This window comes from Heterodontus francisci, chromosome 22, assembly GCF_036365525.1.
Source record: "Heterodontus francisci isolate sHetFra1 chromosome 22, sHetFra1.hap1, whole genome shotgun sequence".
NCBI classification, from domain to species: Eukaryota; Metazoa; Chordata; class Chondrichthyes; order Heterodontiformes; family Heterodontidae; genus Heterodontus; species Heterodontus francisci.
The window spans coordinates 51,370,151-51,425,398 of record NC_090392.1 but is presented as its reverse complement, the minus strand read 5'-3'; the positions used below and the strand labels follow the sequence as shown (position 1 = coordinate 51,425,398).

The 55,248-nt window shown below is 44.0% G+C and overlaps 1 protein-coding gene across 4 annotated transcripts; it reads left to right on the top strand.

Annotated features, from left to right (window-relative positions):
• The first annotated feature begins 9,221 nt into the window (after nt 1-9,221).
• On the top strand, nt 9,222-34,126 carry tmem218 (transmembrane protein 218). Of its 4 annotated transcripts, none has more exons than XR_010977156.1 (5): nt 9,222-9,263; nt 12,477-12,597; nt 13,989-14,094; nt 27,299-27,974; nt 34,047-34,126. XR_010977156.1 is itself a non-coding variant. In XM_068053834.1 (4 exons), exons 2-4 carry the CDS (start codon nt 12,488-12,490, stop codon nt 27,428-27,430), a joined length of 348 nt encoding a protein of 115 aa, XP_067909935.1. In that variant the 5' UTR covers nt 9,222-9,263; nt 12,477-12,487; the 3' UTR covers nt 27,431-32,637. The 4 variants fall into 4 exon arrangements, 2 of the variants coding, with proteins under 2 accessions (XP_067909935.1, XP_067909936.1); XR_010977157.1 differs by lacking the exon at nt 34,047-34,126 and adding an exon at nt 33,790-33,886; XM_068053834.1 differs by lacking the exon at nt 34,047-34,126 and having other exon boundaries at nt 27,299-32,637.
• Nucleotides 34,127-55,248: the final 21,122 nt, after the last annotated feature.

Sequence of the window (55,248 nt, the reverse complement as noted above, 5' to 3'; positions counted from 1 at the left end):
ACTTAAAAAAGTAATTAGGAGAGCGAAGAGGGGATATGAAAAAACATTGGCGGGCAAGATAAAGGAAAGTCCTAAGGCGTTTTATAGTATATTAAGGGCAAGAGGATAACCAGGGAAAGAGTAGGGCTCATTAGGGACCAAAGTGGCAATCTGTGTGTGGAACCGGAGGACATAGGTGAGCTTTTAAATTATTACTTTTCATCTGTGTTCACTATGGAGAAGGACGATGTAGGTGTAGAGATCAGGGAGGGGAATTGTGATATACTTGAACATATTAGCACTGAAAGGGAGGAAGTATTAGCTGTTTTAGCGGACTTAAAAGTGGATGAATCCCCAGGCCCAGATGAGATGTATCCCAGGCTGTTATGTGAGGCAAGGGAGGAGATTGTAGGGGCTCTGACACAAATTTTCAAATCCTCTCTGGCCACAGGAGAGGTACCAGAGGATTGGAGGACAGCGAATGTGGTACCATTATTTAAGAAGGGTAGCAGGGATAAACCAGGTAATTACAGGCCAGTGAGTCTAACATCAGTGGTTGGGAAACTATTTGAAAAAATTCTGAGGGACAGGATTAATCTCCACTTGGAGAGGCAGGGATTAATCAGGGATAGTCAGCATGGCTTTGTCGGGGGAGAGCATGTCTGACTAACTTGATAAAATTTTTTGAGGCAGTGACGAAATGTGTAGATGAGGGTAAAGCAGTTGATGTAGTCTAAATGGACTTCAGTAAGGTTTTTGATAAGGTCCCGCATGGGAGATTGGTTAAGAAGGTAGGAGACCATGGAATCCAAGACAATTTGGCAAAGTGGATCCAAAATTGGCAAGTGGCAGGAGGCAGAGGGTAATAGTCGAGGGTTGTTTTTGTGAGTTTCTGCCTCTCCAAGTGGAGATTAATCCTGTCCCTCAGAATTTTTTCCAATAGTTTCCCAACCACTGATGTTAGACTCACTGGCCTGTAATTACCTGGTTTATCCCTGCTACCCTTCTTAAATAATGGTACCACATTCGCTGTCCTCCAATCCTCTGGTACCTCTCCTGTGACCAGTGGTGTACCGCAGGGATCGGTGCTGGGACCTTTGCTGTTTGCAGTGTATATTAATGATTTAGGCGTGAATATAGGAGGTATGATCAGTAAGTTCGCAGATGACATGAAAATTGGTGGTTTCGTAATTAGTGAGGAGAAAAGCCTTAGATTACAGGACGATATAGATGGGCTGGTAAGATGGGCGGAGCTGTGGCAAATGGAATTTAATCCTGAGAAGTGTGAGGTGATGCATTTTGGGAGGACCAACAAGGCAAGGGAATATACAATGGATGGTAGGACCCTAGGAAGTACAGAAAGTCAGAGGGACCTTGGTGTACTTGTCCAGAGATCACTGAAGGCAGCAGCACAAGTAGATAAGGTGGTGAGGAAAGCATATGGGATACTTACCTTTATTAGCCGAGGCATAGAATATAAGAGCAGGGAGGTTATGATGGAGCTGTATAAAACGCTAGTTAGGCCACAGCTGGAGTACTGTGTACAGTTCTGGGCACCACACTATAGGAAGGATGTGATTGCACTGGAGAGGGTGCAGAGGAGATTCACCAGGATGTTGCCTGGGCTGCAGTATTTCAGCTATGAAGAGAGACTGAAAAGGCTAAGGTTGTTTTCCTTAGATCAGAGAAGGCTGAGGGAAAATATGATTGTGGTATACAAAATTATGAGGGGCATTGATAGATTAGATAGGAAGAAACTTTTTCCCTTAGTGGAGGGGTCAATAACCGGGGGCATAGATTTAAGGTAAGGTGCAGGAGGTTTAGAATTGATTTGAGGAAAACATTTTTCACCCAGAGGGTGGTTGGAATCTGGAACGCACTGCCTGAAGAGGTGGTAGAGGCAGGAACCCTCACAACATTTAATAAGTATTTAGATGAGCACTTGAAACACCATAACATACAAGGCTAAGGGCCAAATGCTGGAAAATGGGATTAGAATAGTTAGGTGCTTGATGGCCGGCACAGACACGATGGGCTGAAGGGCCTGTTTCTGTGCTGTATAACTCTATGACTCTATAACCCTTGACTCCCTTGTCTATCAAAAATCTATCTAACTCAGCCTTGAATAAATTCAGTGACCCAGCCGCCACTGTTTTGGGGAAGAGGATGCCACAGACTAATGACCCTTTGAGAAAAAAAGTTTATCCTCATCTCTGTCTTAAAAGGGAGACCTCTTATCTTTAAACTGTGTCCCCTAGTTCTTGTCTCCCCCACAAGAGGAAACATCCTCCTGGTATCCACTCAATCAAGTCCCCTGAGAATCTTATATGTTTTAATAAGATCACCTCTCATTCTTCTAAACTTCGAGAGGTATAGGTCCAACCTGTTCAACATTTCTTCATAAGATAAACCCTTTATCCCTGGAATTAGTCGAGTGAACCTTCTCTGAACTGCTTCTAACGCAATTATATCCTTTTTCAAATAAGGAGACCAAAATTGTACACAGTACTCCAGATGGGGTCTCACCAAGATCCTGTACAGCTACAGTAAAACTTCCCTAATTTTATACTTGAATCCCCTTGCAATAAGTGCCACATTCCATTTGCCTTCCTCATCACTTGCTGTACCTGCATACTAACTTTTTGTGATTCATGTACCAGGACACACAGATCCCTCTGTACCACCAAGTTCTGCAATCTCTCTCCATTTAAATAGTATACAGATTTTCTAATCTTACTGCCAAAGTGGACAAGTTCACATTTTCCCACATTATACTCCATCTGCCAAATTTTTGTCCGCTCACTTAACCTGTCTATATCATTTTGTAGACTCTTAACCTCCTCTTGACAACTTACCTTCCTTCCTATCTTGGTGTCATCAACAAATTTAGCTACCATACATTCAGTCTCTTCATCTAAGTCATTGATATAAATTACAAATAGTTGAGGCCCCAGCACTCCACAGCCTACTAACCTGAAAAAGACAGATTTATCCCTATTCTTTGCTTCCTATTAGCTAACCAGTCCTTTAACCATGCTAATATGTTACCCCGACACCATGTGCTCTTATCTTGTGTAGTCACCTTTGATTTGGCACCTTACCAAATGCAATGCAATCAGATCCTCTGACAGCCATTTTTTATCACCACCTGTTGTATATCCCATAATGGCAGTAATTCTTACCGATGCCCCTTAACTTAGGTGAAAACACTCTAATGGCTTGGTAGCTTTATGTGAAGGGGCATTGGAAGAATTAGCACCATTTTGATCAGCACATCTAGTGCTTCTTATTATTCAAGAAGGTATTTGAAAGATCAGTTTCAGCTGAGGAGTGTAATTAAAATTCTGTAGAAAGAACAACCTAAAGACTTGCCTGCTGTGATACTAAGCCATATAGCCAGAAGGTCTCTCTTGATCTACTTAGCTGATCTCAGCCAAGGCAGTAAGATATTGTAGTTGGCCTCAGTGCCTCTGGGTCAGGGACAGAAATTCTAAGCCAGAGTTCCAGTGTCTGGTCGTTAATCCTGCTAACAGTGACTGGGTGAGAGTGAGGCATCAGAGGCTGCTTGTGCCTGTGGAATGGGATTGCCAACTTTTATTGAGTTGAAACCTGCGGCAGGATTTTCCCATCGGGCTTCTGAACCATGCTATCAAGCTCAAATGTGGATCAGAAGCAAACACTGGGACAGCACAGTGGCGCAGTGGTTAGCACCGCAACCTCGCAGCTCCAGTGACCTGGGTTCAATTCTGGGTGCTGCCTGTGCAGAGTTTGCAAGTTCTTCCTGTGACTGCATGGGTTTTTGCCGGGTGCTCCGGTTTCCTCCCACAGCCAAAGACTTGCAGGTTGATAGGTAAATTGGCTATTATAAATTACCCCTACCAGGCACCATGGTGAGCTGTATTAAACACAAAGAGCTCCAGCCATTCCAAGTCTAAAGTGTGGTTATTTCTAACAACTGGGAACCAGAAAACAACAAGAAGACATAACAGTGACACTTGGTGTTTGCGTACTGGGGTTCTACGCACAGCTTGATGCAGCCGCACACGAAGGTGGTCATTAGGATGAGGGCGACATTGGGTACGTTTTTTCCCCCTTTATCCAGAGGTTTGAACACGTGTCCCTGTGGACATGGTCCATTTTCGATCTCCAGATAAAGCGGAAGATGACTCGGGTGACCACCACGACGCAGGAGTGGGATATGGGCCAGACCTGCGCCTCGTAGATTAAGAATGTGAGCGCCTCGCACCTGATGACCAGGTTCTTACCCACAATGGAGAGAGAACGCTGCTCCCACATGCTCAGTTTATGTTTTACCATGGCTATATGCTCCTTACAGTTTTTGGCGCACTCCCCGGTCCCTCCGAACCATATCCCCAGCACCTTCAGGTAATCTGACCTGATGGTGAAGAGAACAAAGGATTGGTCAGTCCAGTTCCCAAAGAACATGGCCTTGCTTTTGCCGTGATTTACTTTGGCTCCCGAGGCCAATTCGAACTGGTTGCAGATGCTCATCAGCCTGCGAATGGACCATGGATCCGAGCAGAATACAGCGACGTTGTCCATTTACAGGGAGGCTTTGACCTGAGTGCCTCGCTGCCTGAGATTGTCACCCCTCTTATGCCCGCATCCTTGCTAATGGACACAGCAAAAGGTTCGATACAGCAAACAAACAAGATGGGAAGAGAGGACAGTCCTGTCTGACTCCAGATTTGATCGGGAAACTTTCCGATTCCCACTCATTGATTGAGACTGCGCTACTGATGTTTGTGTAGAGCAGCTGGATACAATTGCGGATTCCCTCTCCAACCCCCATTTTGGAGAGCACGTCCATCATGTATTTGTGCGATATCCTGTCAAAAGCCTTCTCCTGGTCCAAGCTAATGAGGCAGGTGTCCACCCCCATGTCCCGTACATAGGCAAACGTATCCCTGAGTAGCGCGAGGCGATCAGAGACCTTCCTGCCGGGTACAGTATAGGTCTGATCGGGGTGGATCACCAACTCCAGAGAAGACTTGATCCGACTGGCGATGACCTTGGACAGAATTTTGCAGTCTACATTAAGCAGCGAGATGGGGGTGCCAATTTCTGATTTCCGCCGTCTCCCCTTTCCGCTTGTAGATGAGGGTGATGATGCCTTTCCTCATGGATTCTGACATGCTGCCATCCAGAAGCATACGCTTGTACACTTCCAGCAGGTCTGGGCCAATCCAGTCTGACAGAGTTGAACACAACTCAGCCGGTAAGCTGTCACTTCCGGGAGTTTTATTCATCTCGAAGGACCTGACGGCCTTTGTCAGCTCGTCCAGAGTTAGTGGTTTGTCCAGACTCTCCCGCATTCTGTCAACTAAGACCTCGGTGATAGATGAAAGGAAGGACTGGGAGGCTGTGCAGTCCATGGACCTCACGTTGTACAGCCCAGCATAAAAGGATTTGCTAATCCTTAGTATGTCAGACTGCGATGACGTTACCGAGACATCCTCTTCCTTGAGGCTGCTGATCACAGAGCTCTCTGTGTGTACCTTCTGGAAGTAGAAACGTGAGCACATCTCATCCTGCTCAACGGAATGGATTCTGGACCGGAAGATGATCTTGGAGCCCTCCGTGGCAAAGAGCGAGGCCTGCTGGCTCTTCACCTCTTGGAGATCCTCCTTGACCTCAACCCCCATCGACTGCAGTCGGAGCAGATTCTGCATTCTTTTTGGGAGTCGGGACATTTCCCTCTGTCTCTCTCTAGCCCTCTGAACATCTTTGAGGATGAAGAACCTCTTGATGTTCGCCTTGATCGCTTCCCACCAGTATGCCAGAAACTGAAAGAGGGATTTCACGTTGTCCCCATTGTAAACCCTTTTGAGCTCCTCGATATTCTCTGGGGTCAGCAATTTTACATTCAGCCTCCATGTACCCCTGCCAACCATCAGGTCGTCCCGTAAGTGACAGTCAGCCAGTAGGAGGCAATGGTCAGAGAAGAACACCGGCTTGATGTCTGTGGATCTGACCATGAATGCATGGGACACAAAAAGGAATTCAATCCTGGAATGGGCAGACATGTCCGGTCTTGACCAGGTGTATCTACACTGTGTTGCGTCGGCAGGGTTGCTGAAGACATCGTGCAGCTTGGCATCTTTTACTGTTTCCATCAGGAATCTGGAAGTAGCGTCCAGTCTGCTGACATTATTGCCGATGATGTAGTTGAAGTCACTGCCTAGAATGACCGGCCTGGACATCAGCAGCAGTAGGAGCTGCTGATGGACGGTCAGCCATTCACTGTATTGGACCGGGGCGTAAATGTTGATTAATCAGAGTGGAGCATTATTGTACATTACGTCTGCTACGAGGAGGCGACTGCACACACCACCTCCTTAACTTTGGAGATGGTGAAGTTGCCTCCTCGCAGCAGAATACCCAGGCCAGAGGAACAGGAATCATTTCCCACTGACCAGATCGATGGCCTCTGGGACCACCATCACGACCATTGTCTGTAAGTGCTGAGGTCCGGTATCCCAAACTCCTGCAGAAACAGTAGGTCGGCTTTGACCCAGCACAGTACCCAAGGTCGTAACACATCGTGTAGTGGATTTAACGCTACGCACGTTAATAGAAGCAACCTTTATACCCATTTAAAGCTGGATGTCGCTTACCACACCAGGTATCCTTACTAGTCCCAGTCCTTGGATATTTTCCTGCATACCCATAGTGTTCACAAGCTGTTGCACATTCGTTGGGCTCAGAAAAAACTCCCAGTCACTCACGGGGGGTTTCTTCCGCTGGGGTGATGTCGGGGGGGGTCCTTCAGGCAGCAAGATTTGGACTGTCCTCTGCTGGTGGCACCTTTCCCCTCTGTTCCTGCTTGAGGACGTTTCTGCTCCTGGCTTCCAAGAGCTGGAGTGCACTAGACGCTTCGCTGCTCTCGGTCTCTCAGAGCTGGGGTGCACTGGGCATCTTGCTAAGTTCAGCGCCTTGGGGTTGGGGTGCATTGGGCCCATCGCTGCTTCCAGTGCCACGGAGCTGGGGGGCTTTCCTTTCCTGCTCCTTTACATTCTGTCGCTTCTTTTGCAGGCGCTGTCTTTCTGGCCCTTCCTCGTCAGATAAGGAGCAGGCCACAAGGCTAATTGAAGGAGGCTGACTGGGCTCTTGAAGTTGGAGGGCCAATCAGAGGCCTTCCAGCTTGAAAGCAGCAGCAGGCTGAGATGGCAGATAAGTGAAGGAGAGGGCACTTCAAAATCTAGGCGTCCTCTCCCAATTTCTTAAAATTTAAACTAAAAAATGGCTTTTGCAGCCAGGCCACCACTGTCGGCGGGGGGGTTGGGGGGCTCCCCTACAGAGTGGTCTGAACTGCTGCTGCACCCAGACAGGCAGGGAGGGCCCCTATGGCCTACCTGGACACTGTCTCCTTGATCTGCTGATGGGAGGCCACCTCCAGGGAGCTAAATTGGCCCCCACTGCCTGCGGAAACCTGAAGGCCGATAGGAAAATCCCAATCAGCCTCCTTCAATTGGCCTTAAGTGGCCTTTAACAAGTTGAATTGGCTACCCACTGCATGTGGGCAGGTAGCCCTGCCACCTCCTCCAACATTCCGCCTCCATGAAAATAGCCCAGGGGAAGGATGAAGACAGGAAACTGGTACGCAAGTCAGCCGAGCTATTTTTAGTGCCTGCCTGCCTCTGATTCTGGCCCTGCCTGAGGCTTAAAATCAAGCTCCTAGACTGAGAAGCGTGTCACAGTGTGCCTTTGGAAACTAACAGTTTAAAAATTACAATAAGGCAAATTAATTCAAATATTGTGTGGTGTCAACATTGAACTGCCTGGTTGCCAGCTCTTTAAAGGTGCCTTTCAGAAAGCCAGGATGTCCCAAAATACTTTACAGACAATGAAGTACTTTTGAGACATTGTAATCTGAAAATGTGACAATTTGACAGCGCAAGGTCCCATAACCAGCAATGAGGTAATAGCCAGATTATCTGCCACAGTTTTGCACACTCAGTGCTTGGGCTGAATTTTCACCACGGAGTCAGGAAACAGGAGTCGGAATTGTTTTTGAATCAGGAACCATCTCGCTGGGAAACTGATTAAAGTCCTGATTTTCATGATTGATATGGAGATGGGTTTCCTGTCCAATTACAGACACTGGGGACAGGAATGGAGGCAGATCAGATGATCTTTGGGACTGATTTAGTCTCCCCACAGCAGCCATCATTGAGGCTGCTGGTTATCCTAAGGGAGAGATCTGCTGATTGTGCCAAAGCTGAGTCTGTGCCGACCATCAACCACCCATTTATACTAATCCTACACGAATTACATATTCCTACCACACCCCCAACTGTCCCTATATTTCCCTACCACCTACCTATACTAGGGGCAATTTATTATGGCCAATTTACCTATCAACCTGCAAGTCTTTGGCATGTGGGAGGAAACTGACGCAGACACAGGGAGAACTTGCAAACTCCACACAGGCAGTACCCAGAATTGAACCTGGGTCGCTGGAGCTGTGAGGCTGCGGTGCTAACCACTGCGCCGCCCATTAAGCTGATGTAAATTAGATCACTGTGTATTAGTATTCTTTGTATATTAGTATACTGTAGATAAGGTTACTTCATAGTATGACATTCTGTGCATTAAGTCACTCTATATATCTTGACAGTGCATATTAACTCACTGTATATTAGGTCAGTGTGTATATTAATTGCTCTATATTCGGTCACTTTGTATATTAACTCACTGTATATTAGGTCAATCTGTACATTAGGTCAGTCTGCATATTAACTCTGTATATTAGGTCACTCTGTATATTAACTCACTGTTTAGTAGATCAGTCTGTATGCTCACTTGCTGTATATTAGGTCAGTCTGTACATTAACTCTCTATGTTAGCTCATCTGCATATTAACGCAGTATATTAGATCAATCGGTATATTAATTCTGTATATTAAGTCACTGTTTATTAACTCGCTGTATATTAGAATGAGTCGGTATATTAATTTTGTATCTTCGGTCACTCTGTATATTAACCCTCTGTGTATTAGGTCACTTTATGTTAACGAGCTGTACATCAGGTCATTTTCTACATCAGGTCACTCTTTATATTAACCCTCTGTGTATTAGATCACTCTGGATCAAGTCACTCTGGATATTGGTGTCTCTTCTGTTGCACTCTCACGTCGATCGTTACTAAGGGTTTACTAATATCAGTATCGGTGTCTCCTATTGGTCGCTATACGGTCTCGCCCAATAGCAGCGGCGGATGTTGTGGGGTGCAGTTGTGCGTTGCTAGGGCCGAAGCGCCAGGTTTGTGATTTTTTTTTCCATACGGGGAAAGCTGAGCCGTTGCGACAATCTGCAGGCACCGGACTCGGGTTCGGGAGCGGGGGTTGGGCACGGTGCCCTGAGAGGCTGGCTAACTCAACCACCCCATATAATCGTGACCGTATTAACATTGTTGCTGGTCTCTCCAGGTTGGAACCTCACATGTGGGACTATCCTCTTTTTGAAAAGGGTTGGGAGAAGGTGAACAGACTGGGCATTGGGAAGGTGCCAGAAAATACCCCAGCAGATTGAGAAGTGTTGGAAGGTTGTCCCAGAAGAAATGGACCCTTCGGAGAGTAGGGGGGGATAGCGAGGGAAAGATGTCTTTGGTGGTGGAATCAAATTGGCAAAGCTCTTAGTGTCTAAGCCAGGGGTGCCCAACCTTTTTGTGTGCGGGCCACATTACAATTTTTGTCCTACATAGGGGGCTGCTGAGCAAATACGGATAAAGGCATTCAAAATTTATCTTACTGTCCCCCTCGCTCCCTCCCCCACCGCCGTCTCTCTCTCTCCCCATTTCTCCTCTCTTGCTCTCTCTTACCCCCCTCTCTGACTCTCTCTTCCCGCCCTCGCTGTCTATCTCTTCACCACCCCCCTCCCCCCCATCCTCCCACTGCTCTCTCTCTCTGTCCCTCGCTCTCTGCTGCCTACTCCCCGCTGCCCACTCTCCATTGCCCACTCTCCTCTGCCTGCTCCCCACTCACCATAAATGTGGATTATACAGAAAGGCTGTGAACGCCTCCTCTCTGCTGGGTGCAACCATGTTGTGTGGGAGCGGTGTCCTAACAAACCTATAGCTGCCCGCCAAGTTGCCTGACATTCCGTGGGCTGTATGTTGGACAAACATGCCCTAAGCTGCACATGTATGCGATCACGCAGCAACCCGAAAATTCCCATGCAGGCTGTGCGAAAGGCCCCGCACACTTTAACGAATCGACCACACACCACTGAAATACATTAGAGGGTACGTGGGTAGAAGGTGGGGACAAGGGGACCTTACCTTGGGGTGAGTTCAGAAGTGCAAATAATAACAAAAGTAAAATACTGCAGATGCTGGAAATTTGAAACAAAAACAAAAAATGTGAGAAATACTCAGCAGCTCAGGCAGCATCTGTGAAGAGAAAAACAGTGTTAATGTTTCAGGTCTATCTGACCTTTCATCAGAAGTCTGTTGAATCTGTTCTGATGACAGGTCACAAGGACCTGAAATGTTAATGCAGATAATAAGGCGGACAAATTCAGAGGTGTTGTCTACCAAAACTCAGGGAAAAAAAGGCATCTCAGAGGCTTTGGTATGAGTGTTGGCATCAGAACAGATTCAACAGAGATTTAGAAACTGGAAGAAAGAAATGGGAGTCCTTACAGGAAGCAAGGTGGGAAGAAGTATATGTGGGAGTCAGTGAGTATGTAATAGATATCTGTGGAAAGCCAATCCCTCAGATCGAAAAGTCCTGAAAGGGAAGGGAACAGAAGACTCTGAAATGGACCATATAATCGTAAGGGATAGACGGAAATTTGAAGCATAGTTAATGAATGAAATTTTCTACGTCAGAACCAGAGTAAGAAGCAGCACTGATAGTCATTAGTCTTGAAAAAAGAGCTCAGAATGGATCTTAAATAGAACAAAGAAAGCTCAAAATATTCTACAAAGTGCCAGACATAGCAAGAATCCATCTGGGCTTCCATAGCAACACCATTCATTTAGAGGAAGTGATTGGTGTTAAAAGTTTTTTAACGCAAGAACAAGTTCAGCGAGGTGGAGAATGCTGGTGGTGGTTGGGAACTGGTTGGACTACTATGCAAGTAAGAGGTGGAGGGCTGCAGACTTTCCTGACATGGCACTGAGGTCTCGAGAGACTGGGTGTAAAATTCAACTTTGACTAAAAGGGAGGTAGTGGATCGGCAACTTGTATACACACACAGGAAAGGAAAATCAGATGGGGTGTATAATGGGCAGGTAATTCGCTATTGCTTATTTTGCACACCTGAAGTTGCATTATAACCCTATTTGTTCAAGTGGCAGAAGATGTCAGAAAAATGATAGATGTCGGTATGTTGGGACTGAATGAGGGAAAGAGTTAAAATAGGAATGTTATTGTCCAGACAGTTGAAGATTCTTGAAGTGGCACCACCTTCATGTCTAGCAAATCATTTCATTGTTTATAGACACATGAAATAAATTATTTTGAAATGCATCACTCACTTGCATGTGAATTTATTGTGGAAAGCAATATACAGTTTGTATCCTCCCTTTTATGGACTGAGATTTGCAAACAATTATTTTGAAGACTGCTTCAATTCCTACAAAGGCTGTCCTTCAAACTGTTCCCAGTATTCGGGGCATCCACTTATCCCATGCTTTGGGTCTCTTGGACCTGTTCACTAGAGTGGTATGGAATTTTTAGCAGCTAGTATTTCAATGAAATGTGCAAAGAAATAGGAAACTGATTCAGATCTGATGTATTCTTTATTGTATTGGAAAGGGCATTGAAAAAGCATTTCAAATAAAAACTATATGAAACATTAATTTCTAAAGATTGTTGCCAATGGTCTGAAAGTATTCACCTAACATACAGTGCCTCTTCATTGTAATTTCTGTATTTTTGGCACCTTGCATGTGTCAAGCTGGATAATAAGTTCTTTCAAAAAAGTAATTCCCCATATCAAATGTTCTTCTCTATATAAAAGCTTGCACTTACAACTGAGTACTTCTCAGATTATAAATGTATGCCTTGGATTTTTTTTTTGCAAGGTGCGCGATTTACTCTCTAAGAAAATTTTGTAACCAAGTTCCTTCCTGTCAGGATGATGAGGCAATATTCTCAGTAGATTTCCCTTTAGGGCAAACAGTTTGCTTGCACCATTCAGGAAAAACACAGATTGGAGTCTAAGCAATCCTTTCCCTTCAGGAAGATCAGAGGGTGAGGAGGCATTCCTGGCTCATCTCATACACTACTCAGTAACTTGCTCAAGCTTGTCTGCTCCTGCTATGTTAGCTAATAAATGGCGTGTGGCATAAAGAAACTTAAGAAAAAGGGAGAAAGAAAAATTATTTCAAAGCATGAATAGCGAAGATATATAAGAAAACCACTGAAAAGATTCACACACTTAAAGATGATAAGGCTGTGCTCTAAACATTTATTGATTGTTTTCAAGTTTTCTCAGGAACTAACAGTATTTTACTCCTATTTACAGTAACCTCCATAATGGCTGGTATCGTGATGGGGGTAGGGGCAGGGGTTTTTAGCCTTGCTGTTATATGGGTTTTGTCGTTGCTGATATGCATGCTGTTATCTCGGTCAGGAGACGCGGTCAGGTAAGGCACTATATTTCCTGCTTTAGACTTCTACTTAAATGTAAAATTGAGCATATTTGGGATTCTGCCTCTGATTTGGGAATTATTATAGAGTTGAGCTTTAGATGAATCTAATTGCATCAAACATAGCCCAACCTCTGACTTTCTCCATTGATGTACCTGTCTGATACAATTTATCCATCCAAAGCTGAAACTCAAATTTAGACTGAGCTGGTTTCATTCTAAGGTTTGTTTTATGGAAAGGCCATGTTAATGTTTAAGAAAGTGAAAGTTGTCCCCTAAAATAGCTATAAACATGTAACAGAGGTGACTTTTTATTGGTGATCTGATTTGAAAAATGTCCTAGACCGGTGGTTATCAAACTTTCTCTCAATGGATCGACCATTTCAGAACACATGCAGCTGAACTGGGGTTGGGCCATTGTACAAGGAACACAGAGAACCTAATTTTATTTTTATTTTGGGGATTCTGGGAGACCCCACCTCGACCCTCCGTTGAACCCCCGAAGCCATTCCACAGTGGGCAGGCAATTAACTGCCCATTGTTGAGGATGCCATCCCTTTGAGGGATGAGCTCCTGCCACCAAGAGCAGACGGCCGTTCGAAGAAGATGTCCACTGAGACGGTAAGTGGGGCCAGAATCGGCGGGGTCATTCAGGCAGGCCCCGGTGATGGGTTGGGGGGGTGGGTGTTGGGGAGGTCTAACTTCCCCGGGCACTGACAGGGGGGGGCCCTCTGACGTCCCTGGATTGCCCCCAAAGGAGGGACCCCCCCCCCCCCCCCAACTCCACTCGGAGGCTGCCGGGTTTTACCTGGCAGCGTCTCCTCGTGGCGGGCTCCTTGCCTTCCTCAAAATTGAGGTGGAGGCAGGAAGAGTACCTTAAGTGGCCCGTTAATTGGCCACTTAAAGGCCTCAATTGGCCTGGGGCAGGAAGGCAATCCCAGCCTTCCTTGCCCCGAACAAAATGGCAGGGAGCCCAGCCACCATTGGGAAGGGTGCCCCCTGCCTTTGCTTGCCTCCCCTGCCTCCAAGGGCACAAGAAAACTCTGCCCACAGTGTGGGAGAGAGTGGGTCAAGGTAATGGATGAGAGCAGATCATAAAAAATTCTGAAAGGGCAAAAATTAGAAAAAGAAAGCTAAAGATGCAAGACTGAAGGGGAGAAGCTTGGTCTGATTGACACAAACTACAGTCAATTAGCAGGAACCAGTGCAACAACAATGTGGTACCAGTTTTGTTTGAATTAAATTTATCTTTAGCTCATTGATTTTGGTTCGCTGATCCCCTTGCTGTGCCGCTTGGTTGACAACCAATAGAGTTAAAGGTGTTCTGCAGTATCATCTGTTGTGTACTAAGGATTCAATAAGAATATCTTGTGTATTATTTTATGTAGCTGGCTTTCGATTGTATTCGTTTTCTTCCTTGCATTGATGATTACCATGATCCTCATCTTCCTTCCTCGAACCGAGGAAACACCTGAGTCAGTAACAGAAGATGTGGTAAGAACAGTGCTTATATCTGTTGCTTTATATTATCTTTCATAGCCTGCCCCTGAGCTTTTATTAAAAACAATGAACCGTGTGCAGGCAACAGAACCTTATCAAGCCTCAGGCAGTCCCATTTTTCACATATGCAGTGCACAACATATTGATTTCAGTGAAGGATGAAGTACTGTACCTGCAGCAGAAATCCAGGCAAAACTCCCAAAAGAACAAATCAAAGGTTTGAACTAAAAGCAAACTAAGCTCCAGCAGTAAAATGATTCCCTTCACTATATTACTCCCTCGCTCTATCCACTTAATTACAGCGAGCACTTCTGGGCTCCTATGTATTCCTCTGGTCAGGGCATCAAAGCTCACTTATTGAGGTCCTTTCAGTTGCTGTGACCTCGAGACTTCGATTTATAAATTATGTCAGCACACCAGAGCTTCAGATTAGGATCAGAATTTTATTGTAACCCAATCTGTTTTCTTTAGTTGTCTTGATTTTTCCTGATGTTTTCCTTTTCTTGAAATTGAGAAACCTAGGTCAAAGACTATGCTATAGGAAAAAGTCAAGAAAGTAGGAGAGATGAAGAGGCAAGTTAAAAATGTGTGATTAGGTTATGCCACACTTGGCTTTTAAAAACATTTAGATTGTAAGAAGAGGGATAGGTGATGAGAGATATGAAGTTCCAGAGTTTGAGGTTCTGGACAGGAATGAGTTATAGTAGCATCACAATACCATAAATCTTGATTTCATTGTAAGTGAGGCTGGGAAAAGAGGAAGAACAAGGACAATGTATTTAGAGCCGAGGATTGGGGGGGTGGTGGTGGTGGTGTTTAGAGAAGTAATGACCACAGAAGCATTGACAAAGTAAGGATATAGAAGAAAGGCTATGTGAAGGAGTGGTTGGAGGCTAATATGTATCAGATGAGACACTTTACCTTTAACCTGACTTGGACTTAGTGGTGCAAGAGAGGTATCTTAAAAATCACCTGTAAAAGACAACATTGTCTGAGTCTTGGGGTTTATGGAGCAGTGGTTTTTCAACTTTTCTCTGTGGGGCACCTCCTAAAATTATTGACGTTCCCAAGGACCCACCTCCTTCCCAAACTAATTTCCTTAAGACCATGTCAGCAACCCAAAAGAAAAATAATGCAATAATTGCAAAAAAAACCATCTTTAATAAGTATACCGACCACCTACGACATAAGTATGATGATGTTGGAATCCCATCGAAGGGATCCCAGTTTGAAAATGTGATTATAAATAATTAATAGCTGTTGAAGGGGAAAATACGTACTTGGCAAGGAAGAGAATTAAATGTAGAAGTTCTGTCTGAGGTCAGAGTAGAGAAGCATGTCAACAATGAACAAGACTAAGAGTGGAGCAATCGAAGGTAAGAGGTGGTAGCTTTGTCGTAATCGTGAGAGATACAAAGAAACTGCATCTTCAAAGCTTTGAAAGAATCAAGATTTTCATTAACCTATTGACGAGCTTGCAGGTGATCAATATGTAATGATTCAATGATTGCACTGGGAGCGGAATGAACTGTGCCAGAGGGTGTGCAATTTTAAAGAAGCTGAAGAATGTAGAGTAGAATCAATAGCAAAAGATTGGTTTGAATGATGTGTGGAGGAGCTCATTGATATGGAGTAGTAACAGTGTGAAAGAGCCTGGAAGAATCCTTGGGCTGATGCAAGGTCTGAGAAATGAGTTATCAATTCTAACTTGGATGCAGAATTTCTTTCAAGAAGAAGCTGAAGCAGGAAACCATAGAAATACTTGATGTTAGACAGTGTTAGAAAGTCGTGGAGATGTGTAAGTAGATGACAGAGGAATTGCGTATGTGTTTGAGAGCACGGTTCCAGAGGCATGTAACACAGGGAGAATGTCAATAATGGTATGGTTGTTCTGAACACCATCTTAGTGATCATGTTTGAGTAGCTTTTATTAAAGTAACAATGTTATATTCAGCATCGCAATGCATGAGCTGAAAATAAACAAAACCAGTTGCCCAGGGAGAGAGGAATTTTCCTCCATCTGTTGTCTGCCTGTCTCTATCTCTGTCTCTCTCTCTCTCTCTCTCTCTCTCTATATCTATATATATATATATATATATATATATATATATATATATATAATATTTTCCATTTACGTTGCATAACTGCTTTCTGTTTGAAGCATTTCTGAAATATATATTGGCTCGCAGTGCTCTAGAATCTGTCTCATTTACACTATGGAACAGAATCAAGAGCACTAGTATCAACTGAGAAACAGCAATGTCTGTGCTTTCAAAAAATGATTGTGACTTAAACTTTTCTGGCCATCTGTAGTCAGTGCTTCCAGCAGCATCTGTTTGCACATAGCACCAGCAGTATCACTGCTTCAGAGGAGGCTCAGAAAACCACCTTCTGACGTGATTCTTCATGCTGATGGTCTCGACACTAATATGAAGACATAAACGGACCTGGGACTAGCCGTCTTTCTGGAAGGGGCTGTGCTTGCTTCCTTAGCATGTTGTGAGTTCCTCTTTGGTATTTGTGTCAATCAATAAAGGTGAAGAGGTAGGTATAGGGTGTCATAGAAAAATATACAAGATCTTAAAAATAAAAGCTCCAAAAATGGGAATAGATTAGCCTGACTAACGTAGTTTATAGACTGACTGGAACACCTCCTCCAGCTGATCCGATGTGAGATTTCACAAAACTGACATTAAAATGGAACTGTGTTGCAGTGTGCTTCAGCTAACTTCCACCTATGATCAAATAATAGGAGTACTGTAGTACCAATTAGCAGGGCACAGGGCAGGACCTCTGCTCGGGAGCCAATGAGCTATTAATATTACATGACCCCAGCTCTGTGTACTGCGCACAGTACCAGGCCCCACTAATTGGCTCATTAAAGAATGAGGTGTGTTAAACGAGCGCCTGTCTAGTCCACAGGAGATTTGTTCTGTCGCTGAGGTGGAGTTTATTCTTCCTCGACATCTTCGTAGTGTATCAAGCTCCTTGTATTGCTGCACGAGAGCACACAGCCAAACCCTCCTGCAGGGGCAATGATTAGCATTTGTTAGCATTCTTTCTCTGCTGTTCTCTGTCTGCCTGTTCTCCTCTCAAATCTAATTAATATTTTATACTGCACATAAGGCTGCAGATTTGCATGCTAGCATTATCTAGGAATTTCAAGTAAAATTTTCTTTAAAATGGGATTGCACGTGCAGCCCTGATTTTCTTTGGTGAGTCACATGTAAATACTTACATAGATTTCACCTTAAATCATATAAAAGTACATGATCAAAATGACACAGGTATTAGGACATAGATGATTCCATTTAAAATTTAGTCCAATACAATTAATTTTTTTAAATTTTGTGTCAAATTGCAGTGTGAAAATGGTGATTCTGCTGGGGTAATTCACCTCTGTTTTGTCACGCTATGCCCATCCACTTGTTTGATCTCATTGTTCCAGAATATAGATGCCTCTCTTCCTTCTACTTTAATGCATGCAGTGTCCTGGCCTCAACCCAGCCATCTAGACAGACTGCTCCAGTTGTTGGACACCCTGTATTTAATAGACAGGTTCTGTTAGTGTTAACTTGCACACAAGGGTTTATAGTGGGTAAATTAGTATGAAGGTATGGGGTATAGCATGGGGAAATGTGATGTTGTTCACTTTGGTGGGAAGAATAGAAAAATAGAATATTTTTAAATGGAGAGAAATTTTAAACATTGGCGTTCAGAGAAATTTAGGTTGCCTTGTACAAGAAACATAGCAAGTTCATACGCAGGTGTAGCAAACAATTAGGAAGGCAAATGATATGTTGCCCTTTATTGCGAGGGGTTTGGAGTACAAGAGTAAGGAAGCCTTGCTGGAATTGTACAGGGCTTGGTGAGACCATACTGTGCAGTTTTGGTCTCCATGTCTAAGGAAGAATATGCTTGACTTAAAAAGGGTGCAACAGTGGTTCACTAGATTGATTCCTGGGATGAGAGTGTTGTCCTATGAGGAGAGATTGAGTAGTATGGGCTTATTCTCTCTGGAGTTTAGAAAAATGAGAGGTAATTAATTAAAACCTTTAAGATTCTGAGAGGGCTTGACAGGGTAGGTCCTGAGAAGCTGTTTCTCCCTGGCTGGAGTGTCTAGAACCAGGGAGCCTAGACTCAGGATAAGAGGTCAGCCACTTTAGACTGAGATAGGGAGAAATTTCTTCCCTCAGGATTGTGAATCTTTGGTATTCTCTACCACAGAGGGCTGTGAATGCTCAGTCATTGTGTATATTTAAGGCGGAGATTGATGGAGTTTTGGACGCTAAGGGAATCAAGGGATATAAGAATCGGGCAGGAAAATGAACTTGAGGTTGAGAATCAGCCATGATATTAAATGGCGGAAAAGGCTTGAGAGGCCAAATGGCCTACTCCTCGTCCTTTTTCTTATGTTCTTGTGATCTGTGCTGCTCTTTTCCCCAGCCTCCACCTCATGAATGAAATTCAAATTGCTGAGTTTCTTCTGTTTTATGGGGTGGAGGGGTTGTTTCTTTCAAGAATTTGATATTTTATACTTTTATCTTTATCTTGTTTGTGAGTTTTCTTCTCTGCTCTCCTGAAGGTGGATGTAGACTGTGATTAACAGAACCAGACCTTGGTTTAATGTCAAATTCAAAAGCTAGCCCTCAGCAATAAACTATTCTAGTCTCCCTGAAGATCCCTACAGGCCTATGGTACTATTACACAAAGGGGATCAGTCAGCTGAAGATGCTGGGTTGTTCCGCTATTGACTGCCCTCCTAAGTACAAGCAGCCAGGCCTGTAGATCGACATCGTTAGCCAATATAAATGTGGGTCTGTGGTTCTACCATCAGATTAAGGTCCCTGTTCCAGAGTATTAAATATGTGGAGCCTGTCCTGCGCAATTGTATCCTGGATTTCTATTACTAAGAAGAACATGCTTATGAATGCCCCAGTGCTCTAAGTATGGTAAAAGGGTGAGTGCGCACCCCCCCCCAACCACCCAACACAACAAAAGAACACAGCAAGTCTAAAGTCAACATCGAATAGTTTAGTTGGGGTTTGATCACACAGCATGAATGTTTAGGAGTAGCTTTAAGCTTGCAACTAACCATCACTGAAGTCAGTGCAGTTTGTGAAGTTATCATCATTCAAAATAGCAGCGACGAGTTCGAAAAAAATTTACTTTTACCCTCAGTTAATGTTCTGTTTTCTGGGGTTTATTTAATACATTTGCACTAAGTTTCGCTCTGTCTATTCTTAACATGCTTGTGTTTACCTGTTTAACAGATATATCTCTGGTTAAAAAATAAAACCCACCTGTATGAATGTAGTACAAGTACTTTAAGTATTTGAATAGGTACAGTGCCCATTAGAAAATATACCTTCCACCCCCTGACCGTTCATCATATCTGGACTATTTCAATATTGCTTAGATTTGATAAACATTTAGAAAGTTCTGGTTGTTTTGAATTCAGTTGAACTGTTTGTGGAAAGAGTGATGATTAAGATGATATGTCTAGACTTGGCCATTCATTTCAGTTTTTATCAGATATTGATATCAGAGTATCAGTTAAGGTGCCACCTCCTCTTGTCTTCTGACTAACATAACAGTGGTTCCACTTATTGGAATGTTGTGTTTAGAATTACTGTTCCCCAGGTGCAATGAATTTTCAGAAAGGGCAACAAGGATTTTCTTCTCCTCCAATTTTCTCTTGACATCTACTGAAAGCCTGTGTGCTAGGATACCGTTCCGCAGGTAGCATGTGCCCTCTGGTACCTCAACCGACTGGCTGTTCTTTACATGAACCTACACAGTTGGCCTTGGCTGGCTGTTTGATCATGGGGAGGTATCACGGTCAAACTGGATCGTTTTCTTACTTTCCACATGCATCTGTTAATTGCAGTCTTACTTGAGCACTTATGTGCAGACACTTACTGAGACTGGAGGAGGGTTTGAGTAAGGAGCTACATGTTTGTAATATAAATAAAAGCAAAATACTACAGATGCTGGAAATCTGAAATAAAAACAAGAAATGCTAGAAATACTCAGCAGGTCTGGCAGCATCTGTGGAGAGAAAAGCAGAGTTAACGTTTCAGGTCAGTGACCCTTCTTCAGAACTGACAAATATTAGAAATATAAAAGGTTTTAAGCAAGTAAAGCAGGGGGTGGGGCAAGAGATAACAAAAGAGGTGTTGATAGGATAAGGTCACAGAGAATAACTGACCAGAAGGTCATGGAACAAAGGCAAACGGTATGTTAATGGTGTGCTGAAAGACCAAGCGTTAGTACAGAGAGGGTGTGAATTGACTGTAAAGCTCAAAGCACTCCAAGTACAAACATTAAAACAAAAATTAAAAAACAGACACAGTGGGTAGGCACAGTAGAAACAAACTAACCAAACTAAAATAAAATAAAATAACAAAAGAAAAAAGAAATAAGAAAAAAATAACTAAACATAAAAAGGGACCCCCCCCCCCGCCTGTCATGCTCTAAAATTATTGAATTCAGTGTTCAGCCCAGCAGGCTGTAGCGTGCCGAATCGGTAAATGAGATGCTGTTCCTCGAGCTTGCGTTAATGTTCGCTGGAACACTGCAGCAATCCCAGGACACAGATTTGAGCACGAGAGCAGTGGGGGGTGTTGAAATGGCCAGCAACCGGAAGCTCGGGGTCATGCTTATGGACTGAGCGGAGGTGTTCCGCAAAGCGGTCATCCAATCTGTGTTTGGTCTCCCCAATGTAGAGGAGACCACATTGTGAGCAGCGAATACAGTATACTAAATCGAAAGAAGTACAAGTAAATCGCTGCTTCACCTGAAAGGAGTGTTTGGGGCCTTGGATAGTGAGGAGAGAGGAGGTAAATGGGCAGGTATTACACCTCCTGTGATTGCAAGGGAAGGTGCTGTGGGAAAGGGACGAGGTGGTGGAGGTAATGGAGGAGTGGATGAGGGTGTCGCAGAGGGAGCGATTCCTTTGGAATGCTGACAGGAGAAGGGAGGGGAAGATGCGTTTGGTAGTGGCATCACGCTGGATGTGACGAAAGTGGCGGAGGATGATCCTTTGGACGTGGAGACTGGTGGGGTGGAAAGTGAGGACAGGGGGAACCCTGTCGCGGTTCTGGGAGGGAGGGGAAGGGGTGAGGGTAGAGGTGCGGGAAATGGGCCGGACACAATTGAGGGCCCTGTCAACCATAGTGAGGGGGGAATCCTTGGTTGAGGAAAAAGGAAGACATGTTTGTAATCCTTTTACTCAGTACAATAAATGTAAAACTGAGTAAAGATAGGCTCCTTCCATTGCAAGCTTTCTGAAGTTCAACAACACCCACACTTCTCAACAGACATCACTAGTTAACAATTAAGAACCTGGATGTTTTTCCCTTCCTAGCTCGGAATGCTGTTGCCCACCTTCCCCCAACACAGTGCTGCCCCACTGGTAAGATGAGTCAATGTTGCAGGCCCCAACGTGGTAGGATGTAGGTTTAGAGGTAGTGATTCATTGCACACCAAGCTTCTGATCTGCAGCATAGTATGGGAAGAATTGGGTACATCCTAACAGTTAGCAAAGGAACATTAAAGTGAAAATCATCTTGGGATCTTCCCTCACATACCTTTCAGCAGCTGGTTACAGAATGGCATTGGCACATGGCAGGGAAGCCACCGTGTCCTTTACCTGGCATATGATGCTGCTACAGGGACAGATTATGTGCTAGAGTGCACAGGACCTGCCAGTGCTTTATTACCCACTGCATGATGTCTGTCTTGCATGCAGTGTGGCTGCATTTAACAAGCAGAAACTCCAGACTTGTCAAGTCCCACTTCTTTACAGTCAAATTCACTCTTGTTTTTTCTGGAAAAAAAAGTGAAATGTAATCTCTTTGTGCGAGAGTTTCTGTTTTCTGTATTTTTTTAAAAAAGCTTCCAGTCAATTCAACGGGTTTGTATTCTGTTTTTCTCAAAAGTTTCTGTTTACATTAGTCTGACCTTGGAAATAGTACATTGTAGCAGAAACAATCCATAATTTTGGCATGTTGTCAAGAGAAGTTTCATTCAGTGTTATTCCGGTGTATGACTGTAGGATGTTGCAGAATCCTAACTAAATAACCCAGGTTATTTTTATTTTTCTCCGTTCCTCTCACTAAGCCATTCGGGATGATCACAGGCACCATCTTCTCCCTGGATGTTCACTGTCAAGGAGGAGGTCACTAGAGAGCAATAAAGATTGGGAGCCCTGTTTTTCTCTCCATCTTTAGCCCAGGGTCATTGTGGTATTTGCACTGGTCCTCCCCACCACCCTAGCCCAGATTGGCTAATTCAGCAGAGCCTGATGATAAATTTATAGAGTCATTTATAGAGAAATTTTCAGCACAGAAGGAATCCATTTGGCCCATCATGTCCATGCTGGCTCTCCATGGAGCTATTCAATCAGTCCCATTCTCGCTCAATCCCTGTAGTCCTGCAAATCTTTTTCTCTCAAGTGGCATCCAACTTCCTCGTGAAGTCATTGATTGTCTCCGCTTTCACCACCCTTGTGGAAGGGAATTCCAGGTCATTACCACCCGCTGCAAAGGTTTTCCCCCTGCATCTCTTGCCCAAAACCTTCAATCTGTGTCCCCTAGTCCTTGTACCATTAGTTAATGGGAACAATTTTTCCTTGTCTAACTTATTTAACCTGTCATAATCTTGTACACTTTTATTAAATCTCTCCTCGATCGTCTTTGTTCTAAGAACAAAACCAGCTTTTCTATCTAACCTTGTAACTAAAATCCTCCGTCCCTGGAACCATTCTGGTAAATCTCCTCTGCACCCTGTCAAGGACCCTCGCATCTATCCGAAAGTGTGGTGACCAGAACTGGATGCAATACTCCAGTTGTGGCCTAACCAGAGCTTTATAAAGGTTCAGAATAACGTCCCTGCTTTTGTATTCAATGCCTTTATTTACGAAGCCCAGAATCCCATATGCTTTACTAACTACTCTTTCAATATGTCCAGTCACCTTCAAAGATTGATGCACATGCACCCCAGGTTCCTCTGTTCATGCACACTCTTTAGAACTTTGCCATTAAGTATATATTGCCTCTCCCCATTCCTTCTGCCAAAATGCAACACCTTGGCACTTGTCAGTATTAAATTTCATCTGCCACCTGTCTGCCCATTCCGCTAGCCTATCTAGTTCATATCATCCTCACTGTTCGGTGTCATTGGAAAATTTTGAGGTTCTACTCTATATTCCAAGATCCAAGTCATTTATATATAGCCAAAAAAGCAGTGGTCCCAGCACTGACCTTTGAGGAACATCACTGTCTACCATCCTTGTCTGAAAAACAACCATTTACTACAAGTCGCTGGTTTCTGTCCTTAAGCCTTTTTTTTTTCCATTTGGAAACTGACCCTCCTATTCTCTGAGCCTCAATTTTAGCCTTTTGTGTGATACCTTATCAAACACTTTATTAAAATCCAGATAAACAACATCCACCGCATTCCCTTCATCAACCTTCTCTGTTACTTAAAATTCAATTAGATTAGTCAAGCATGATCGGCCTTTTACAAATCCATGCTGGCTATCCTTAATTAACTCGAACCTCTCCAAGTGTATGTGATTTTTTCCCCCTGATTATTGTTTCTAAAACCTTACCCATATTAAACCAACTGGCTTGTAGTTGCTAGGACTGTCCTTACCCCCATTCTTTAATAAGGGTGTCATATTTGCCATTCTCCAATCCTATGTCACCTCTCCCGTATCCAGGGAAGATTGGAAGATTATGGCAAGCCCTTCTCCTATCTCCATCCCCACTTCCTTTCGCAACCTGGGATGCAAGCCATCTGGATCAGGTGACTTATTTACCTAAGCATTACCAGCCTTTTTAGTACCTCCGCCCTCTCAATTTTTACCCTGTCTATTGCCTGTGCTCTCTCTGCTTCTCCTGATATTTTGTCAGATTCCATTTTCTTAGTGAACACTGATACAAAGTACTTATTAAGTACATTAACCTTGCCCTGCACTTTTAAGCATATGTAACCCTCTTTTTCCCTAATGGGCCCCACTCTACCTCTATTTCTTCACTCAGAGGCTCGTGAACCTGTGGAATTCTCTAACGCAGAAGGCAGTGGAGGCCAAGTCATTAAATATATTCAAGAAGGAGATAGATATATTTCTTAATGCCAAAGGGATCAAGGGATATGGGGAAAAAGCAGGAACAGGGTACTGAATTAGACGATCAGCCATGATCTTTTTTGAATTGCGGAGCAGGCCCGAAGGGCAGAATGGCCTACTGCTCCTCCTATTTTCAATGTTTCTTCTCTCTTACTATTTATGTGCCGGTAGAAGGTTTTTGTGTTCCCTTTTATGTTGATTGCCATTCTATTCTCATATTCTCTCTTTGCCAGTCTTATTTTCCTCTTTACCTCCCCTATCAACTTACTGTATATGACTTGGTTCTCACTTGATGAGTTCACCTGACATGCATCATACAGCCTGTTTTTTGTTTCATCATAATCTCTATCTCCCTGTTGTCCAAGGAGCCCTCTTATTGGTTCCTCTACCTTTCACCCCTGTTGGAATGTTCCTAGCCTGTACCTAAAGCATCTCTTCCTTAAAGATAACCCATTGTTCCAATACAGTTCTTCCTATCAGTCTTTGGTTCCATTCTACTCTGGCTAGATACCTTCCCATCGGGTTGAAATTAGCCCTTTTCCAATCTAGACATTCTACTTTATTTTGTTCCTTGCTTTTTCGCATTACTAGTCTAAACCTTATGATACGATGATCGCTCTTACCTAAGTGCTGCCTGACAGACACTTGGTCCACTTGGCCCACCTCATTTCCCAGCACCAAATCCAGCAATGCCTCCTTTCTAGTTGGGCTGAGAACATACTGATCAAGGAAGTTCTCCTGAACACACTTCAGAATTTCCTTCCCCTCCTTACCTTTTACTCTAAAATTATCCCTATTGATATTTGGGTAATTAAAGTCCCCCAGTATCACCACTGTATAGTTCATGCAGATCTCTGTGATTTCTTTGCAGATTTGCTCCTCTATCTCTCTCACTATTTGGAGGCCTTTTTACAATACCCCTAGTAATGTGATCATACCTTTATTGGTCTTCAACTCTAACCAAATGTATTCTGTCCTGCCTCTTCAAGGACATCCTCCCTTTCCAACACTGCAATGTCTTCCCACCTCCCTTTGTTCCTTCTTTATCCTTTCTGAACACTTTATATCCTTGTATATTAAGCGCCCAGTCCTCACTATTTTTAAGCCAAGCTTCCTGGTGCCAGGGTCAAGGATGCACACTGAACAACTGCAGAGCACGCTGAGGGGGGGGAGGGTGAACAGCCAGCAGTCCACATTGGTACCAACAACATCGATGAGAAAGGAGATGTGGTTCTGCAGAAAGAGTTTAGACAGCTAGGTAAGAAATTGGCAAGCAGGACCTCAAAAGTAGTCATCTCCGGATTACTACCATTACCATGCGCAAGTGAGTATAGAACTAGGAGGGTAGAGCAGATGATTGCATGGCTGGAAAGATGATGCAGGAGGGTGGGCTTTAGATTCCTAGGACACCAGAACCAGTTCTGGAGAAGTTGGGACCTGTACAGGCCAGACGGGTTGCACCTGAACAGAGCTGAGAGAAATTTCCTTTGCGCAGTGATTTGCTAGTGCTATTGGGGAGGGTTTAAACTAACTTGGCAGGAGTGTGGGAACCAGGACATAATACAAGAGAGGAACACCAAGATACACAGAGAATTGGAAGAGACAGATAGCACTGCTATTTGTGCTTGTAGCTCACCAACCTTATTCACCATACTTTCTGTGGTTACACAGATGCATTGTAATCCTGTCTTTGCATTCCTCATAGTCCTTCTCAGTCCACTCCCATCTAATATGGAACTACTCCCTTCTCTAGTACTGTCTAACACTCTCAGTCTGACCCCACCTAATACTTTACAATGTTCTACTCTAGTGCTATCTGTCTCTCCCAATTCTCTGTGCACCTTGGTGTTCCTCGCTTGTATTATGTCCTGGTTCCCACACTCCTGCCAAGTTAGTTTAAACCCTCCCCATTAGCACTAACAAATCACTATGCAAGGAAATTTGTCTCAGCTCTGTTCAGGTGCAACCCGTCTGGCCTGTACAGGTCCCATCTTCTCCAGAACTGGTCCCAAGGTTCTGGGAATCTACAGCCCACCCTCCTGCACCATCATTCCAGCCATATATTCATCTGCTTTACCCTCTTATTTCTGTACTCACTTGCATATGGTAATGGGAGTAATCTGGAGATTGCTACTTTTGAGGTCCTGCTTGCTAGTTTCTTACCTAGCTGTCTAAACCTTCTGCAGGACCACATCTTCATTCCTACCTATGTCATTGGTACCAATGTGGACCATGACTGCTGGCTGTTCACCCTCCCCCCTCAGGGTGCTCTGCAGCCATTCAGTGCATCCTTGACCCTGGCACCAGGAAGGCAACACCATTCTGGATATGCATCTACGGCCGCAGAAACCCCTGTCTATTCCCTTAACTATCGAATCTCCTATTACTATTGTCCTTCCAGTCTTCTTTGTGCCCCCCTGTATAGCTGAGCCAGCCACGGTGCCGTGGCCTTGGCTCTGGCTGCCCTCCACTGAAAACCGGTTGGAGAGTGAGTTGCGCTCAGGGGTCTCCTGCACTACCTGCCTGTTTCCTCTTGGCTGCCTGACGGTCATCCATTCCCTCTCTCCCTGCATAATCTTAAGCTGCGGAGTGACCACCTCTATAAACATGCTGTCCACAAAGCTCTCAACCCCACTGATGTGCCGCAGTGACTTTGGCCTTCTGAACTGTGTAGCTCAGGACCATACGGCATCATGCACTTGCTCACCAAATCCTCAGGGAGAGCTAAACCCATGTTCATATTGGGGGAAATAATATTGTAGTATTTATGCATCAGCTGATTTTGATGAGCATCATTGGAATTTATGTTGAAATGTCAATTTGTGATTTCTCTACCAGGGTCAATTTCTAATCCACGCTGATAGGGTGAGATGCTGAGCTGCAGCTGAGAGTCTCCCCTAAAGAGAGGTGGAGAGGGAAGTCATCCAAGGCTGGTCTCCATATACCTGCTTGTAGTCAAGTTAAATTGCTTTGTTTTAAATATGGAAGCAGATTACCTGTTTTCTTTCTTAGAGGGAGAAAAGTGCACCAGTCTGATTCATACCCCTCTTCTTTTTCTTTCAGATTTTCGACACTTTTTTCATTGGCCGCTATAGTCTGCTGTGTACGCTGATTGTGGCATTCCTGACAGGCGTGATTTTACTCTTTCCCCATTATTTAGTGGAGCATATAGAAGCTAAAGCCCTTCGAAACTGAAAAGTGATCCATGGAGCACCGGCATTATGTATCTGTGCATGTTCAAGCAGCACTGTACTCATGATAACTTTTTCATAAGTTTATTTTTATGAAAACTGAGGTATGGATATTGCAGTGTCTGTTGGAGAATAGCAGACTGTAGTAATCTACATAAGTCAAACTTCCTCTTCAAATGAAAAATCTGATGAATCGTCTATTACTTTTATTTTTCTGCCGCTTCCAAGGGAGTCAAAAGAATTTTCCTTGAATGGATCAGCATTTTAGTGAGCTCAAGCATCAATATGGAGAAAATAACTTAATATCATAGAAATTACAGCACAGAATAAGGCCTTTTGGCCCATCACCCCTGTGCCAATAAGTTGGGTGATGATACAACCACAGATTTATAGGATTAGACTCAGCTGAGTTTCGTCACCATCCCTTAGTTCGGTAGACAGAAGATACTCTTGCATGAAGAGCAGCCAGTTGGAAAACATGCTAGAAGACTACCAGCACTCTACAGTCTCCAGTTATGCCCGATAAAAGGGGAGAATGCTGTACAAAGGTGAAGTATTCTTTGTTTAAATGTGAAGGATTCCTTCACTGCAGATTCATGGAAAATCCTGATTACAAATGTCCAGCTCAAATAGGACATTTTATTGCTAATAAATAATCAAGAACCATAAGGCAACACATACAGACATTGTCTCATCCTGTATTCTCGCAGCCAGGTCCTGACTCCTTCCCCCCACCCCCCAACAATGGAGACTTCTCTGGTGAACCCATATAAAACTTCACTAAGACCACATTTGGAATACTGTGCCCAGTTTTGAGCTCCACACAATATTAAGGATGTTGAGGCAATAGAGAGGGTGCAGCACAGATTCACTAGGATGCTGCCTGGTAAGTGAAATATAAATAGGAAGAAAGACTAGAAAAATTAGAGCTGTTTTTGTTAGGCCAAAGAGGTTTAAGGGGTTGGGGGAGAGGAATGTGATAGAAGTGTTTAAAATTATGATGGAATGGGACAAGATAAATATCAGCAACCTGTTTCCAAGGGGCATAGATTACATGCAAGAAATTTGGATCTGAAATTTACGCAGAGGGTTGGGTGAGCTATGGATCATAGTTAGTGATTGGAGCAAAGACAATATTAACATTTGAGAATAGGTTAGATAAGCAGCTGAAGAAATGGGGGATAAAGGAATATGGGAGCAGGGCATGTACATGGGATTAGGAGGACTCATGGATTAGTTGGGCTGAACAGCCTGTGTAATTTCAATGTAATTACTATTTCCCCTCCTACTCTACTGTTTGTTTGGAGAGACACTACAGTTCTACTTGGTGTTGCTCCCCAATGACCATGGGGCTGTGTAAGGAATCATAGGCTGAGTACAGTAATGGCTGCCTCGATGCCAAAAAATTACTTTATGGGACCAACCAGATGCTGCCTCTTCTATATTCCGTGGTTGTATTATGCAACTAATTATTTATTTAACACAAGACTTAGTACATTGAGGATTTTTTTCAGATTTTGGAAACTTTTATATTTTGTAGCTAATTTTTGAATAAATATCCTTGGTCAGGTAAATATGTATTTTTTTATATATATAATTTTTTTTTAAATGAATGCGTGCTGGAGAATGCAAGCATGGTGATATATTCTCATGTCTGAATTTAAAATAAGCTATTTAAATTTCCACATTTCAGCTAATGACTTCCATAGCATTTAATTTTGTGAGCAAAAAAAAATTGCTCCTTTTTTTAGCCCTCTTGCCCCCTCTGTTAATTGGTACTCACTTGATTAAAGAATTTGGCACCAAGTGCTGCTTCAATGCCACCTACTGGCAAAAATTAAGAACTGTACCCAGACAGTACAGTGCAGCTTGTAGCTGTTAAATATAAAGCCGAGAAAGAAGATTTAGAATAAGTCCCAAAAATAAGTTAAACACAACAGGAAAGGCATTAAAGATGAAGAGAAGGAAATGTATCTAGTTATATCTTGCATGTAATCTGTCATCATACACTTTCTGTAACACCTCTGGATAATGGTTATATATCACTCTTAATCATAGGCAAATTTATTCTAGCTAAAACAGATTTATTCTGCCATATCTGATAAGGCATTCTTCCCATATGATTAATTCCTAACACTAACTACTCCACTCTGAGGAGCTGAAGCAGAGCACAAAGTAAGTTAAAACAAATGAGGAACAATTGAATAGCTCCATACTAGGTGTAAATGTAGAAGGTGTCCTTTATTATAGACCTTGGATTTCAATCAGATCTTCCAGTAAAATATACATATTATAATATCTCCTATCCATAGTACAGTTTTTCTAATCTTCCTCCCTCCAAAGGTGCTGACTGGAAGTGCAGGTAAATGGAGTTGGAGTACTGATCTGCCATGACCTAACTGCATGCCAGAACAGGCACGAGGGGCTGAATGGTCTCCTGCTTCTCTGAGTGTCACTTCGGTTGAGTTGGTAGGTCCCTTGTGTCTGAGTCAGAAAGTTGTGACTTTAGCACTTGAGCACGTAATCTAGGCTGATGCTCCAATGTGCTATGACCGAGGCGGGAGGAGTGCACTGTTTTTACTAGTTCCACTTCTCCACAGGTCACAAGATATTTAAATGTGTACCCAGTTACTGATACAGTCAATCATAGACTCTATTTTTATCCCAGAATAAAATACACCAACCAGGCTTCTGTAATAAACAACAACATTATCAGTTTATTATAAAACAAGACTTAATCAGTAACAAAGCAAAGCATTAATACATAGAGTGAAATATGAAAATTCCCTTTTTACCTTAGCCACTCACACACACATACACACGCACACACACCAGTTAACTGAAAAATAGAGATTTTTTCTTTGGAGCTCTGATAAAAAAAAACAATTCTTGAAGAAAAAAAAGAAGATATGGAAAGATGTCAGTTGTCCCTTTTTGGTTTGGCGTCCCAAATATGTGTAGACGGCTGTCACTGGTATCTTTCTAGAACAGTTCATTTCAGGCGATGTTGAAGAACAGTTTGGCAGGTTTTCTGGGCGAAATGCAGCATCAGAGGTTTCTAGCAGGCTTTTCAGGAGGAATGCAGCATCAATTTCTCTATTTCTTACACTCGCTTCAAAGAGCTTCTCAAAGAGCTGGAAAAGCTGACAGGCTTTTCAAAGATATGGAAAAGGCTGAGCTGGAGTGACTGCTGTCTTGGCTGGTTTTTAAAACTCATTTCAGAACACTGTCCAAACCCCAACTGACTGTCCAAAGTGAAACCAAAAACAATCTCAAAAGTCAAGCCTCCTGATCCCTATAAATCTTGACCTGTCACTTTTCTGTGAACATCTCCCCTTAGTCCAAAAAGCCCCTGCTGACTATTTATCGGAAGACAGGTGAATTCCAGTAAGGGTTGTTTACAAACCAAGTCCCCTCAGCGTCCTTTCAATGACCCCAGTGAAAAAAAACATCCATGGAATCCTTTTCCGTTTTCCCAAATAAAACAATGTCCATAATTGTAAAATTCATGAGTCCTCAAAATTTTTTTTAAAAATATAGAAACACTGTCGTAACAAATGCAACTGAAGAAATATGCCATTGATGAAAATGGTGTCCTTCAGGTGAGATATTAAAATGACATCCCATCTGATTGGGCATCAAGGATTTAAAGAAGACCAGGAAGTTCTCCTGGTATCTTGACCAAAATTGCTCCCTTAACCAAAACCAGCTTAATTGGTCATTGATCACATTGCTATTTGCATTATCTTGTTGTGTGCAAAATGACTGCATCACCAGGTTGGCCCACATAGCAGCAGTCACTACATTTCATTTTTATTTTTCATTTTCATTTAGAGATACAGCACTGAAACAGGCCCTTCGGCCCACCGAGTCTGTGCCGACCATTAACCACCCATTTATACTAATCCTACACTAATCCCATATTCCTACCACATCCCCACCTGTCCCTATATTCCCCTACCACCTACCTATACTAGGGGCAATTTATAATGGCCAATTTACCTATCAACCTGCAAGTCTTTGGTGGTGGGAGGAAACCGGAGTACCCGGCGAAAACCCACGCAGACACAGGGAGAACTTGCAAACTCCACACAGGCAGTACCCAGAATTGAACCCATTTCATGGTAAATCATTGTATGTGATCTGTTGAAACATTTCTGAGGCCATTCAGTCCACCATCTCTGTGTCACTCTATCCTACTGCCCTGTTGTCTCCTCACAGCCCCCTGTTTTGCTCTGCTTTAAATATATATATATACTTCCCCTTTAAAAGATACAATGATCCTCTGTCTCAACTTTCTATGCTCCGATTTACTGTGCAGAAAGAAATTTCTTTGAATCTCTTCCTCACTCTCTTAGAAACAGTTTTAAATTGTTAATCCTTCGTTATTGATTCTCTAACAAGAGGAAATAGTCATTCCTAATTCACACTATCAAACTCAATTGTGACAGAAATCACACCTGCCAAATGGAAACATATTAATTTCGTCATATTGGACACTGCTTGAAACTTTTTTACTGGACATTGCAAATAACTTGTTTTAAAAAAGCAGAGCTGAGTGGCTGAAAACATGGTTGCACATTTGCATTCTGAGAGGACAGGGGCTGGTTGAGAGACATGAATGGAGAGACAATGGGGCTGCTCCTTGATTCAATTAGCAAGATTGTTCTAGGCAATAGTGGCAATCAACATCCTTTGACTTTGTAAGAGCCAGAACTACACCCCCCACTGAGTGTGTGGAAAACTTTGAAATCCAACAACCCTCCAAGAAGCTGCTGTTTCAAACAAAGAGATGGTTACATGACCTACCTGCTGGCCACATTTTTGAATTTTGCCTCATAGAAAGGAAGCAGGCTGCAACTGGACTGGCAGAAGAAAGGTCTCTCTCTTTCTCTGTCTCTCTCCAGCAAAATCCCAGGGAACCCAAGGTGGCAGCTTAGACTTCAAGACTACAGACAAAGACCCTCTTTGGCCTTCTGGTACCAGAGAAACAAGTCAGCAATTGTGCACGTGGCCCCAGCGAAGACTCCCAGACCTTAACTTCAATCAAGGACATTACATCAAGGACACAAAAAACAGTACATGTATTCCATTTATTGCCAAATTTACTTCAACCCCCTCAATTCTTTCTTTCCCCTCTGTATCTATTTGTGCGTGTGTGCCTCCCGTATGCATGCGAGAGTGGTTGTGTTGTGTATTTTGGTAATTTTAACTGGGTTAGAGTGGTAAGAAAATAAACTTACATCTTTCTTGTTTAAACCTAAGAAAACCTGTCTGATTGGTTCATTTGCAATTGTAATGAGAGTGCAGTGAGCAAGGGCTCACTGAAGTGGTAAGCTAAAATCACTGTGTTTTAAAAGAGAAGGGACAAGATGGAACACAATGTAATTTTTTAAACTCCATTAAATATCCTCTTAGCTCCCTGCTCCATTGGAAATAAATGAAATGATGTTAATGGATATGGGAATAGGGCAGGAAAGTGAAGTTGAGGTAGAATGTCAGCCATGATCTTACTGAATGGTAGTGCAGGCTCAACAGACTGTATGACCTACTCCCGCTCCTCTTTCTTATGGTCTTAAACCTGGAAGGTTGCCCATCCAGATGGTTTCGTGCCAAATTGGGTGATGGTTTTATTTACTGGGCTATTGGAAGAAGCTCCTCCTGCCACTTCTTAGCCTTTCTCTATTTTGAATGCAGTCTTTGTACCAAGGTGTCAGCCGTGCCTCAATTGTAGCACTCTCACCTCTGTGTCAAGAGGTTGTGGGTTCTAGTACCACTCCAAACACTTGAGCACAAAAGCCTAGGCTGACATCTCAGTACAGTACTGAAGGAGTGCTGCACCGTTGCAGATTTCAGATGAAGCATTAAACCGAGGTCCCCAACTGCCCTTCATGGTGGATGCAAAAGATCCCATGGAAATATTAGAAGAAGAATTGGTGAGTTCTCTCAGGCCTCCTGACAAATATTTATCCCTCAACCGCGATCACTAAAAAGCAGATTATCTGGTTATTATCACATTACTGTTTGTGGAACCTTATGGTGCGCAAATTGGCTGCAGCTTTTCCTACATTAGATCTATACTTCAAAAGTACTTTATTTCCTTTAACATACTTTGGGACATCCCAAGGCGATGAAAGGCGCTATATAAGTGCAAGTCCTTTAGGGAATTTCAGGTTCTTTAGAAAGAAGGCCAATTGAATATCTTATGCTGTGCTGAACAAGGGCTGTGTTGTGTAATTAAAATTTCCGAGAGGCTTGTGATAGCGCGTAGATGAGATTATTTGCTCTTTCCAGCTAATTATTAACTTTTGCAAACCACTCAGTCATAAAGGAAAACTAATTACCTCTATTTTTCCATCTCAGGGCTCATTCTGCGGTTTAATTGGCGACCATTACACTAATTGTGTTAAAGCCCTGTAACTTCGAAGTAAATAAACTCCGCAGACTGTCATGGAAATACAATAGGAATTTTATGTAAAATCTCATTATATTTATAAAGATTCCTATTTTTACTACAGCTGCCTATCAAGCATTTGTTTATTAGGTTGTAATGCAGCTTTGTCATACTTAATTGATAAAATGGATGCTGACATAAGTTTGTTTATTGTCTATCTTTTCAGGTGTTCTGTCTATCGTCCTTCAACAGTGAGTTTGGGCAGGTAGAAATTTCCCAGGACCCTGCCTTCCCCTTTATGGCCCATCTCTGTTCTTGAACACCTTAGTGGAAGCTACCTAAGATCAGCTCTGACTCATTAGTCATTTATCTACTCCTACTGACTTAATCACCCATTTCAGAAACCAGCTACTGTGAGCCAGCTCCCAGTGTTTACACTGTTAAATCTGACTTCCTGTTTCGCAGCAGCAGACATGTAGGCAAAACACTGAGACCACCCTGGTTAAAATTACCATGTATATCTTCTATGACTGTGATCATGTGATCCATGCATCACGGTCCTTTGCACCACTACCTGCATGGCCCACCTCTATGGATCCGGCCTTGCATGGTTCCACTCCAAGATGTCCAAATGTAGCCAGTGAATCTACAGCAATGGCTTCTACTTCTGTCCCTTCATTTCCATCTCCATTGTACCATAAAGTGCCATTCTTGGCCCACTTCTTTTCCTCATTTACATGGTGTCCTTCAGTGCATCATCCCGTGGCAAGGAGTCTGTTAATCATGTTTGTTGATGACTCTCCGCTTTATCGTTCCACCATTATTCATCTCCACAACGACCTGCATGTTCACAGCAAGTCATGGATGAGCCTGCATTCCATCCTGTCTAACACTGGAAAGATCTAAGCCATAGAATTTGGCCTCTGCTCAAAGCTCTTTATTTTTGCTACTGACTCCTTGGCCCCAATATTAACTGGGAAACAGGAACAGAGTCTGCGAGGATGTCAGCAAGTGACATTGTGCGATGTTGAAACCTGGCTAATTTTAATGCTTTTACATCAGCAGCACACAAATGCAGGCATTCTGTCCACCCACATGACAATTTCCTGGTGACTGCTTAAACCCTCATTCCAGCTCTGCGAGAGATGCTGAGAGATAGGAGTATATGGACGTAGAAATTGGAGTAAAAAATTGTCAAATGGTTGAAAAGAGGGGGAACGTGGTGCGCCCACCCCAAACTCCTGATTCTCTGATGCTTCTCTGGAGGTCCTGCTGGGTGCTTTGAGGGCAAGGAGTAATGTGTTGTTCCCCACAAGTGGGAAGAAGAAACCAGCTGCCACCATGAAGAAGTCCTGGATCAAGGTGGATGAGGAAATGAACAGCAGGAGTGTAATGCCAAGATAATGGATCCAATGCAGGAAACATTTCAATCGCATAACCAGGTCAGGAAAAATCAGCACACATTCATCTTTACCCATCTCCTGCAATGCAACTCCTTCCACTCCCTCTTGTCTCCTAATCTATACACACCACTTTTCTCACCTGCATCACTTTCCTCAGTACCAATCAGAATGGTTAAATGCACCACCCGTTATCTTGACTCCTTACACATGCTCACCTTTTGCTTTCTCGGCAGAAATAATTTCTATCTACTCCAATAGTTCTCCTTAATATCTTGAAAACTTCAATCAAATCACCCCTGAACCTTCTAAATTCCAGGGAATACAGCTCTAGTTTTTGTAATTTCTCCTCGTAATTTAATCTTTAGAGTCCAGGTATTATTTATTAAATCTACGCTGCACTCCCTCCAAGGCCAATATATCCTTCCTAAGGTGTGTGTGCTTGCAGTATTCCAGGTGCGTTCTAACCAGGGCTTTGTAGAGCTAAAGCATGACTAGACGACTAGCATGTCTAGACTTCTAAATGTAAAGGCCAGCATTCCATTAGCCTTTTTGATTATTTTCTGTACCTGTTCATCACATTTTAATGAACTATGGACATGGGCCCCTAAGTCTCTTTGGATCACCACTGTTTCTAGCTTTGTACCATTTTTCACCATCATTTCTCTGCTGCTAATAGCCGCATCCTCATCTCATTTCTCCTGAATTACTCGACCTGCACGCACTCTCATCAAACCACCTCAAATTGCCTGTAGCCACTTTCCTCAAAAGTGTGCCATCTCCACTCCTTTTACATCTGCCTGCTTCTCACTTTCACTGTATGCATTACATCTAGAGGAAGCACGGGTTCTTGCCAGCCACTCTTAGGACTGACCAACCCCTCTCCCTTCCCTCCACCTCCCCCAACACTTTGCACGCAGAATGCTAGAGAGAGGCCTAGCAACAGTAGAGGACCAGCGAACATCATTGAAGTGACCCTGGCGGAGGAGGCACTGGAGATAAGTGGCACCTCCAGCACCTTAAGTATTTGTCCACCAGAACAAGTTCTTCCTCCACAGCCTCACTTGCCCATCTCCTGTCCTGCTTGTCCATCACTTAAGTCTTTACAAGCTGTTGATTTGCTGTTCGCCAACACCTACATTTCATAATCCTTTTATTTTTCTACAGATCACTTGGCAGCCTTGTCCTATCTCATCTCTGTGACTTCCTCTGCTAATGCCATTCGTCCCTCTAGCTCTGGTCTCCCATGCGCCCCCAATCCCTCCTTTACAGAATTGGCAGAGCTTTAGGTGTCTCACCTACACTCCCTGGAAGTCCATCCCCAAACCCTTCATTCAACTTCCTCATTCTCAACTTTTAAACACGTCACAAAACCTATCTATTCAGCTCTGCCTTCAGCAACTTTACTAACTCCCCAAACATGCTCACTTTCCATTTTCACTCTTCTATGAAGCATTTTGTGACAATTTTCAGATTAAAGGCACAGCAAATAAAAATCTGATGTTATAATTTAGATAAATTTGAACTAAAGGAAAAGAATGTTAAACATTACTATTTGAAATAACAGCCATTTCTTCAATCAAGAATAGCAAAATAATTCATTTGTATGGTGCCTTGCAAGCCAATCTGTTTCTTTTTGCCAGTTTATATGCTTCGAGGCAAGTGACTGCAGTTATGAGCAGCAAGATATACAAAAGATATTCTGGTGAGTTCTGGATTTAGCTGGGAAATAACAAAATGCTAATCTTCAGTCTCTCAGATTTATTCAAAATCATATTTTCTTTAATTGCGAACGTGAGGTATTTCTTAAGCCGCTTAGAGTGCAGGGATTGCCTTTGAGTTGTTGTGAAGTTTTCAGAGACACAGATTTTGTTCTGATTTATTGTATCATAATGGGAATCACCTCTCATTAGAAATACCACTGCTCCTTTTGTACAGCCTTAAGGCAGGTGTCTCAGATTGTTTAGCAGAGCAAATTATGAAATATGCCAATCTTGAAAGTGGTAGATGTGCGTTATCAATTATCTAATTCTACACATTCCTCATTCTCCCAACTCTGGTATCAGACGCTGATCTTTCAGTCACTACATCCTTCATCTTTGGAATTCCCGCCCACCCCCTTTGCTACCCAAACCAGCTTGCTTTGTTTCCTATTTCTCCAAAAGACTTGAAAGCTTTTCTATTTGATTGTGTGGTCACCCCAGCCCAATCTTTCTAGCTTCCTGCTTCGCATTGTCATATCCTCTTGCTATGCAACATTTCTCCATTGGCTGGCAGGTTTCCCTGCTTTACAGCAGTGACCACATTTCAAAAATATTTCATTGGCTGCAATTGGGACGTCCCAAGCTCGTGAAAGGCGTTATGTAAATACAAGTCACTTTTCTACTAATTCATGTTGCTGCTGTTGTTGTTGCAACTGTTCAAAATACACTCATTTGGAATTGTTAGGTGATCTAGCTGTAACTTATGAGCAACTTTACAGGAAGGGTCAGTACGGCGGTGACACTGGCCAATAAAGGCAAATGACTTCCATGTTTGCCTACCTAACAATTGTCACTACACTTCAAGCTAATTAATAGTATGTCATGTACTTTGAGATGTTTGAGAAACACTATATAATGTGACACTAAATAACGCTAAGGGTAATCTAGATAAACACATGAGGGAGAAAGCAAAAGAAGTTTATACAGTTAGGGTGAGATGAAGTAGGATGGAAGGAGGCTTGTATGAAGCATAAGCACCAGCATAGACCAGTTAGGCTGAATGACCTGTTTCGGTGCTGTACATTTTGTGTAATTCTATGACAAGTAAATGCAAGTCTGTGTGAGAGATTCCTTGTAATTCCACCAAGTGGAGAGCCCCAAAGGTGAGAGGTTAAATTTCAAACAAAAGTACTAAAACCGGCCCTCATTCCTGATCTCAGCCAGTTGTGCAACACTACCTCATTGCAAGTGGGAGACTATCGGAGGGTGTGTCAACCCAATCTACTCCTGTGAACATCATGATGCTTAGTTACAGAAGGAGGTTGGTGTGGGCCTGGGACCTGCCCTTTCAGTTACTGGAATAGTGCACAGTGTTTCTGGGTGGGTTGGGGGTTGGAGTTAGAAGATAATTTTAAATACTTTTCTTTATATAGTGCCTCAGGCCATCCCAAAGGACCTTATAGCTAATGAAGTACTTCTGAAGTGTAAGCACTGTTGTAATGTAGGAAATGTGGCAGCAATTTGTGCACAGCAAGTTCCCAACAATAAGTTTGAGAATGACAAGGTAGCCTGTGATGTTGGCTGAAGGATAAATATCGGTTGGGATGCTGGGGTAGAACTCTTTGAAATAGCAGCGTTGGATCTTTCACATTCACCTGAGAGGGCAGACAGACCCTCAGTTTAGCCTCTCTTCTGAAAGATGGCACCTCTGACAGTACAGCACTCCCTCAGTGCTGCACTGGAATGTCAGCCTAGATTTTGTACTCAGAGGTGAGAGTGAATTTTTCCCCCAAAAATATACTTTATTTGTCTTCTTTCTACTTTGGCCTCCTTGTCTCGAGAGACAATGGGTAAGCGCCTGGAGGTGGTCAGTGGTTTGTGAAGCAGGGCCTGGAATGGCTATAAAGGCCAATTCTAGAGTGACAGACTCTTCCACAGGCGCTACAGATAAAATTGATTGTCGGGGCTGTTACACAGTTGGCTCTCTCCTTGCGCTTCTGTATTTTTTCCTGCCAACAGCTAAGTCTCTTCGACTCGCCGCTCTTTAGCCCTGCCTTTATGGCTGTCCGTCAGCTCTGGCGATCACTGGCAACTGACTCCCACGACTTGTGGTCAATGTCACAGGACTTCATGTCGCGTTTACAGACGTCTTTAAAGCAGAGACATGGACGGCCGGTGGGTCTGATACCAGTGACGAGCTCGCTGTACAACGCGTCCTTGGGGATCCTGCCATCTTCCATGTGGCTCACATGGCCAAGCCATCTCAAGCGCCGCTGGCTCAGTAGGGTGTATATGCTGGGGATGTTGGCTGCCTCAAGGACTTCTGTGTTGGAGATACGGTCCTGCCACCTGATGCCAAGATTCTCCGGAGGCAGCGAAGATGGAATGAATTGAGACGTCGCTCTTGGCTGACATATATTGTCCAGGGCTCGCTGCCATAGAGCAAGGTACTGAGGACACAGGCTTGAAACACTCGGACTTTTGTGTTCCGTGTCAGTGCGCCATTTTCCCACACTCTCTTGGCCAGTCTGGACATAGCAGCAGACGCCTTTCCCATGCGCTTGTTTTCTGCATCAAGAGACAGGTTACTGGTGATAGTTGAGCCTAGGTAGGTGAACTCCTGAACCACTTCCGGAGCGTGGTCACCACTATTGATGGATGGAGCATTTCTGACGTCCTGTCCCATGATGTTCGTTTTCTTGAGGCTGATGATTAGGCCAAATTCATTGCAGGCATCGGCAATCCTGTTGCTGAGTCTCTGCAGACACTCTTCTGTGTGGGATGTTATTGCAGCATCGTCAGCAAAGAGGAGTTCTCTGATGAGGACCTTCCATACTTTGGTCTTCGCTCTAAGATGGGCAAGGTTGAACAACCTGCCATCTGATCTTGTGTGGAGGAAAATTCCTTCTTCTGAAGACTTGAATGGCATTTGAGAGCAGCAGTGAGAAGAAGATCCCAAATAGTGTAGGTGCGAGAACACAGCCCTGTTTCACGCCACTCAGGATAGGAAAGGAGTCTGATGAGGCACTGCTCTGCTGAATTGTGCCTTTCATATTGTCATGGAATGAGGTGATGATACTTAGTAGCTTTGGTGGACATCCGATCTTTGCTAGTAGTCTGAAGAGACCACGTCTGCTGATGAGGTCAAAGGCTTTGGTGAGATCAGTGAAAGCAACGGAGAGAGGCATCGTGGCATTTCTCCTGTAGCTGGCGAGGGGAGAACAGCATGTCAATGGTGGATCTCTCTGCTCGAAAGCCACACTGTGCCTCTGGGCAGACACGCTCAGCCAGCTTCTGGAGCCTGTTTAAAAATATACTTTATTCATAAAATTTGTAAAAGTACAATACATAAAAGTTTGAATTTGACATTACATAATGTGCACTACAGAACAGTTTCTTTCAATACTGTACATGAAGTGCACGCTATTACAGGTTATATTTACAATGTACATTTACATCTCATGTCAAACATTCTCTGGTACATCCAGCCCGGAGGGTTTTACATGGTTTCCAGCCCCTCAGTTATGCTATGCCGGGAGGACCTTACACAGTGGCCTTTCCCTATTGAGCCTTTGTGGCAGTTGCCCCAATCTTTAGTGCATTCCTCAGCACATAGTTCTGGACCTTGGAATATGCCAGTCTGCAACACTCAGTCATCGACAGCTCTTTGCATTGGAAGACCAGCAAGTTTCAAGCAGACCGAAGTGTGTCTTTCACTGAGTTGATGGTCCTCCAGCAGCAGTTGATATTTATCTCGGTGTGCATCCCTGGAGACAGCCCAGAGAGCACTGAGTCCTGCGTTATGAAGTTGCTTGGGAAGAACCTTGACAGAACCGCTGCATCTCTTTCCAGACTTGCTTTGTAAAGGCACATTCCAGAAGGAGGTGGGCGATGGTCTCTTCCCCACTGCAGCAGTCTCAAGGGCAACATGCGGAGGCAGTGAGACTTCGGGTATGCAGGAAGGATCTGACGGGGAGGGCCGTTCTCACCCACAGCCAAGCTACATCCTGGTGCTTGTTTGAAAGTTTTGGCAATGAGGCATTTTGCCAAATGACTTTGACAGTCTGCTCGGGGAAATATCTGACAGGATCCACCATCTCATTTTCCTGCAGGGCCTTGAGGACGCTATGTGCAGATGGACCACTGCCTGGACTTGTGCTCAAAGTTGTTTTTCTGTACAAACTTTTCCACGATGGACAGGTGGTATGGCACAGTCCAACTGAATGGAGGGTTCCACGGCAATGTGACAAGACCCATCCTTCGCAGCACTGCGGACAGATAGAACCTCAACACATAGTGACACTTGGTGTTTGCGTACTGACAGTCTACACATAGCTTGATGCTGCCACACTCAAAAGTGACCACCAGGATAAGGGCGACAATGGATACAGTTTCTCTCCCAGTATCTAAAGGTTTGTACTTCGTGTGCCTGTGGACACAGTCCGTTTTCGATCTCCAGATAATGTAGAAGGTGGCTTGGGTGACCACCATAGCGCAGGAGCGAAGTATGGGCCAGACCTGCGCCACGTAGAGCAACATCAAGAGGGCTACGCACCTGATGACCAGGTCATTACCTGCAATGGAGGGGTAGCATCACTCCCAGATGCCCAGATTCTGTTTCACCATATCTTTATGCTCCATCCAGTTTTTGACGCACGCTGCGGCCCCTCCGAACTATATCTCCAGCACCTTCAGGTAGTCAGACCCGATGGTGAAGGGGACGAAGGATCAATTGGCCCATTTCCCATAGAACATGGCCTCATTCTTGCCGCGATTTAATTTGGCTTCCTAGGCCAGTTCGCACTGGTCGCAGACACTCTTCAGTCTGTGCATTGACATCAGATTGAGCCAAAGATGGTGACGTCGTCCATGTACAAGGAGGTTTTGATCTGAGTGCCTCTGCTGCCTGGGGTTGTCACCCCTCTTATGCCCACATCCTTCCTAATGGACTCTACAAAAGGTTCAATACAGCACATGAACAAGACAGGGGAGAGAGGATAGGCCAACTTGACTCCAGATTTGATCAGAAAGCTTTCTGATTCCCACCCATTGATTAAAATTGTGCTACCGGTGTTAGCGTAGAGCAGTTGGATCCAATTGCAGATTCTTTCCCCAAACCCCATTTTGGAGAGCACATCCATCATGCAGGTGTGCAATATTCTGTCAAAGGCCTTCTCCTGGTCCATTCTGATGAGGCAGGTGTGCACCTCCACTGTTCCGCACATAGACAATCAGAGGTGAGTGGTACCTTTTTTTATTTCCAAAATATACTTTATTCATAAAAATCTGTAAAAAATATATTACAAAACAGTTCCAAACAGCACCAAGTCAAACAATACAAAGAGTGCAAAGGAGATCAGTTTCCTTTAATACAGGAGTGAGTTACCTCACAACCCTTCCATTTCATTTTACATGCTATGTACATTTTACAGCAAACAAACATTTTCTGGATACAGTTCGAGGGGTTTTCCATGGATCCAGCCCCTCAGTTCAGCTTGGTGGGGGGACCTTACACTGTGGTCTTTCCCCATTGAGCCTTTGCTGCGGCTGCCCCAAGCTTTAGTGCGTCCCTCAGCACGTAGTCCTGGACCTTGGAATGTGCCAGTCTGCAACATTCGGTCGTGGACAACTCTTTGCACTGGAAAACCAGCAAGTTTCGGGCAGACCAAAAGGCGTCTTTCACCGAATTGATAGTTCTCCAGCAGCAGTTGATGTTTATTTCGGTGTGCGTCCCTGGGAGCAGCCCGTAAAGCACAGACTCCTGTGTTACAGAGCTGCTTGGGATGAACCTCGACAAAAACCACTGCATCTCTTTCCACACCTGCTTTGCAAAGACACATTCCAGAAGGAGGTAGGCAACCGTCTCTTCCTCACCACAGCCACCTTGAGGGCATTGTGCAGAGGGGTTGAGACTTCGGGCGTGCAGGAAGGATCTGACAGGGAGGGCTCTTCTCACCACCAGCCAAGCTACATTTTTTTGTTAGATACAGCACTGAAACAGGCCCTTCGGCCCACCGAGTCTGTGCCGAACATCAACCACCCATTTATACTAATCCTACACTAATCCCATATTCCTACCAAACATCCCCACCTGTCCCTATATTTCCCTACCACCTACCTATACCAGTGACAATTTATAATGGCCAATTTACCTATCAACCTGCAAGTCTTTTGGCTTGTGGGAGGAAACCGGAGCACCCGGAGAAAACCCACGAAGACACAGGGAGAACTTGCAAACTCCACACAGGCAGTACCCGGAATCGAACCCGGGTCCCTGGAGCTGTGAGGCTGCGGTGCTAACCACTGCGCCACTGTGCCGCCCTATCTTGGTGCTTGTTTGAAAGTTCTGGTGATGAGGCATTCCATCAAATGACTTTGGCAGTCTGATCGGGGAACGATCCGACAGGATCCACCATCACCTTTTCCCGTAGGGCCTTGAGGACATTCCGTGCAGACCACTGCCTGATGGATTGGCGGTCAAAGGTGTTTTTGTGCAGAACCTTTTCCGCGAAGGATAGGTGGTACGGCACGGACTAACTGGATGGAGCGTTCCGTGGCAATGTGACCAGGCCCATCCTTCTCAAAACCGGGGACAGATAGAACCTCAGCACGTAGTGATACTTGGAGTTTGCGTACTGGAGGTCTACACACAGCTTGATGCAGCCGCACACGAAGGTAGTCTTCAGGATGAGGGCGATGTTGGGTACATTTTTCCCGTCCTTATCCAGAGGTTTGAACATCGTGTCCCTCCAGACCCGGTCCATTTTGGATCCCCAGATGAAGCGGAAAATGGCTCGGGTGACCGCCACAGCGCAGGAGTGGGGTATAGGCCAGACCTGCGCCACGTACAGCAACAAAGTGAGCGTCTCGCACCTGATAACCAGGTCTTACCCATAATGGAGAGAGATCGCTGCTCCCACATGCTCAGCTTATGTCGTACCCTGGCTACTCGCTCCTTCCGGGTTTTGTTGCACGTCCCAGCCCTTCCGAACCATATTCCCAGCATCTTCAGGTAGTCTGACCTAACGGTGAAGGGGACAAAGGATCGGTCAGCCCAGTTCCCAAAGAACATGGCCATACTCTTGCCGTGGTTAACTTTGGCTCCCGAGGCCAGTTCGAACTCGTGGCAGATGCTCATCAGTCTGCGCACAGACGGCGGGTCCGAGAAGAAGACGTCATCCATGTACAGGGAGGTTTTAACCTGAATGCCTCCACTGCCTGGGATTGTCACCCCTCTTATGCTCGCATCCTTCCTAATAGACTCAGCAAAGGGTGCAATACAGCAAACAAGACAGGGGAGAGAGGACAGCCCTGTCTGACTCCGGATTGTATCGGGAAACTTTCTGATTCCCACCCATTGATTGAGACTGCGCTACTGATGTTTGTGTAGAGCAGTTTGATCCAATTGCAGATTCCCTCCCCAAACCCCATTTTGGAAAGCACGTCCCTCATGTAGGTGTGTGATATCCTGTCAAAAGCCTTTTCCTGGTCCAGGCTGATGAGGCAGGTGTCCACCCTCCTGTCCCGTACATAGGCGATCGTATCCCTGAGTAGCTCGAGACTATCAGAGATCTTTCTGCCGGGTACAGTACAGGTCTGATCGGGGTGAATCACCAACTCCAGAGCAGACTTGACTCGATTGGCTATGACTTTTGACAGAATCTTGTAGTCAACATTAAGCAGTGAGATGGGCTGCCAATTTCTGATTTCTGCCCTCTCCCCCTTCCACTTGTAGATGAGGGTGATGATGCCTTTCCCCATGGATTCTGACATGTTGCCGGCCAGGAGCATACTCTCGTATACTTCCAGCAGCCAACCCAGTCCCACAGGGCCGAATACAACTCAGCCGGTAAGCCATCGCTTCCCGGAGTTTTACTCGTCTCGAAGGACTTGACGGCCTTTGTCAGCTCGTCCAGAGTTAGCGGCTTGTTCAGCCTCTCCCTCATGCTGTCATCTAAGACCTCTGTGATAGATGACTGGAAGGACCGGGACGCTCTGCTGTCTGTGGGCTTCGCGTCATACAGCCCAGCATAGAGTTCTCTCTGTGTACCTTTTGGAAGAAGAAATGTATCATCCTGCTCAACGGAGCGAACTCTGGACCGGAAGATGATCTTGGAGGCCTCCGTGGCAAAGAGCGAGGCCTGCTGACTCTTCACCTCATGAAGGTCCTCCTTGACCTTGACCCCCATCGACTGCAGCCTTAGCAGATTTTGCATACTTTTTTGGAGTCGGGACATTTCTCTCTGTCTCTCTCTCGCCCTCTGAACACCTTTGAAGATAAAGAACCTCTTGATGTTCTCCTTGATTGCCTCCCACCAGTGAACTGGAGACTCAAAGAAGAGCTTCACGGTCCTCCAACCTTTGTAATCCCTTTTGAGTTCCTCAACGTTCTCTGGGGTTAGCAGTGTAGCATTGAGCTTCCATATCCCCCTGCCAACCCGCTGGTCGTCCTGTAAGTGACAGTCAGCCAATAAGAGGCAATGGTCGGAGAATAACACCAGCTTGATGTCGGTGGAACTGACCGTGAAAGCACGGGACACAAACAGGAAGTCAATCCTGGAACGGACAGACCCGTCTGTTCTTGAGCATGTGTAACTACGCTGCGCTCTATCTGCAGGTTTGCTGAAGATGTCGTGCAGTTTGGCATCTTTTCCCGTTTCTATTAGGAATCTGGACATAGCATCCAGTTTGCTGTCGTCTCTGCCGGATCGCCCAGCTGCATCGATGATGCAGTTGAAGTCACCGCCTAGGATGACCAGCCTGGATGTTGCCAGCAGCAGTGGGAGCTGCTGGAAGACGGTCAGCCGCTCGCTGCATTGAACCGGGGCGTACGCGTTGATCAACCATAGCGAAGCATTGTTGTACATTACATCTGCTACGAGGAGGCAACCGCCCACCACCTCCTTAACTTCGGAGATGGTGGTTACCTCCATGCAGCAGAATACCCAGGCTGGAGGAACGGGAATCATTACCCCCTGACCAGATCGATGGCCCGTGGGACCACCATCTCAATTGCCTGTAGGTGCTGAGGTGTGGTATTCCACACTCCTGCAGAAACAGTAGGTCGGCTTTGACATTGGCGAGGTAATCCAAGGTTGAAACACATCGCGTAGCGATTGAATGCTACGCACATTAATTGAAGCAATTGAAGTCCTGCAGGCAGAAGATGTCCGTAGCTTGGAATCCACGACAATCGATGAGGATTTTCTTGATGAAGAAGGTGCATCTCCTTTCTTGTCCTTCATCACCACCCGAACGGTGTTACGCACTCCCTGGTCTGAAGCTCGAAGATTGGTTATAGCCATTTTACTCAAAGCTGACCCACGACAGGATCATGGTTTCTCCCCTGCCAGGTGAGAGTGGTACTTTTTTTAAATTTCCAAAATATACTTTATTCATAAAATTCTGTAAAAATGACATTGCCAAACAGTTTCAAACAGCACCAAAAAACACAAACATTGCAAGGCAGATCAGTTTCCTTCAATACTATCATGAGTTTCTTCACAACCCTTCCATTTCACTATTGTCATGCCAATTACAGTTTTACATTTCCAGCAAATGAAAATATTAACGATACAGTTCGAGGGGTTCCCCATGGATCCAGCCCCTCAGTTCAGCTTGGTGGGGGGACCTTACACTGTGGTCTTTCCCCATTGAGCCTTTGCTGCGGCTGCCCCAAGCTTTAGTGCGTCCCTCAGCACGTAGTCCTGGACCTTGGAATGTGCCAGTCTGCAACATTCGGTGGTGGACAACTCTTTGCGCTGGAAGACCAGCAGGTTTCGGGCAGACCAAAGGGCGTCTTTCACCGAATTGATAGTCCTCCAGCAGCAGTTGATGTTTGTCTCAGCTTGCGTCCCTGGGAACAGCCCGTAGAGCACAGACTCCTGTGTTACAGAGCTGCTTGGGATGAACCTTGACAAAAACCACTGCATCTCTTTCCACACCTGCTTTGCAAAGACACATTCCAGGAGGAGGTGGGCGACCGTCTCTTCCCCACCACAGCCACCGCGGGGGCATTGTGCGGAGGGGGCGAGACTTCGGGTGTGCATGAAGGATCTGACGGGGAGGGCCCTTCTCACCACCAGCCAAGCTACGTCTTGGTGCTTGTTTGAAAGTTCTGGTGATGAGGCATTCCGCCAAATGACTTTGACGGTCTGCTCGGGGAACCATCCGACAGGATCCACTGTCTCCTTTTCCCGTAGGGCCTTGAGGACATTCCGTGCAGACCACTGCCTGATGGACCGGTGGTCAAAGGTGTTTTCCCGCCGAAACTGCTCCACGAAGGATAGGTGGTACGGCACGGCCCAACTGCATGGAGCATTCCGCGGCAATGTGCCCAGGCCCATCCTTCGCAACACCGGGGACAGATAGAACCTCAGCACGTAGTGACACTTGGAGTTTGCGTACTGGAGATCTACACACAGCTTGATGCAGCCGCACACGAAGGTGGTCATCAGGATGAGGGCGATGTTGGGTACATTTTTCCCGCCCTTGTCCAGAGATTTGAACATCGTGTCCCTCCGGACCCAGTCAATTTTAGATCCCCAGATGAAGCGGAAAATGGCTCGGGTGACTGCCACGGCGCAGGAGTGGGGTATGGGCCAGACCTGCGCCACGTAGAGCAACAACGTGAGCGCCTTGCACCTGATGACCAGGTTCTTACCCACAATGGAGAGAGATCGCTGCCCCCACATGCCCAACTTTTGTCGTACCTTGGCTACTCGCTGCTCCCATGTTTTGGTGCACGCCCTGGCCCTTCCGAACCATATCCCCAGAACCTTCAGGTAATCTGACCTGACGGTGAAGGGGACAAAGGATCAGTCAGCCCAGTTCCCAAAGAACATGCCCTCGCTCTTGCCGTGGTTGACTTTGGCTCCCGAGGCCAGTTCGAACAGGTCGCAGATGTTCATCAGTCTGCGCACGGACAGCGGATCCGCGCAGAAGACGGCGACGTCATCCATGTACAGGGAGGTTTTGACCTGAGTGCCTCCGCTGCCTGGGATTGTCACCCCTCTTATGCTCGCATCCTTCCTAATAGACTCAGCAAAGGGTTCAATACAGCAAAGAGTGGTACCTTTGAGCAATAGTTGATACAAAAGAATTAACCCAAATGGGGTACTAAAATAACAGACAAGTGATTTCTAAACAACCACATTAACATTGTTGTGTGCAATGCATCTATTTCTTTCATCTCTAACATCAGCTGCCTGCAAGCAGCCTTAGTCCCACTATTGGCACAGAGCCTTGACTTCGCCTGTGTTCTCCTTGTCAGCTCCTCAACTTTCATCCTGCACAATATACAAGTCATTGAGAATTCATCCTTAACTGCACAAAGTTCCACGCTCACATCAGTCTTCTACCTTCCAAGCCAAACTGACTCCTTGTGCCCCAGGAGATTGATTTTGAGATCCTCATTTCACTTTGAAATCACTAAGGCCTCACTCCATCCCACCTTCAACTGATGCACATTTAAAAGAGAAAACATTTACTGTGAAAGAATTATCACCAAAGCATCAATTTAACAGCCGTTATTTTTCAGCTTTCTGTTAAATCTGTTGTTTTTTTATTGTGCAGTAAAAGAAGACATGTCGGGAAGGGAATAATAAACACAGCTTATAATAAACTCTGGGCTGTGGTTAAATGTACTGCCATAGTGATATATTCTGTTCTAAACACAAATTGCAACCCAATTGTTAAGCAAATGCCTGCAGCAAAGGGACAGATGTTATCAGTCAGACTGTCATAGTGCCTGATTTGGGAGAAGGGAAGATGCTGAGGCATAACACACAGAAGATTAATGAGAATTTAATGACGATAGTTAGCGGGTTAGTATGTTTTGCTCGCTATGAAAGGTCCAATATGTGATTTCAAAATGTGAATATGTGTGTCTTGCACTATTGGACTGTGCCCTGTGACAGGCTCATGCTACTGTTTTTCCAAGAATCTCTTTTGGAATGTGCTGTTCCTAGCTGTAGAGAAATTGCTCTCTTATCATCAAAGCACACAGCATGGATTATTTTAATTATCTGATGGAAATTCAAACTATGTAAACAGATTTTCAGACCGGTCTCAGATCAAGTCTCACCAAACCATAACTTCACTATCCAGGACTGGCTCAAACCGTTCAATGTTAGTCCTTCAATGCTGAGTTCTAAGTTATAATTGTTAAATAGAGAATTCAGTGCTTTAACTGACCAGGAAAGTAAAACACATTTTAAAAAGCCTCACTATGCTGGTACTCCACAGGCCAGACCTGAGGCTGAAAGCCAATTCGAAAAATGCATTTACAGAACGTTTAAATCCAAAAGCAAATTTTGAAAATCTCATTAATCTAATGAGCAGCGTAAAAGCACATCTTGAAGAAAAGGTTGTGTTTATATTGGAAAACTGTTGCTGAATCTGTCAGTAGAGATATCGGGCTTTGATCTTATTCATACAGCAGACAAATTATAAAGCTCAGCATCATTTGTATCTAACCCACTCTGATGTCAACAGCATTGAAAAACCTCCCACTCTCACCTAAATTAAGCTCTGGATAGTGTATGAGGTAACACTTTGATGACTTTATTTCCGATTCCATTATTTTTTCTGGGTTATTATACCCACAAGGACATTTCACATTATGAATGAAGTACCATGGAAAAAGACCAGTGAAACTATAACTCTGTAATTCGCCACAGATGCCCCAGTAATGTTCTATGCACATCATTAACTGTTTTACTGATATTACTGCGGAAAATAGGAAAATCGCTCCCGGATGCCAGTAATTTAAAAGCAACGTGATTGGGGTTATTGCCTGTGTTACTTGGAACTTTAAAGGAAATATTACAAAATGAACCGAGCAGAGGGAACAATTGGTGCACCATGGCTGCTCTCAGAACCTCTGAGTTAGGAACAGATTCCTGAGCCAAATTGCTAATCAGTGACCCTGCTAAAACTGTGCCTGTGTGGGCATTGGGTGATGACAGGGCTCTGCTTGATTGTGATGCCCCAACAGTCTGCCAACACTTGCTATCAAGGCATAAATACAAGACAAGGTCAAGACATGAATAAGCACAACTTGGCCAGTTAATCGAGGTGAGCAGTGCCCATGATCTTTGCTTCAGCAAGCAGTCAGCACTTTCAGATGAGGAAAGGAGAAAAAGATTGGCAAGGGATAACAATTAAAATTATTATAGATGAGATTAGTTTGATTGATTAATTCAATGATCGATCAGAATTGTGATTATGTGAGTAATTAAGTAAGTAATTGGTGGTTGAGTGCCTGCTAGATTGTGGTGCTGAGAGATTAAATCAGGGACTGAGTGATGCATAGTGGTTGAGTGATTATTTGAGTGATTGAGCAAAAATGTAATTATTAGTGGATCGAATGAGATCTTGGCTGAGTGAGTTATTAGGGAGGGAGTGAGTGTTTTTGTGGGGGAGTGTTTGAGTAATTCAGTGTTTGAGTGAGTGATTAGTCACTCAGTATCAACCTTGGCTCCTGAATGGTAGCACTCTCGACTCTGTCACAAGGTCATGGGATCGACACCCACTTCAGAGATTTGAGCACATAATCCTGGATGACACTCCAGTGCAGTACTGAGGGAATGCTGCTCTGCTGTCATATTTGACCCCAAGATGAGCTTCCAACGACATATGGTGGGGTCATTAATACCTCCTATTTCCACCATAACATCGGCTGACTCCACTCTACCTCAGCCCTTCTACTGCTGAAACCTTCATCCATGCCTTTATTATCTCCAGACCTGACTATTTTAATGCACTTCTGACTGGCATCCCACATTCTACCCTCCGTAAAATTGAGGTCATCCAAAACTCTGCTACCTATATCCTGACTTGCACCAAGTCCCATTCAACTATCACCCCTGTGTTTGTTGACCTACAGTGACTTCCGCTTAAGCAACATCTCAATTTTAAAATTCTGATCCTTGTTTCCAAATCTCTTCATAGCCTTGCCCCTCCCTATCTCTGTAGTCTCCTCCAGTTCCGCAACCCTCCAAGATAACTGGTCTCCTCTAATTCTGGTCTCTTGAGCAACTCTGATATTAATCGTTCTGCCATTGGTGGCCTTGCCTTCAGCTGCCCAGGCCCTAAGATCTGGAATTCCCTCCCTACACCTCTCCGCTTCACCACCTCTGTCCTCCTTTAAGTTGCTCCTTGAAACCTACCTCTTTGGCCAAGCTTTTGGTCATCTGTCCTAATATCTACTTATGTGGCTCAGTGTCATAATTTGTTTTATAACACTCCTGTGAAGCACCTTGTGACGTTTTATTATATTAAAGACACTATATAAATACAAGTTGTTGTTGTTGCTGGAAGTGTTATCTTCTGATCGAAACGTTAAAACGTCTGCCTTCTCAAGTGGATGTAGAAACTCCAATTGCATTATTTGAAGAAAAGTGAGGGAGTTCTCCCCAATGTCCTGACCAACATTATTCCTCAAGCAACACCAGTAAAACTGATTATCTGATCATTTATCATATTTCTGTTTGTTGAATCTTGTCATTAGCAAATTAGCTGCTGTGTTTCACTGCATTGTGCCAACATCTCATTGGCTGTAAAACACTTCGGGAGTTCCTGAGGATAGGAAAGGTGATATTTAAATGCAAATTCTTTATGGGGTGTGCGATTATTTACTGAGTGAGTGTTTGAGTTCTTGGTTGAAAGATTGAAATTTTGAGTGTCATTTGAGTTCCTGGGTGAGTAAGTTATTGGACTATGATTTAATTATGGGGAGTGATGGATTTGTTCTCAGAAGTCTTGTGAATTATTGTACGGGCACCTAGAAAGGAAAATTTGTGGTTTCATCAAACAGATAACACCAGCTGTTTCAGATTGTATTCCACAGCCATAACATCTACACAAAAGAATCATAAGGTAGAGTTTCCTGTCCTAAGGCTCTGGTGTTAGGAACCAGAAAATCTAACTAATAATCATATCGCCACTACTGTGCCAGCAGACATTATAGTTGGGTACAAGGTGATTTCCATGAAAACAAGCCGTAGGTTAATTTTCTATATTACATTGAAATGAAGTTAGTGCAAATTTTCATCTTAAGTCCAGGAATGTAGGTGATTGATGTATTCAGTTTCCTGCCTTGTTTCTTTAGCAACTTTCAATACCCAGCCCATGATGGGTGGGAAGCTCACCATGAATAAGTAATGAGGGTTGAGAAATCCTGTGGACAGGCTTTGCTGGAAATGGTAAGGTTTAGTTTGTGTAACAGATGCTTTGCTGTTTGTGTGGACCTACAGAAATCATACCCTTTTGTGCACTGGTCTAAGCAGCAGGGGTTTGCAACAGACCTGAATATATTTGCATGTGTAATTGTTAAAGTAATATCTGTGTTTTCAAAGCAAGCTCCCTATTTCTGTTTATTTTCGTTCCAATTATGCCATCAAACAATATTGCTTTCATTAGCATTATGGCTTTGTGTGATTTGCTATTTTGTGTTGTATCACTTGACAGAAAGTGAGAGATTTTTTATAAAATGATAATTCCAGATCAGGGCTATAATAGCGTTAACTGAGAGCTTTTTACTGAAAAACAAACACATTCTCTGTAATGACATACTACATGCCTGCAAATAGTGTAAACAAGTTATAGGTATTTATACTGTGATAAAAATTATCTAGTGCTACATTTTCCTCTTTGTTCAGAAGGGTTAATGACCTATTATATTGTTATTTACCACGCGTTAAAATAGTGGGTTTTTAAATGGATAATTTTATACAGCACAGTGTTAGCTGTCAAAACAAAAAGTTGTTACAGGCACCTGTAACCCTTAACACTTCTCAAGCAGCTAACAAACTAATTAACTGGAACAAACAATGAACAGTTCATTAATCCAGCTGTGAAATGTGTTTAATGGCTGAATGAAAATTGAGAAAACCCTGTTTTATCCCCAAGACCCTACAGGTTGACAAATCCATTCGGTTTGTTAAAATATATCATACACTAAAATATGGCCTCCTCTCGAAGTGAATATGAATGTTTCTGCGCCTCAATATGACTTGTTTCTTTAGAAGCAATAATTTGACTTGAAACACAAAAGAACTGACTGGCTTGTTAATATTTTGGAAAGATAAACTAGATCTGAGAATACATTACTAATTTTCTGGATAAATAAAATATATTACTGAAAGGAATTTCTCTTCCACACATAATCTTCAAAAATACTATCAATTAGTTTTTAACTTCTCTTTCCAAATTAAGTAGAATCTAATTTGAAAGAGGTGTGGTTTATTCAATTACATTAAAAGAACATTTTATTTGAAAAAAATCATAATATAATCTGAGAACATGCTTATTAATCAAATCTGTACCCACTGCACTCTAGCGATACATGACCCTGAATGGCCCTCAACTTCATCAAGATCAAATAATGATTCACTGGGTTTGCTGTCTGGTATGAGGAAATAAACATACAAAGAAAGACTTCAAAATTGGGTCTGTTTCTAAGAATCAAAGCGTTTATGGGGTGATTTGATAGAGGTGTTTTAAATTTTGAAGGGATAGGGCAGAGTAGATAGAAACAGCTGGTTTCAAGTCATTGAGGGATCTAGAGATTGTATGCTAGAAATGAAGACAATGCAGGAGAAACATTTTACTTAGAGGTTTGTGAGGCTGCAGAATACATTGCCGGAATGAGTTATTGAAGCAGAGGACATATTAACATTTAAGAATAGGTTAAATAAGTAGTTGAAGGAAAAGGGAGTAGGGATATGAGAACAGAGAAAGTACATAAGATTAGGATTAATGCTTGTGTGGACAATAAGCACCAACATGGACTATTTGGGTCAAATAGCTTATTCTATCTTTTAATTTCTATGTAATTCTCTGTATGATACAGATGTGGTGCTCTCCCAGGATTCATAGCTGCAGTGAAAGTGCTCTATTGAAAATAGAGAACCTGCAGAGATCGTCAGAGCTTGTCACCAAGCTATAGGCTGTGGAAGCTTGCCTCCGTAACATGAAGCATAGAATCAACTGCATACACTCAAAGAGCAGATTATGTATTACTGAGAGATACAATCCAATGAACCAAACTCTGTCTTATTTTGATGGTCAGTGCTCCAATGAAGTATTGTAAATACATTAATGATGACATGCCTGAATCAGGTGAGTAGAATTTTTGGGGGAAATGGACTTTTTCTATTTTGAGAGCATCCAATTTTGCTACCACTGTGATGATGCTCTGAAATTTTTCTATCCTTAAAGCTCAAGAACACCAGATCCTACTTGGGCTTCGATACTCATTTCCATTTATACACATACCCTTACTTCCCCACTTGTGCAGAAATTGATTATAGCAGGCTTTTAGCAAGTAAAAGGCTCTTTTTCAAAAACTATTTGCTCATTTCTGGAAACCCATTTCTTTACAGCAAGAATCCTCAGGCCAATCATACCTTGACATCAAGGCAGCATTTGACCGAGTATGGCATCAAGGAGCCCTGGCAAAACTGGAGACAATGGGAATCAGGGAAAACTTTCTGCTGGCTGGAGTTGGACCTAGCGCAAAGGAAGATGGTTGTGGTTGTTGGAGGTCAATCATCTCAGCTCCAGGACATCAATGCAGGAATTCCTCAGGGTGGTGTCCTAGGCCCAACCATCTTCAGCTGCTTCATCAATGACCTTCCTTCAATCATAAGGTGGGGATGTTCGCTGATGATTCCATAATGTTCAGCACCATTCGCGACTCTTCAGATACTGAAGCAGTCCGAGTAGAAATGCAGCAAGACCTGGATAATATCCAGGCTTGGGCTGATAAGTGGCAAGCAACATTTGCGCTACACAACTGCCATGCAATGACCACCTCCAACAAGAGAGAATCTAACCATCTCCCCTTGTCATTCAATGGTGTTACGATCGCTGAATCTCCCACTATCAACATCCTGGGGGTTACCATTGACCAGAAACTGAACTGGAGTAGCCATATAAATATTGTGGCTACAAGAGCAGGTCAGAGACTAGGAATCCTGCAGTGAGTAACTCACCTCCTGACTCCCCAAAGCCTGTCCACCATCTACAAGGCACAAGTCAGGAGTGTGATGGAATACTCTCCACTTGCCTGGTTGGGTGCAGCTCGAACAACACTCAAGAAGCTCGACATCATCCAGGACAAAGCAGCCCGCTTGATTGGCACCCCATCCACAAACATTCACTCCCTTCACCATCGATGCACAGTGGCAGCAGTGTGTACCATCTACAAGATGCACGGCAGCAATGCACCAAGGCTCCTTAGACAGTGCCTTCCAAACCCACGACCTCTACCACTTAGAAGGACAAGGACAGCTGATGCATGGGAAGACCACCACCTGCA

Excerpts from the sequence above, each read along its gene's own strand:
- tmem218 (XM_068053834.1), top strand. The coding sequence starts at position 12,488 with ATGGCTGGTATCGTGATGGGGGTAGGGGCAGGGGTTTTTAGCCTTGCT. Across the intron at positions 12,598-13,988 it reads CGGTCAGGAGACGCGGTCAG|CTGGCTTTCGATTGTATTCG; the intron begins GTAAGGCACTAT and ends TATTTTATGTAG. Across the intron at positions 14,095-27,298 it reads AGTCAGTAACAGAAGATGTG|ATTTTCGACACTTTTTTCAT; the intron begins GTAAGAACAGTG and ends TTTTTCTTTCAG.